This window comes from Impatiens glandulifera, chromosome 1, assembly GCF_907164915.1.
Source record: "Impatiens glandulifera chromosome 1, dImpGla2.1, whole genome shotgun sequence".
Lineage (NCBI taxonomy): Eukaryota > Viridiplantae > Streptophyta > Magnoliopsida > Ericales > Balsaminaceae > Impatiens > Impatiens glandulifera.
This window is the reverse complement of record NC_061862.1, coordinates 120,444,462-120,516,550: the sequence shown is the minus strand read 5'-3', so window position 1 is coordinate 120,516,550 and position 72,089 is coordinate 120,444,462. Positions and strand designations below refer to the sequence as shown.

At 34.2% G+C, this 72,089-nt stretch overlaps 1 protein-coding gene and 1 pseudogene across 1 annotated transcript; both read left to right on the top strand.

Moving 5' to 3' along the window:
• Window positions 1-14,962: 14,962 nt before the first annotated feature.
• On the top strand, window positions 14,963-19,200 carry LOC124941636 (annotated as a pseudogene).
• A 1,412-nt stretch (window positions 19,201-20,612) lies between these two features.
• On the top strand, window positions 20,613-22,228 carry LOC124919645. The gene is made up of 3 exons (XM_047459943.1): window positions 20,613-20,912; window positions 21,053-21,615; window positions 21,833-22,228. The coding sequence occupies exons 1-3, from the start codon at window positions 20,628-20,630 to the stop codon at window positions 21,915-21,917; spliced, it is 933 nt and encodes a 310-aa protein (XP_047315899.1). The 5' UTR covers window positions 20,613-20,627; the 3' UTR covers window positions 21,918-22,228.
• The last annotated feature ends 49,861 nt before the right edge of the window (window positions 22,229-72,089 follow it).

Below are 72,089 nucleotides of genomic sequence, written 5' to 3'. Positions count from 1 at the left end.
TGGGGTGGCCGCCGAGGAGCAGGTGTCCATGCCGAATTTCTTTAGCAGCTCCTTGGTATATTTAGGTTGACTGATGAATGTTCCTTCCTTGAGTTGTTTAACCTGAAGACCTAGGAAGAAACTTAATTCTCCCATCAAACTCATTTCAAATTTGTCAGTCATCATTTTTGAAAACTTGTCACAAAGCTTTGGATCAGTGGAACCGAAAATAATATCATCTACATAAATTTGAACAAGTAGGATATGTTCCTTTTTTTCAAACTTAAATAATGTCTTATCCACCGAACCGATGGTGAAATCATGTTATAGTAAGAATGCGGTTAGCGTATCATACCAGGCTCTAGGTGCTTGCTTTAGACCGTATAAAGCTTTGTTCAGCCGGTATACATGGTTTGGAAATGCAGCATTTTTGAAACCGGGTAGCTGTTCAACGTACACTTCTTCACGTATATCACCGTTCAGAAATGCACTTTTAACATCCATTTGAAAGACTTTGAAATTTTTGAAAGCAGCAAATGCAAGAAAAATCCTAATGGCTTCAATCCTGGCTACAGGAGCAAATGACTCTTCAAAATCAATGCCTTCTTCCTGTTTGTAGCCTTGAGCCACTAATCTGGCTTTGTTCCTCGTGACCAAACCGTCCTCATTAAGTTTGTTTCTGAATACCCATCTTGTTCCTATGACCGATTTATCTTTCGGTCTAGGAACTAAGTACCAGACTTTACTACTCTCGAACTGGTTTAGCTCTTCTTGCATTCCCAAGATCCAATCCGGATCTGACAATGCTTTATCTATTCTTTTCGGTTCAATCTGGGATATAAAAGCAGAGTTAAAATATCCTTCCAGAAGTTGACTCCTAGTTCAAACAGGTTCTGAAGGGTCACCTATAATTTGCTCAGGAGGATGTTTACTATTTCTTCTGAGATTCAGTTCAGGGGTGTCTACCAAATTACCGGTAACTTGACCAAGGCTAGACATGTCGGTAGGCTGAACGAGATTGTCAGACCGACCGACTCCCTCGGATTGGACCGAGGTGTCAGCTTCCTGTTGTGGAACAGCTTGATCCGGCTGGGTATCAATATTACCCATTAGGTCATGGACAAATCGCCTGAAGACCGGGGTCTCATCTTCTCTGTCAGAATGAATATCATTATTTTCAAATCTGTTGTGTAGATCAAAGCATGAAGCAGTGTTGCTTTCAACCGATTCATCGAAAACAACGTGAATTGTTTCCTCCATGGTTGCAGTTCTATCATTATATACTCTATATGCTTTACTTACTGACGAGTATCCTAGCATAATGCCGGTATCGGTCTTTGCATCAAAAGTAGTGAGTTGAGTTTTACCGTTTATATGAATATAACATTTACAACCGAAAATCCTGAGGTATTTGAGTTTAGGAACTCTGTTAAAATAAACCTCATATGGTGTTTTGTTGTGAAATCTGTTTATTAAAGACCGGTTTTGTGTATGGCATGCAGTGTTGATAGCTTCAGCCCAAAATTTCTGAGCAATGCCGGAGTCGGCTATCATGGACCGTGCAGCTTCCTTGAGAGTCCGGTTTCTTCTCTCGGCCAGGCCATTTTGTTGAGGAGTCCTAGCACTAGACAACTCGTGTCTAATGCCGGATTCATCCAGATATGCAGTTAATGTACTATTAGTAAATTCGGTACCTCGATCACTTCGAATGCTGTTGATGCGAGTTGATTTTTCATTTTGCAACCGCTTGAGAAGTGTGATCAGGTTTGATACAGTTTCACGTTTAGATGGTAGAAATATCACCCATGTATATCTAGAATAATCATCAATAACTACCATGGTGTAAAGCATACCGCCTAGGCTAATGACCTGAATCGGTCCAAATAAATCCATGTGAAGAAGATCTAGGCATCGGCTAGATTGAATATTTCCATTACTCTTGAAAGATGACCTAGTTTGTTTACCCATCTGGCATGCTGAACAGACCTTATCCTGGTTGAATACTATATCAGGAATACCTTCAACTAATTTCTTACCTCGAATGTAGTTTAAGGTTTTCATGTTTAGATGGTTTAGTCTCTTATGCCATAGCCAGGTTTGATCAGTTTTAGCTATCATGCATATAGGATGTTCTACTCTAGTTTTCCAGTCTACCTTATAGATGTTGCCTATCCTATTTCCGGTTAGTAATACAATACCTTGAGAATCCTTAACTAAGCATGCATGTTTAAGAAATTCTACCGTGTATCCGGCATCACACATCTGACTAATGCTAAGTAGATTAAAACGTAAGTTTTCAACTAAGAGTACATTATCAATAGTTAGATTACCATGGACAATCTTACCCTTGCCCACAGTTTTACCCTTTGAGTTGTCACCGAAGGTAATTAGAGCACTGGTTACTGATCTGATGTCGATTAGCAAATTGCTGTTTCCGGTCATGTGCCTGGAGCAACCGCTGTCCAAGAACCATTCGGAATTTCCTAGCCGTTTCTTTGGATCCTGCAAAATGTACATATTTACAACTGTTTGGTACCCACATTTACTTGGGTCCACATGCGATTAGTCCCTTAGGTATCCAAACCTTGATGAACCGAGCAGTTTTCTTTGCTAGGGTTTTAACTGTCCTTTTGGCACTCGGTCTCGTGTATTTCGGTTTTCCTTCAGATAACCTAAATGGAGATGGTCTTTGATTCGGTGATCTATAGTTTGACCTACGTGGCTCAGGAAAATCTTTCTTATATTTGAGGATTTCTGCTTTCCTTTTCTCAAGGTCAAGCCATGAATCGGTTGGACCAACATAATCGTATTTTAGCTTCTCTTCCCTATAATATGCGGTTTCCTCTTCTTCGGCTGTCCAGGTGCTCTTAAGGAATTTTATAAGGGGAAGGTTTCCTTTTGTAAGTCTGGCTTTCTCTAAGGTTTTTCGGTCTTTGGAGCTATTCCCTGTGTATCCTAGACCACGCTTACAACGAGGATGCCTATAGTGTTTATTCATATCCTTTACTATATCGCTAGATCTTTTATATGCGGCCATCGTATATTGAAATCGGGCATTCTCTTCCTCGGTTAGTTCTCTAGTCGATTCACTAGGTTGTTCGATTTTAAGATCTAACTCGGTTTCTAGGGTGTGAGTGTCATCAGGTTGTATGACTTCCGGTTCGGTGATGATGGGTTCCTCTGGTTCTATGGGAATAGGTACTATGGGGTCGGGCTTGATGTTGAGGTGTTTAGGTAACATGGTCAATAGGTTCTTGTATTCTTCTACCATGTCATTTAATGCTTCATATAACTCATCTTTAGTAAATTCATCATAGGGAGAGTCGAATACCTGTTCCTCATTGGCCATGAGGCACGTGAGTTCATCGTCGCTGTCACTGCGAGCCCACAAACTTCCTCCATCGTCGGCTATCAGTGCTTTCGGTACCTCACTTCCCTCACCGGCTTGTTGATAATTGTTTCTGTCATTTTGATATTCCGGTTTCTGGGTATCCCTCCTTGGTTTCCTGCATTCCCACTTAAAATGTCCCATACAGTTACAGTTGTAGCATCTTACATTGGATTTGTCACCATAGTAGTTGTTTGTCGGTTGGCTCCTTTTCATGAACCTCCCAAACTTCTGTGCGAGCATGGCCATGGCGTCCTCAGTAAACCGTTCGGCTGTTCTGATAGGTGCAGGTGCAGGAGCCGGTATCGGTGCAGGAGTGGGTACAGGAGCAGGTACAGTCGGTTCTGTAGATGTGATTAGTGCTCTGGTTGATGTTGAGGCCGAGACTTCCTCTTCGGTTCTAGATTTCATTTCGAACTCATATGCCTTGAGATCTTCGAATACATCGTATAGTTTCATCTTACGTAGGCTCTTTGATTCCCTCATTACCATTGTCTTTATATCCCAGGCGCTTGGAAGAGATCTCAAAGCCTTCATAACTACCTCTTTGTTCTCATACTTTTTGCCCAGAGTTGCTAGTTCATCTAACACACCAGTGAACCGGTCACTGTATTCCTTCATAGTTTCTCCTGGTTTCATTTTGATGCTTTCGAACTTCTGTGTAGCCATCATTATTTTGTTCTCCCTTGTTCTTTCATTTCCTTCAAAGATCTGGATGACCGTGTTCCATGTCTCCTTCGCAGTTTTGCAATCTCTGATCTTGCAGTATGTGTTTCTGTCTACGCTGTTGGAGATCCGGTTTCTTGCATGGTTATCCAGATTGTTTCTTCTCCTATCATCAGCTGTCCATTCTTTTCTGTCTTTATCAATGACTATCGGTCCTTCGGTTAGAACGGATTCCATTTCATCATCCAAGGTGACTAGATGCAGGTGCATGCGTGCCTTCCAGTTGGCAAAGTCATCACCTTCTAGCATTGGAGGCCTATCCTGATACATGTTTGCTTGAGTATTGAAACAACCTGCTCTGATACCAATTGTTAGGATCTAGGTCGCCGCTGGTGAACCGGGGTTGGACCGGTTAGCGGTTCTTACTCGTAGGGTGGTGATTAATCCGGTTAAAGATTAATACCGGGGTTTCAATACTACACAACCTGTCACAAACCCTTGAACTAGGTTCAAGCGCGGAAGAGGTTTGCTTTCAAGTTGAAGCGGTACACGTGTATGATAGGCGGAGTCGGTTTCGGATGATGGAAATTTGGAGATGGTGGGTCGGTTTTGGAAATCTGGATGTTCGGTGTGATTAGTAGAGATTCGGTTTGGAGCGGTATGGTTAAGTTAGTCGGTTATGTAATAAAGCCAACATAAAGTAAATAACACAAAAGATTTTATGGATGTTCGGAGATAAAACTCCTACGTCACCCCTTCCTCTCGAAACCGCGAGAAGGATATTCACTAAGGAATACAAGTACAATCCGATCGAGACTTATTCTCTGCTCGATAACACTCTTACAATTTACACCGAAATTGTAGCACACACACTTAGAATTTAGCACATAGGCTTTCTTAGAATACCACACTGTTATCACTTGTAGTAAATGCTCTTAGCTCTTGTTATCCCAATGTTTGTCCCGCATTTACTCTTCTGCAACTGCCTCCTTTTATAGGTGAAATATGCCAACGGTCATATTTCAAAGCCTTGAATCTGATTGGATGATCAGAGATGCAGTGATTCAGTGTCTCAGACCTGTCGGTCGTCTCCTCAGACCTGACGGTCAATCTCAGACCTGGTATCCTGTTTCAGACCTGCCGGTCTGTAAAGCAAACCTGCTGGGTTATGTCTTTTACTCAATGTAGGCACTGTCTGTTTGGACAGTTGTCTGTACTTTGAAGATTTCCTTTCTGGCTTATCCCGAAGTAGAAGGATCCGGTAGTACTGTTTTCTGCAGCCTACAGTCTTTCCTCAGACTTGCATGGATATGGAAGTATTCAGTCTGTTCCTTTGGTATCATTCTCAACAGATACCTAAAGTGTCTTCTTGTACTAGTCGGCCACTTGACTTGGCCGAATATCTTTTGGTAGTGAAGTAACCGGATTTCTTCCGGTTATACTTGTCTTGTGGATTGATCGGCTGTTTGATGGTTCCGGTTTTGAGCTTTGGCCGATCCTTCCTTTATTTGGTCATGCTCCGAATACTCTTGATCGGTATGGTAACTTAACCGGTTCGGTTTCTTCAGTTGGTTCTCTTATTCATCCGGTCCGGTTCCTTGTTCCTGCATGGGAAGTTTGTTTAAGTTAGGTTTATTTGAACCGGTATGAATTTATCTAACAAATACTTAATTACAATCAGGGTTTAAACAGTATCGTGTACGAACGATCTCACGTACATATACACAGAAATGGATTATGATACCTAACTAAAATTACGGCTTTTAGTGGAATCGTGTATAAACAATCTAACGCACCTATAAACAAATAGGGATTAGATACGTAACTACAATCGGGGTTTTCAAACGGGATCGTATATGAACGATCTATCATACCTATCAACATATAGGGTTTGGATACCTAATAACAACTAAGGTTTAAACGGGATCGTGTACGAACGATCTCACATACTTATGAACATATAGAGTTTGGGATACCTAATTACAATTAGGGTTTAAACATGATTGTGTATGAACGATCTCATATACCTATCAATAAATAGACTTGGGATACCTAACTACAATTAGTTTTAAACGGGATCATGTACGAAGACCTCACGTACCTATCAACATATAGGGTTTAGGATACTTAACTACAATTAGGGATTTAAGAGGAATCGTGTATAAATGATTTATCACATCTATTAACAGATAGGGTTTAGATACCTAACTACAATTCGGATTTTCAAACGGGATCATGTGCAAATGATCTCACGTACCTATCGACATATAGGGTTTGGGATACCTAATAAAAATTAAGGTTTAAATGGGATCGTGTACAAACGACCTCATGTACACCTATCACCAAATAGAGTTTGGGATACCTAATTACAATTAGGGTTTAAACGAGATTGTGTTTTAAAGACCTCACATTCCTATCAACAAAAAGAGTTTGGGATACCTAATTACAATTAGGGTTTAAATGGGATCATATACGAACTATCTCACATACCTATCAATGGATAGGGTTTGGGATACCTAACTATAATTAGGGTTTGGGAGACTCAATTTTGATTATTTTACTTTTGTAGTATCGATTTAGGCTCTTTGCCTTTTAAAGTAATATTTCAACAAAATATTTGTTTCCCTTTCTTTTTCAAAGTGTCCTTCGCAACTAGTTGAAATCCGTCAGTCGGTGTTTCAAACTTTATTTATGGATAGATGACTCATGTTTTTGGATAAAGGAACATTTTTTGTTCCCCTAGTTCCTATACATATTTTTCTTTTTTTTCGAGATTAGAATGAACCTTGATCCTTCTAAATTAATCATAACGTTTTTCTATTCGAAACGTATTCGGGGATAGACTTTGAATATTTTTTCTATCGTTTGTGATGATTTTTTTCATCAAGGAATAATTTTATTTTCCCCCAACTTTCGAGATATCAGTTATAATCTCGTGTACAAACAATTATAGATAATCATAATCAATTATCGATTTGACGTTTTGATAAAGGAGTGCAACTTATTTTTGGTTGCTCGGCCCTGAATCACATTTATTGAAAGTCTACTTATCGCAAAAACACATTTTTTAGAGAGGCTTGTCAACTTTCTACTTTTGTTTTTATTTTCCATTTATCTCTTTTTTGTATTTTGTTGACTCGTAGGTATATCTGGTAGAATCGGAACATCTTTTCCATTGCCATAGCAATTAAGACTAAATTCTGAGTTAGCAACGGATGGTGATTTCAATACCTCAATCAATTGAGTTCTATTCTTTTTTTATTTCCGGGGTATATCTGGTAGAATTAGTACATTCCGCTTTTACCGTAGCAGTCATGACTAGAGTCTGAGTGAACACGAAAGGTGATTTCAATACCTCAACCAACACAAACATTTTTCAATTCTTTTAGAGATTTTCGGGGTTTATTTTGGTTCTCTTTTTGGCATTTTCATTTTTTTGGTTTTTTCTTCCAAAAGCTTTGAGTTTCAAACCTCCGTTCTTTTATAAAAGTAACGATGATGTGTTCTTTCTCAATTTGGGCTATAGGCCTCGCTTTTATGGGGTTTATTCCAGTTTTTTCTTCAAAAACCTTTGATGGAGGGTTACTCTTAAGATAATTGCATACAAATGAAAAAGGGATTATGACCAATATCTCTTGAATTGGGATTATTGTGAAATTCTCGTTCGATTTATGAGAATATAAATCGAATGGAAATGATGTTCTTATCTTTGACCCAATTTATTTCCTAAAATCCACCACATCGATTATAGGATGAGAGATCAAGGTTTTTTTTACTTTCTCAAAAGATTTTCACTTTCTGTTGAGGAAGGGACATGAGGTTTTATATATTTATATGAGACCGAGACTGCAAACATGCATGTTTCTTACATATCTTCTTTCCTTTTTTATTCACTAAGAAGAATCAGGTATCCTTAGTTCGGACATGGGTCATATGTCCATGTTGCAAGTTATTAAAAACTTGGAATTGGATTATGTTGAGATAAGATTATTTCAAGGTCAAACTTTAAATCGTTCTGTGTGTAGCTTGATATTATACAAAATATGTTTTAAGTGCATCTAGATTGCTTGTGCAATGAACTCTTCACCTTCTAGGTTAGATATGCAGACATCTCCACCAGAGAGGATTTTCTTAACTAGGAAGGGTCTTTCTTATTGAGATCAAAACTTGCCCTAAGGTTTAGGATTTCTTAAGTACGTTTGAGAATTAGATCACCTTCTTTGAGGTTTCTAGGTTTCTAGGTTTTACCTTCCTATTGAAGGTGTCTGACATACATTTTTAATAGGCTTGAGTTTTACACAAAAGTTTAACCTCTTCTTCTCCATTAACGTTAGTTGGTCAAATCAAGATTTGAGTTAGCCTTCTTCAATAACGTGGCTTTCTAAGAGAATTCTTAGTGTTGGAATCTCGATTTTGATAGGTTGTACATCCTCCATGTCGTAAACTAGAGAGTAGGGAATTTCATTTGTCGAGGTTTGAGCGGTTGTACGATAGCCCCATAATGCGTATGACAACTTAATATGTCAGTCCTTATACGTGCTAGTTATCTTCTTTATAATTCTAATCACGTTTTTGTTTGCCGCTTCGACCACTCCATTGGTTTGGTGTTTATAGGCCGATGATTTGTGTAAGCACTAAAAATTTACACACTTGTTTATAAAATTAAAATACATATTTTGATTTATTTTTGAGTAAATAAAATCAAAATAATTAACCCTATGGAAAAAAAACCATTTAAAAACAATTAATTAGGCTAATTATTATAATAATTAAAGCCTAATTAATTAAGGAAGATGGTCAAAATAATAAAAATAAAATTATTTGGGATAAAATTTGTACTCATTTATCTTAAGATAATTTTAGAAAAAAAAAATCAAGAATTAAAATAAATAATTTTGAATGAAATGAGGTACCAATTTCATCCCCAAAGTTATTTATTTAACCCTAAAGATATACAAAAAAAATAAAAAAAATATTTGGTAAAATATTGGCCATATTATTTTAATGTTTTGTGTATTTAAAAAAATTAAAAATAAAGTCAAAAAATCAATTTCAAACAAACCCTTAAGATTTAAAATAAAAATAAATCAGTAATCGGGTGTATCCGAAATTCTACTAAATAGCTACAACCGAAACCATAGCCATTAGATGATCGCTGGATTGTTATCCAATGACTTAGGCGCGCCCGTGTAGCACATTGCAGCGAAAGGAGCGCGCGCCCAAGCTGTAGGGGATCACCTAACGGGGACGTTAGCTCCTTCCATCTATAATAGCTGTCAGAATGCCTCCCTAATGTTGGATGCCCACAAAACGACATTGTTTTGATTTTCTCTGATCTTCTTATTCATCGCGGCGCCGAGTAGATAATGATGAAGATTCGTTTTTATTTTACTAACTTGGAACTCATCCGTTAGTCAACCATTTTGACTGATTTAAAGCTTAAAATGATCACACTACATAGTGATCATTTCTCCCTATCAAAATAGGGATGATTCATCCCTATTCCAACGACTTAAGCCAAGAACAACCAACAACCATTTATGACTTTTTGATTCAAACCACTTGAAGCCTCCACCAACTCATAACAACTATAAATATAGACCCCTATGTCATTCCTAGACGAAGGAATCAACTCTCCCTCTTCAAATCAAAGAAAATCAATTTTTTTCCATTAAAGCTTGAAGCTTTTGGATTTTTCAAATTTTCTATTTGAGGCCTTAAAACTTGGATCTTAGCATCCCAAAAGCTTCCATAAGGATCAAGGAGTGTTCTCCAATCCTTGATAAGGTTCCGATCACCCTCTAATTCATATTCACAGTTTGAAATTGAAATTTTTGTATTTTAAATTGCATAAGCTTCTATACTTGCTGTTTATGGTGTTTTATGGATGAAAACTGATTCTAGGATCATTAAGAAACTATCTGGATAAAATATAACTAATCAATCGATCTAAATAACAAAAAGAACGATTTTGTTGTTATTCGGTTAATTTTGTTGAATCACAACACATAAAGCTTCCTAATATCATTGTAATGATGTTGGAAAACTGTTTGGATCATGTTTGATCCATCCTGGTCATGTTTGATCAATATCCTAATTATAAAAAATAATTGAAAATTTTGAGTTCATGAATTAGTCAAAACGACCCACTAGTGTTATTGTTTTGGTATCAATCAAGTATATGTAGTATAAGAAAAATATTGGATATCTCATTACATTTCAAAACATCTTTAAAATCAGAAATCCGATTTTTTATCACAAACTGTTTTGAACAAATTGATCATCATTCAGGTTGATTAATACCTTGATATAATGATCAACATGTTTCTAGAAGCATGGTGAAACCACCATAACCCTTGGATCAAAGAATCCAAGCTAAAAAAATGAATTAAAAAAATGAACTTTTGATATTATTGAGGTCCGAGGCTTGTTAGCCTAGGATAGAGAGATCCGACCGAGGATCCTCGGTTCGGTCCGAAACTTATGATTGAGAAATTCGAACCTAGGTTCAAGACTTAGGATCGAGAATTTTAACAAGACCTAAAGGTCTAACCGATGTTCTTGAGCTAGGACCGAACGGTCTGATCGATGTTCTTGTGCTAGGACTGAGAAATCTGGTCGATGATTTTAACCTAGGACCAAGGATTTCAAACTCGGGACTATGACTCCCGAACCTTTGGACCAAGAGGTCTAACTTTGGAATTGAGAATCCCCAACTGGAGATTAAGAGCTCCCAAACCCGGAACCGAGGGACTTAGCCTAGAGCTAGCCTAGGACTGAGAGGTTTATACACCTCGATCGAGGGACTTAGCCCAAAGTTAGCCCAGGAAAAATAGGTTTATACACCTAGACTAGTAAGATCAGCCAATGATCGAGATCCCTTAGGACTTAGACCGAGGGACTTCGACAATCAGACCGAAGATCCCAAACCTCGACCGAGAGGCTCCTCGACCTAGACCAAGGATCTATTGACCTCAACCGATAAAAATGAACCATAGGGTTAGGAATCCGGTCCTAAGGTCTATTTGGTTTCATTTTTCAAAACTCAAAATTATTTTTGTAATTTTGGACCCCTAAACCATTTTCTAAAAATCCTAAAAAATTTGAAAATGATTTTAAAATATCTGTGGGATATTTCCATAAAATAATATTTTGACTAAGGCTTGTTTGGTGTTTATTTTTAAACCCTAACATCCTTAAAATGACTAATTTTCTTCAGGTATAATTCTCCCTAGTTATCATCAACAACAAGTATCAGCATTTTAAATATTGTTGTTTCACTATTTTAAATAACGCTAAAACCTAAGGTTAGTTAGTTTTTTATAATATTAAGAAACTAGAACATTAAGATTAGCCACTCCCAAACCCTATGCGATACATCTTCCCTGCGAACAAGACAGTCATGGCTCTTCCAACAAAATTTAAATAATACGCCACATGGTCGCGGGCATAGTTTCTAAACTTGGTTCGTGGCAAGACTAGAGGCAAACCAACCTTGAGGCTTAAAAAATGCATTGTACTGGTCATTATCTTACTAGAGGACAAGATCCCACATCGGTTATTCGAGTAAACATTTTTCGCTTTATAGGTTTCATCCTACCACTAATTGACAATTACATGTACAAATCTAGTTTGGCTTATACATGGCTTAGGATTAAATTTTACTATTTTATAAATAATTTAAATTAATTAATTTTGTATGTGTAATTTTTTTAATTTATAACTATTAATTATTATTTTTTAATTAATTTTATATTTAAATATATAAAATTTTAAAATTAACTAGGTATAAAATACTTAATTATATTTTTAAAATTAGCTAAGTATAAAATATTTAATTATATATATAAATAATAATTAACTATTATTTTTTCAAATTAAACTCTAAATTTTATGAATTTATAATGAACCACGATTTTACGTAAATTCTCGATTTTCACAGCCTTGTATAAGATTATGTTAGATAGTTTTTTTTATTATTCTAAAGAACTATAACATTAAAATTAGTTATGCCTAAGCCTATGCCTTCAGATTAGTCACGCACATGCCCTATGCTATATGTTTGTCCACTCCCTAGGTATTATGATATATTTTTGAAAATTCACAAGAACTACAATATTATATAATGTTTAACCACTTCCCTCACCCATGCAATTTCTTCACCCTCTTTACACGGAAAACTGTTTTCAATGATAATCTAAGTTCGCAAGTACCATACTAACGAACGTCTATAACAACTACCATTTTCAAAACACAAACCACTAAAAAACAAAATCAAATTAATACAATAAATTAAAATAAGAACTACCATACATTGAAACATTTTGTAACTAGTCAAACTCGACCTATTTAGGGTTTGAAACAGTAGAATAACAAAAAAAGAACAACTAATTTTACATTTTCTTCATAAAATAAAAAATAGCGTAAACATCGGAAAAACAATGCTTTAACTTTTGCAAAACACGGCTTGTATCTAGTCCACCAACTTTCCTGCAATACAATTGCTTCGATTTGCACCGAAAATTTTAGATATCACTTTTGTGTTAAACAAAAATAACACCAAAAATAGATTATTAATGTATTATTGGATTAATCACTACGTACTATAAGTCATTTAACTAAACTTATTTTACGACATGAATTAAACAGTCGCACAATCATTAAACAAATATAATCTCAAGGTCACCAATCCTATAACGTTCAAAATGATGAACAAATAAAGTAAAAATTAGTAGTGTTGCGATTGAATAAGTAATGTTGTGGTCGATGTGGTCCTATAAGATTTACTATTAAAATAAATTATTCAAAAAATAGAGATAAATATTACAAATTAAACTTAATAATATTTTTAATAACATTTTATATTCCTTACGATCTAACCAATTTTAAATTGAAAATTTATTCGCAAAATTTTTAACAATCATATTTCCCAATATTGATCTTATTCATATCAAGTAAAACTTTGGATCACTATAAAAGAAATGATAATAATGGCATTATCCTAGGAAAAAATATTATTATATTTGTTAATATATATATATTTAAAAAATATCCAAATAAATTTATTAAAAAGTAAAATTTCAAAAGAAAGAGACTCTCTTGCAAAAGAAGAAACCTATCAACACAATTTTGTGATGCTTTAAAAAGTTCTTAAGAATAATTTTATTCATTTTTTTTAATAAAGCTGAAAGTCTTGATAGTTATATATGTTTCATTATTCTATTTTATTCATTTGAATCTGATTGAAGAGACTATGTCAAAATTGGAAGAATCGAGTTAATTTGGTTTACGGTTATTTGAAAAAAGTATATATATAATAAAACTTTATTTAACATAACATAGATTATTTGCTCATATTATGTTTAATTATTAATATATATATATATATATATATATATATTTAAATAAAAATAAAATAATTTAATATTTTTATTAAAGATTTAAATAAATTTATTTATATAAATTTTATTTTAGAAACACAAATAACCCCACGTACAACAAGCTCATGTACATTTAACACTTTTTTTTAAGTACATATTATAAGATCGGATCTTGTCCACGTGATAACAATATATTATTATAACTTATTCTGACCAGAGTGTTTTGTATGATAAATAAAAATAGACTATAATGAGAAAACATATTATAAGTATAATGATATTTTTTTACTGCAAAAAATTGAAGATATTCACCCTAAACTATTGCAAAGTTTCTTGAGAACGGAATGTAGAGGAGGTTTCCTTCTATTATTTTCCATAATCAAATTACTTTTTTTATTTATTAATATTATTCTTATTAAAATGTTTAGTCTATTAACTTTTGAAATATTTATAGGGTTGAGAGAATTTGGGAAGATAATGAGATAGGAATAAAGTGATATTACCTCATTAGTTGAAAAAGAGAAAAAAAATGAAAGAAGGATATAAGAAAAAAAAAAATTTTTTTTTTAGCCAATCAGATTACGTCACGTTATTCTTTTAGTAGGTTTTATTAAATCTATGATATTATCCCTACAACCGATTAAAAATAATATTTTTTTTATCAGTTTAACCAATAAACATAATAAAAAATTAATTAATTGTATTAATTTATATTATAAAAAAAAATGTGAGACAATATTATATCTTACTCAAGTTTGTTTTCCATTGCACACATATAATCCTAAATTAAATTGAAAATCATGATTAAAAATCTTCATAAATTAATATATATATATATATATATTAATATATACAAAATTATATATTTATTTATATATATTTAAAGAAAAATGTCAAAATATATTACTATTACTATTAAGAATATAATGAATCAATATTATTATTATAATTATTATTCTTACTAAAATCACTTGAGATATTTTATGAAAAGGTTATTATAATATTTCGAAGTCAAATAGGTAATTTCAAAATTAGAATAATTTCAAATGATAACTATTTGAAAGAGAAATAAGCTTAAATTCATTTTTTATAATGTAATGATTCAAACATCCTTATCACAATTTAAAATATCTATCTAATAAGCTTTGTATAATTTGTGAGATGTGAAGGTTTAATATTTAAAAGGCAAAAAAAAAATATTATTTCATACATGAAAATGAAACATGATTTCAAGAGATTAAGTGTTCAATAAATGAAACAAGCAATTAATATTTAATACGCCGACAAATAGCATTGATTCTTTCAATATTATTGAAATATTGCCTAAATGTATCAGTTTGAAATGCATTCGATTGGACTTGTTGAACTCTTCTCTCCAAAATGCGGATCTGTTCCGCTTCAACATACACGAACCATGAGATCTTTTATAGAACTCACATCTTGAAATAAAATTATATTTTCTTTCCTTAGTTCTTGCATTTCTAGATAAGATTGCATTTAGTCATTAATCTTTTTCAACTTATTAAGAAGTTTATTGTTTTGGTCTTGCATGGTGTTGATGGTCGATGATGTATCATCGATTATCTTTATTTTCAGTTTGGCTTTCTTCACTCCAATAGGTCTCTATAATGGAGAATCACCAACAACCTTATCCGAGTCGTCCAAGTTTAAAGAAAATGAAGAAATATATGTGGTTTCTTGTGTCATTGACTCGGGAGTTGGGTTTTCTGACTCCGATGAGGGATAGTGACTAAATTATTGTTTTTTTTGGCCTTCCTATTACCATCTTTAAATTTCTCAAAATTTTAATAATATTCCAAACATGATCGTATTTCCATCGGGACTTGAGTTTAGGATCTTGTGTAAACAATATTTTTTCTCTATGCATTTACAAGTTATTAAAAGATTAATCATATTAAATATAAATAATAAAGTGAGAAGAAACACTATATATATTATATAAATTTGTGGATACTTACTATATCTTCATTTGAAGCAACTCTTTGATGCATATATTTTACTACTTTTATGCATACATGTAGTCTTTTAGTTGCTTTCTCGATTGTTTGAATTCGTACTTGCATAGATCTTCTGGTGTGAACTTCCCAATGCTCAAGTTTTTCTTCATTGAATGATTGTTCTATACGTGACCAAAATCGATAATATGATTGATACACCCCAAGAATTGGGCCTTGAGAAATTTCCATATAAACCCGACATAAAAGAATATCTTCATTGTGGTTATGAAGCTGATCGGATCGGCATTCTTACAATAAGTTAGATATGATAGAGATATATTATAGATAATAAAGGATATTGTAAATATTATTACAACATCATATCTTATTTTATAGTGAAAAATCTTTCACTTTCACACCTCTCAATTTTCTAAATTGAAATGACCATTCACTACAAAGATTCTCACAACTCTCAATTTTCTGAATTGAAATAATCACTCACTATAAATATTATTGATCTCTCAATTTTTTGAATTGAAATGACCATTCACTACAAAGATTCTCACACCTCTCAATTTTTTGAATTTAAATGACCATTCACTACAAAGATTCTCACACCTCTCAATTTTCTGAATTGAAATGACCATTCACTACAAAGATTCTCATACCTCTCAATTTTTTGAATTAAAATAATCACTCACTACAAATATTCTCTAACCTCTTAATTTTATGAATTGAAATGACCATTCACTATAAAGATTTTCACATATCTCAATTTTTTGAATTGAAATAACTATTCAATACAAAGATTCTCATACCTCTCAATTTTCTAAATTGAAATGATCATTCACTTCAAAGATTCTTGCACCTCTTAATTTTTGAAATTAAATGACCATTCACTATAAATATTCTCACACCTCTCAATTTTCTGAATTTAAATGACCATTCACTATAAATACTAGGAAAATTTTTGTGCGATGCACACGATAAGGATAAAAATAAAATAAATTATAATAATATTTATTCAATGTTTAAAATTATTAAAATAAAAAATATAACGCTCTTATTTCACATTTTATTCACTTCGATAAAACAACTTATTTTCTCACATGTTTCATCACATATTTTTTCGAATGAATCTCTCATTTCGTGACTTTACACTTTCACTTTGTCAATCAAATATTTGATTCATATTTTTTTAATAATTAGCATCGTGACCTCACACTTTGGTCAATTTAATATTTGATTCATATTTATTTAACCACTTTCAAATGATACCGGTCTATTATCCCTCGACAAACCACATCTCAATCACATTTGGTTAAAGGTTGTACTTTGTCAATCAAATATTTGATTCATATTTTGTAATAATTAGCATCGTGACCTCACACTTTGGTCAATTTAATATTTGATTCATATTTCTTTAACCATTTTCAAATGATACCGGTCTATTATCCCTCGATAAACCACATTTCAATCACATTTGGTTAAAGGTTGTACTTGTTTTGTTAGGTTGCAAGTTCGAAACCTACAAATAACATTTTTAAATTTATTTTTAACCGTTTTAAGTTTATGGGCGGGTCAAACCACAATCCGACCCAAGTATCCATTTACTCTCACATAAATATCCAAATTAACCACAACTCTCGACCCGGCAATCCGGACACTTTAAAAATTAAGCATCATTATATATATATATAGATTAGTTAGTTCAAAATTTGAACTTTTATTGTTAAAATTTGGTGTTGATTCTTAAATATAAAGTGTTGTTAGCCTAGTTGGTTAAAGAGTTGTACTTTTTTTGTTAGGTTGCAAGTTCGAAACCTATAAATAACATTTTTAAATTTATTTTTAACCGTTTTAAGTTTATGGGCGGGTTAACCCACAATCCGACCCAAGTATCCATTTACTCTCACATAAATATCCAAATTAACCACAGCTTTCGATCCGGCAATCCGGACACTTTAAAAATTAAGCATCATTATATATATATATATATGTATATATTAGTTAGTTAAAAATTTGAACTTTTATTTTTAAAATATCTCGCGTTCATCAAATTTAGTGTTGAATCCTATATATAAAGTGTTGTTAGCCTAGTTGGTTAAAGGGTTGTATTTGTTATGTTATGTTAGGTTGCAAGTTTGAAACCTACAAATAACATTTTTAAATTTATTTTTAACCGGTTTAAGTTTATGGGCGGGTCAACCCACAATCCGACCCAAGTATCTATTTACTCTTACATAAATATTCAAATTAACCACAACTCTCGACCCGACAATCCGGACACTTTAAAAATTAAGCATCATTATATATATAGATTCTCACACCTCTCAATTTTCTAAATTGCAATGATCATTCACTACAAAGATTCTCAAACCTCTCAATTTTATGAATTGAAATAATCATACGCTATAAAATTTCTCACATCTCTTAATTCTCTGAATTGTAATGACCATTCACTGCAAAGATTCTCACACCTTTCAAATGCACTACTATAAATACATATCTTATGTTCATGATATCACACTCAAACTATTTATACATTTTAATCTCTCTAAAATAAATTTTGAATTTGGCAATTCATCTTCCTTTTCTGATGATGATGATTATAATATGTTAATTACAAATACTCTTAAAAGAACAATAAGTGATATGTCATGTTATTGCTAATAACAACATTATCATCAACAACTTCACCAACATAAAAACCACCAAGCCTCGCATCTGGTTCTGTTCATGGTCATATATTTATCAACAGTGATCGGGAGGCTGCTTATATTAGATTGTACGCTGAATATTTCTCAGATAATCCATTATACAATGAGGACATGTTTTGTAGAAGATACTGAATGTCTCGATCGTTGTTCCTTCGGATTGTTGATACAATTAAAGATCAGGATCACTACTTTCAACAACAAGCGAATCTGCTGGCATACTTGGATTATCTTCAATATAAAAATTGATTGTTTTATTTCGTAAGTTGGCATATGGTGTCCCAGTAGATGCTACTGACGAGTATATTAAAATTGGGGAGTCTACGACTATTGAAGGCATGAAAATGTTTTGTCGAGCTATAGTTGAGGTATTTAGTGAACGATATTTGAGGAGACCCACTACTAATGATATTTCTAGAATTCTTTATATTGGTTAGAAACATAGTTTTCCTAGAATGTTAAGGTGTTTAGATTGTATGCATCGGAGATGGAAAAATTGTCCTACAGCGTGGTCGGGGCAATATACAAGCCGTAGTGGGAAAGCCTACCATTATTCTTGAAGTCTTAGTATATTATGATCTTTGGATATGTCATGCTTATTTCAGCTTGCCCGTCTCCAACAATGATATCAATGAATTAGAGTCATCACATCCTTTCTCGGATCCAACTCAAGGTATCGCACCTCCAACACATTATGTAATTCAAGGAAAAGAATAAAACATGTGTTATTATTTAGCTGATAACATATATCCAAAATGGTCTACCATTGTGTAAATAATTCATGAGCCACGTGGTCAGAAAAAAAATTTCGCAATGAACCAAGAAGCTTGTAGAAAAGATGTTGAACGTGTATTCAGAGTTCTTCAAGCACGTTTTGACATTATAGTATGACCAATGTGTTATTGGAAAAAGAGGTGCTTCATGATATAATAACTACATGCATAATTTTGCATAACATGATTGTGGAGGATGAACGTGATTTAAGTGTACCAATTGAGATTGAGTTGGAAACACTACCATCGGAGGTTAAAAATACTCGATTTGAAGAATTCATATCTCGATATAAAAAATTAGAAATAAAGATGATCATAATGTACTTCGAAATGCATTGATTGATCATTTGTGAGAGGAACACACCAATTCCCACATTTGAAAATTTATCTCTTTTTTTTATACGAATAATTTTTTATTTCAATCTCAGATGTATATTTTTTAGTTTGTTAATGTAAGTTTTGAATTTTTAATAAATTTTTTTAATTAATTTACAATTAAATTTAAATTAATAGGGTGATATTAAAATATTGTGTTGTAATTTAAAACATTGTAAAAATATTGGGTGATATTAAAAATTTATAAAAGTTGATGTAAATAAGATTATTATAAAAAAAAAAATATTGGTTTGAGAATGAATTTTTTCGGTTGGAAAAAATTACTATTTGACATGACATTTATACCTAAATAAATTTAAAAATAAATTTTTGATTGGAAATGGTTTTACATTAAATAATCCTCAAATAATATTTTTCAAAACAAACCAAGTACCCTAAGAGATTGGTAACCAAGGTTTTAAAATACGCGGTCGGACCGCCGGTCCAACCGGTCCGATCGCGAAACGGTTGTGAGAACGGTCCGGTTTTTGACTTTAATGCGGTCACCTTTCGAACCGGGCAAAATCCGGTCCAACCGGACGGTTCAACCGAAAAAACAAACCGGAAATATCTGGTCCGAAAGGTCAATAGTAAAACTCTGGACATTTCTTCTTTATCTGATCTACCTCTTCTTCTCTCTTCTATATCTACTTTATCAACCTAAACCCAGTGATAATCGACCCTTCAAAAAGCTCTTAGCTGGATCTATCTCTTCTTCTCTCTCTACTAGATCTACTTTATCAACTCAAACCAAACCCAGTGATTATCGGCCCTTCAAGAAGCTCTCAGTTGGATCTATCTCTTCTTCTCTCTCTACTAGATCTAGTTTATCAACCCAAACCCAGTGATCACCGGCCTTTCATGAAGGAGACATCAGTGTGGGAGATGTAACACCACCAATAAAGTAGCAAGTCATCGAAGACATATGCTACATTCGATGAAATCTTGAAGGAGCTGCTTCACCTTTCGAATTCTGGTGGACCCACCGACAAGAAAAACTTAAATTTAATGAATTTAAAATTCGGTCCAACCAGTGGTTGAACCGGTTGGACTAGTTAAACCGGAGTTCGCCCAGAAAACTGGGTCGGTAATCGGAACGGTTTTCAAAACCTTGTTGGTAACTAAGTGATTTTTTTTAATATACTTATTAATAATATTATTTTATTGAAGTATTAATTTAATAAAATAATATTTAAAAAAATCTTTTAATCATATATATTATAAAAAATTTAATAACATTTTTTGGTTAACTCGCCCTCTAGTGTATACCCTCAACCAATTCAATATTTTGATAAATAATAAATTGTTTATATAAGTTTCAATCAAATCCCTTTACAAAACATATTCAAATCAAATTAATAAAGAGGGAGGATGGTTGACGAATAGGATCAATGTGGTCACGTCTCTACATGATTGGTCTGACCCTTTACTTTAATCATTCATTTTTGTCCCGTATTTATGGACCAGCAGAGACGAGAGACTTCATAAACAGAAGAAGAAAAAGAGAAGAGGGGAGATTCATGGAAGATCTCGATTACTTGCTGGTTCCTTTAGGGCTAGCGCTGTTTATTGTATATAATGCTTGGCTTCTCGTCACCATAATACGAAATCCTAAGCGAACTGTTATTGGCCTTAATGCTGAAAGCCGTCGCGAATGGGCATTCTCCATGATGGCTGTTAGTTTGTATTTCTTTTTGTCTCTGTTACATACTTTGAAAATTACCCATTAACTTTTTCTGTATCTTTCCCTATTTAGTACACAAGGTGTTTGATATAATGCATCTTTGAGATATAAAATGGAATTTGTTAATTTCAGGATCCTCTGAAGAATGGGGTTTTGATAGTTCAAACTATTCGCAACAATATAATGGCATCTTCTCTTATGGCAACAGCAGCAATCACACTTTGTTCACTGATCAGTGTTCAAGTTAGTAGTAAATCAGGTTTATCAAGTTTGTCAACAGAAATGGAGAAAGGGTACAAAAATTTTGCAGCTTCTTCTTCAGTCAAGTACCTAGCTATCTTGCTTTGTTTTTTATTGGCTTTTCTTTGTAATGTGCAATCAGTTAGATATTATGCCCATGTTAGCTTCTTGGCTACTTTGCCCACATCAAAAGGTACAAGGGAATCAATTGAATATGTTGCATCTAACTTGAATCGTGGTGCCTACTTTTGGTCACTTGGTTTAAGAGCATTCTACTTGTCGTTTCCTCTATTCCTTTGGGTATTTGGTGCTATACCCATGTTTGTAGGGTGTTGTGTTATGTCGTTTGTTCTTTATTTCTTGGATACAACTTTCAGATGCAATATGGATCTTCATAACAAATCCATGTATGATGAAAGTAAAGCTAATGATGTGGAGGGTGCTCACCATTCAGTGTAAGTTCTTCATTAGCCTTAGATAAGCCATTTTCTGATGTGTTTTTATTTGATCATTTGTTAATTTTGAGTGAAGAAGTAGTTTTTCCTTTTAAACGGATCAATTCAGAGTAGTTGAAGTAGTAAGATTGTTAAATATTTTAGGGAAACCTCTCCTCTCCTCCCAAAAAAATACGCTATGAGGAATGATTGTGTGACTGAATATTTGTAATTTCAGGCAAACAGAACAATTTGAAGATTTAAATATCAGGTTCCCCTTACTAAACGGTCAGACCCAAGTTCAACCTTCTGTTTTTTCTTGATGAATTTCCATTGTGAGCAGCGTGTACCAACCAGACATGGTGAATAAACCAGATACATGGTAGTGTATCCTTGGTGGTTAGACATATTCCGAATTTCTATGGATGCATTTCAGTGCTCATCGTCCAAGTTATTTAGAAAAGTAGTAAGAAGAAGACTTACTTTGGTCAATCTTTGCATCTTTCCATTGTTCTAATGTATAGTAGTTGTTTTCATCACTGTCATTGTAACTTTCTTTTTTTCTTGGCTAATAACACATAATTTTGTATCCAATTCATCTCATTTATTTGAGTAAATTGGTTGTGGATGTGGATCGTCCATCTTTGCACATTTTATTTTGTTCATTCCTTGAGCTTGTTAACTCTATCATCAAGGTGTATATTAATTATTATTAATAATTTGGGAATCATAAAGAGTTGGTTATTTTTTGTACGCTGAAATATTAGGACATGATGACATTGAGAAAAGATTGCATTGAAAGATGAAGACATTATGACCTTGGGAAATGATAATGTGTTGTTAGTTCTTTTAGAGTCTGTTTCTATAATTGAAATTGGAATTAAAAAGTTTAATTTTAAGTTCAATGTTTGTTATACCATTTAATATTAAGAATTATAGTTGTAATTCCATTTGAATCTAAATCAATGTAACTCTTAGTTCTATTTTTTTTAGATCGGTATACAATTTCAATTTTATTATTTATAGTTTTTAAATAAAATATTTTATTACTTTATCATTTTAATGTATCGAACACATATTTATATATATATATATATATATATATATTTATTTATTGGGAACTAAAACTTAGACAAAAAAAAAAAAAATATCATTTGAACTAAACTGATAAGTTATATTGAACTCATATATTAATAACATGAATAAAATTTATTTAGTTAATTATTATTATTATTATTATTATTATTATTTTCATCATTGTAATTGAATTACACTTTTATAGTTCTGGACATAATAATTGAATTATAATTAATGTCAATTATTTTGAAATTAAAATTATATTAATAATTCCAATTATAATTCCTTTCATCCAAAGATGTTTTTTTATAACAACTCTAGTATACACTTGTGTTCAAGATCTCTCATTTACATCTTTATAGGACCATTTTATGTTATCAATATATCAACAAAAAGAGTAACTATTATATCTAGTGTTTCAATCTAACAAAGTAGGATCAATATACAAGAAATATCGAGTGGAGAAAAAATGTATTATTCCTTAGTTCAATTTCTTTATTATACGAACTTACTAATTAATCACGGTTAGTTTAATGTTATCTATACATGTAGTGCATTTATTCAATAAATCATCGCCACCTGTAAAAAAAAATTAACAAATATGAAAGATAATATTTAATTTTTGTGTATAGGTATCATTTTATAAGTGAAATACAGACCAACACTGTTTGTATGGATAACATCGAAATAACCATTAACCACCAAGATACCCTTAACTAAATGGGCTTAAGTGAAGCCCGGACCTCTCTCTATATAAGCATTGACTATGGATGAATTGTACTTTTGGAGACATTAGAGAGAACATGTGAGAGGTGGATAGATAATTGTTATATTTTTAGGTTTGTTTATAGGACTTGAGTGTTTTTATAATTTATGATATTTTTATCATTTATGTTGTGTTTATTTTTTTTTATTCAATTAGTATTTTATAATAATAAATAATTTTCCAATTTAATAATAACAAATAGGTTGAAACATCATGTTGGTATGGAAATAAAAATAATGTTGAGATAATTAGAATTTGATATAATTTGTAATCTTAATTTGTAATCTTAGTTTGTAATTTCTGTTTTTCGTATATTTGATTACTACTGAAATTTAAAACGCACTTAGAGAGAGAAATTTTCTCTAGAGATTTTTTTCTTACATCGGGCACGACCGGCACATCAAATTTCTCCAGCAGGTGCGTCTCTTTCCCCCTACAATCTGACCGAAGGAATTTCAATTTGAACGGAGGAATCGGGAGAAATCACGATTATAGTTTCTAGATCGGATATTTAGGTCGTTTTCGGCACGATCGGCACAATCGGTACAATCGGCACGATCGGCACATTCGGCACGATCGGCACGAACAACACAAACGACACAGATTCTCGCTACGACCGCGCTTCTACATCGGAAGTCGGCCGCCATCCTCCAGCACCTTCGATCGGTTGTCGTGCGCCCTCTGGAACGTGTTCTGTTGTGCAAGGAACGGTCGCGGTCATCTTCTCTTACCGTTGACCGGAGCATTTCGTCAAACCCCCTTCTGTAGAGACTTAACGTCGAATCGGCGTCGGTCGCCCTCCTCTTCTCACTTTTCGTTTACAAGTTAGTTCGGACCTCGGTCAGGACATCAAACCACACCGCGAGGCGCGGGTAGGTCTCCATTGAACTTCTTTATCGCTGTTTGAATCAAGTGTTCGGTCTGGAGGAAGCTTTCGTAGCTACAGACCGTTCCAAAATTGCTTAAACCCTTTCTTGTTTGAGCAATTATTTTCAAGCCCCTGTTCCGGTGCGATTGGTTTCCAATCGTGTTGTTTGCGCCCACCCTTTGCTGTAGAATTCCAACCTCTGTGGCTCCTTTGAAGATTAGGCAGTTTGCGCTTGATCTTTCCAATGACTGGTACGTGCCCGTCCAGTGTAGTTACTCGGGCAAGGGGCGTCCTTCAAGTCCGCCCTGATGATCCTAAGAATGTGCTGAAGGGGCCGTCGACAAGCAGCAAGGCTAGGTCTGATAGACGAACTCGCAGGTCTCTTAACAATCCCAGGAAGCAGAAGCCAGAAATCATGGATGAAGTCCTAAACAACGGAGAAGATGCGCCTATTGATTCTATGCAAAATACAGCATCGTGTATGAGTTCTTTTCCACATGCTGATGAATTACATGAGAATAGTTTTATTGGGGATTCATACTATAACAATATGCATGTTCATAATAGAAATGATAGGATTGAATTGATAGGAAAAGACAGTACTGCATATAGAAATGATAGGACTTTAATTCCAGAAAATTCTATTATTACTGGACTTGCTGCACAGAATGGACCGTTAGAGTCGCTGGTTGGTACCCTAGACCTGACCGGTCATTCTGTTGGGAAATTGGATTTGAAATCTTGTCTTGTTGAAATTGATGACAATCGGGTCGCTTGTGCTGAAAATTCAGTCCCAATGTTGGAGATAATCTGTCAAAAAGGCTCTAAGGTAATGCAGGAAAATGACATAAATTGTACAGGTTTATTGGGTCCTATTGAAAGCTCAAAATTGGGGTCTGTTTCTGAATCGGGTGAAAACATTATGCTGAGATTTATGTCTGTTTTGAATGATCCTACTGAAGTTGGTACTGGTGTTCCTATTGAGGTAAGTATGACAGAGCTGAATAAGACTGTTGATCGAGAATTAATAGGTTCAAAGAATATTACAAGGTCGGGGTCAGTTTCAGAAGCAGGAAAACATGACAGTTTGGGTAATTCAGGTGCAGAGAAAGATCAGAAAACAAATTTTACCGGTCCTGCTAGAGAGGATGCTAAACTGGGCAAAATAGATCATTTTGAAATTGCCTCTACAGGGTTAGAGATATCAGCTGCTCAGAGTCCATTAGGTCCAAAGAAGGATATAATTTTAGTGTCTTGTTCTACAATGAGAAATCTTGCAAATCTAAAAGTCTCAGGTTCCATTAATGATCAGAATGCTAAGTCTACCTGTCCTGCTAAGGATCAAATGGAAAGTCAGATATCCAGACTATGTACTAGGCTTGAAAAAGGTTGGACAGAAGACACTAAATGCGCCCAGGATTCTAAAACTGAGGCTAAAATTGCAGGATCTTCTAAACAGCATGCACATCTAGCTGAAACTGTTAAAGAACATAGTCTAACAGAATCTGGAAACACTGAAGAAATTGGATCTGAGTTAGAGCTATTCATGGAAATAAATTCAGCTCAATTAGAAAAGCCTAATAATACAGATCTAAAGGATGATGAACTGAACTTGATTGGTATAGCCAATGGTGAAAGCTTAGCTGGAAATTATATTGATTCGTTGATTGATGACATCATGAATGACAATCTGGGTCTGTGTATGGATCTCATGGAAGCTACAAATAAGTTGGGTCAGAATATAAGTCAAGGTATAAGAGGTGAAGAATGTATGAAACTGGAAGAATTAGCCAACAGTTTTCGCTTGGCCGGGTCTAATGAGGGGTTAGCCAACGGTTTTCGCTTGGCCGGGTCTAATATGGGGTTAGCCAACGGTTTTCGCTTGGCTGGGTCGGAAAAAGATAAATTGGTTGCAAAAAAGTTGGGTCTAACAAGGGTGGATAACATGAATATTCAAGTCATTGATCCTGAACACGCCGGTCCTGGACACACTAAAACTACTCATGGCATTGGTCATATCTCTTCAAATGCCGGTCCTAGCTCTTCAAATGCCGGTCCTAGCTCTTCAAACGCCGGTCATAGCTCTTCAAATGTTGGTCCTAAATCTTCTAATGCCAGTCCTAGCTCTTCTAATGTCAGTCCTAGCTCTTCTAATGCCGGTCCTATCTTTTTAAATGCCGGTCCTGACATCACATATCCACCTTCTACCGGTCCTAATCGCCAAGATAATAAATCTACTAACAAAGCTATGAGCCACTGGTCGAATCAAAAGAACCAAAGCATAGATGTTGATTTGGAATCAGACGATAGCACTGACTATGATGAAACAATAATATGCGACCTCGAATATCATAAGTCCATGAAGAAGATATCGGCAACAAAGATCAAACCAAAAGAAAAAAGGCATAATTCTTCCAAAACAAGTGCTGAAATTGAAAAGATCGATCAAGAAACCGGATCGAATAATTCTAAAACAGCTAAGAAGGGTAAAAATGGATCGAAAATCAAAGAAAGGAAAAACATGAAGGCAAATAACTCAAGTCCTAAGAAGAATGCTGAAGTAAATCCCAAGGAAACTGTGATACCGGAGGCTAACCCTGAGATATTGAACCTGAGTGCGTTTTCTCCACTCGTTAATCTGGATCCTGAAATGCCAATTGATAGCATTCAAAAGAGGAAAACTGATACACAAGAGAAGAACACTAAAGGGGATATTCTAAAGAAGATCGGAATAATTGAAGGCAACGGTTTTGTGGGAAATATAAGGGTTAGATGGGCCGAAAAGAACAAACAAGTCAGGAAAGATAGCATCCCTGAAACAGTCATCTCCTCAGCTCCTCCTACTGCTGCAATTCTTGGCAAAGAAAATACTCAGGCTGAAAACAAGGATCCTATTACTGGTCCAACGTGGTCAATGAGGAAAAACGAAATAACAAATTTGGTAGGACTGAGAAACTAGATGAAGAAGCTATTTTTCCAAATTAATAAACAAGAGATTACGATTCTCCAAGAAAGAAATGATCAGTTGAATGCTCAGTTCAACCGTCACTATCTAAAGAATTGGAATCTCTTCAACAAAGACCAATATGATGAAGTGATCAAGTGGACGGTTGACGCCATGAAGGAAATTTCGAAATGTAATAAAACAAAGGTGTACACAATCATGGGCAATCCAAACAAAACCTGGCAAGAAGGAAAGGTGTGGAATGGAAATGCCATGAGCGATCCAGAAAAGGGAAAATTCCAGATAGACACTTTATTCCCAAAGGTAATTACACTTGATCATCCGCACCGGTTTGAGCTCCCACCAGAAATTGAAGAAAAATGTTTCAAAGCATGGGAGTTTGTCATAGTTGATCATTTTATGGGAAACATGAAGGCACCATTTGCCGAAGTTAAAAGAACGTTGATGGGTTAGTGGGAATCCTCTGGTCTAGAGAGGATCACAATCAATGATCACGGATTCTACTTTCTATCATTCAGGAATGGAAGTGAAATAAAGTCGATCATAGAGAGCGAATATACTTTTATCAGGGGAAAAAGATTCAATTTGTACAAGTGGAGCGAAGAACTTAATACTAATCATAGACCGCCTGAACTTGAAAAAATCTGGGTGAATCTCAAGAATGTTCCACCACACATGTGCAACCCGATGGGTCTTGCCTATATTTCAAGCATTATAGGCAAACCACTTATGTTTGACCCAGCAATGGAAGGCTACGAGCGTGCATCTGTGGCCAGAGTTAGTGTCGAAATCCATCCAAATAGCTCTCTTCCAATCAAGCTTGAACTTAAAGATAGACTGGGAAATTTATTTGACATTGGAGTACAATACGAATGGAAACCAAATCGATGCATATGGTGTAGCACTTTCACACACGCTACGAATAAATGTCCAGTCAATAATAATCTAAAATCGAAGACCAATAACAACACTCAAGTAAGCGATATCAATGACTCTAACCAGGCTCAGGTTGAGAGAAATGTGAACAGGTCTGAACTTAACAGCAATGAACACATTGAGGATGATAAGATGGGCAGTCAAAAGCAAGAACAGATAAGGGTAAGGAAGAAGATAGGAAAAAAAATGAAGTGGGTAAGGGTACAAGCTGACCCTACTAACGTTGATCATATTGGTCATGTTCAGGGCACCGGTCCTAGGGATTCTGTTTTCTCAAGAATAAGTCCTGTTCAAAATGTCAGTCCTTGTCAGGGTATCGGTCCTGATAAAGCTGGACATAGACACACCGATCCTAAAGCTTCTCATAAAGCTACTGTTCCTAGCCATATTGACCATATTAAGCCTGGTCTTGGACTTGTTGATCATGAAACTACTCAAGTTACCGGTCCTAATGAAAAATGTGCAACCATTACTGATCCCGACTATATTGGTCCTGATATTGGCACAAGTCCTATTATTGTGGATGATACTATTGTTGGTCCTAACTCCACCGATCCCAATACTGATCAAAGAACTGGTCTTGATGTAACTACATGTCCTAGTTCTAAAGTTTTTGAAATTCAAAGATCTATGGGACGGGGAATACTTGGCCCATATGAAACAAGAAAAATTGGATCTGAAGGCACTCCAATAGGTCGTGAGTCTACTCTTCACAGTTCTAGGAATGCAAGCAGGAACCGAAAAAACAAAATTCGAAATGACCTGATCCTTGAGCTCAGAGCCACTTTTCGAGATGATGAACATGAGAATCTTGGAATAAGTAATAAAGAAGCTCTTGAGAATGGACTAAGAAATCTAGAGTTTTGTGAAATCAAAAGATCAAGTGTAGAAGAAGACAATTTGGTCTTGAATATTGCAGTGAGCCTTAGTTCTGAAGTAGGGAAAATTAAAACCGATAACAAACATGAATCCAGTAGTGAAGAGGTTCAAAGTCAGAAAAGACCTACTAAAGCAGAACAAGATGAAAATCGAAGACAAAGCAGAAAGATCCTGGATTCAGAAGCTACTAAATCTATCACGGGAGAAGATGAGATATACATGAGGCAACTCTCACTCAATGACAATAGTATTCCATGTAATCAAACTGTAGCCATTGAGGATAGTGAGGCAAGTGATGCTTATGATTTCTCTGATGAAGAGGTCCAGGACAGTCTGGAAAGTCAGGAACCCAACAGTTATATTCATTCATGAATATAGTGACATGGAACATAAGGGGACTCAATGACCCTCTAAAATGTAAAGCAATCAGAAGGATCATTGAAAATTAGAAGATCACTATTATGGGTATTCTTGAGACAAAAGTCAAAAGTCGGAACATTGAGAAGGTTAGCAAACTGTGTATTGATAGTAGCTGGGAAATCATTCACAACTCAAATGACAAAACGGGCAGAATCTGGGTTATTTGGGATAACAAAGTTGTTGAGGTGATGACTCTCTTTTCGAATGATCAAGCAATCCCGGTGGAGGTCAAAAAACAGAATCACAAGAATCGTGTGTAATCTTGCTATTGTCTATGGTAGCAACTCAAGCACTGACATAAGACTCCTCTAGAATTGTCTTAGAAACTGGATCGGTATTGATAAATCATGGGCTGTCCTCGGTGATTACAACGTAACCAGAAACGAATCTGATCGTAGCCCAGAATCTGAAATTACTCGGGATATGATTGACTTTAATGACTGCATCAGAGATATGAGTTGTATCGAGCCTACCAAATCTGGGAACTTCTTCACTTGGTCTTCTACGAGAGGGAATGAGAAAATTAGAAAAAGTAGAATTGACAGATGTCTGGTAAATGAGAGCTGGATTAACCAATTTCCGAGAAGTCAACTTCATGTTTTGAATCCGGGTATATCTGATCACTGCCCGATTAAATTGTTCTGGGAAAAGGAAGAAAGGTTGAAAAGGCCCTTTAAATTTTTCAATTTCTGGATGGATAATGATAAATTCAAGGGTATTCTCGAAAGCGTATGGTCAACAGATGTCAAAGGTTCCAACATATACAGGGTTTCTGAGAAGCTTAAGCTCCTAAAGAATCATCTCCAAATCTTTGGCAAGAAGAAGTTCAGCAATATCTCCAATAGAGTTCTGGCTGCTAGAGAAGAACTGGAAGAGGTTCAGAAAAAGTTATTAAGGGATGATAGTGATGAACAACTCAATGAAACAGAAAGATATGCGCTTGCAAACTTCAGGAAACTGAGTCTGCTTGAAGAGAATTTTGTTAGACAGAAATCAAGACAGAGCTGGCTTTCGTTGGGTGACAAAAACACAGCTTTCTTCTACAGAAAATGCAAGGCTAGAAACATGAGAAACAATGTGTACAGGCTGAAGAATGATGATGGTGAATATGTTCAGGGTCAAAAGGGTGTCCAAGATCTGGCTATTGATTTCTATAAACAACTTATAGGTACAAGAAAGCAGCATCAAAGTCACCTGAATACCTTGTATCAAATTATTGATAGGAAAATCTCTGCAGAAGATAATCGCGAGTTGAGGTTAAAGAAGCTCTGTTTAGTATTGATGGGAATAAAAACCCGGGTCCTGATGGGTTTAATGCACAGTTCTTCAAAGATAATTGGTCGGTTGTGGGTAAAGATGTTAGTGATGGGGTTCTGGAGTTTTTCAAAAATAGGAAGATGTTAAAGCAATGGAATACAGCGGTCCTAACCTTGATTCCCAAAACTGCGGTACCTGAGAAAGTACAAGATTTCAGACCAATTTCCTGTTGCAATGTGATTTATAAAATAATTTCAAAAATAATTTCTAAACGTTTTAAAAATGTAATAGGAAAAATAATAAATCTTAATCAATCTGCATTCATCCCCGGTAGGACAATCTCTCATAATATGCTTCTCATGCAGAGCCTATTAAAAGGCTACGGGAAAAAGAAAATATCTCCGAGAGTGGCTTTCAAAATAGATATCAAGAAAGCTTTCGACTCTGTTAGATGGGAAGCCATTCGAGACTTTCTGGTTCTTTCTGCTTTTCCTATGATTTTTATCGATTGGATTATGCAATGCGTTTCATCATCCTGCTTTGTTGTTAGCGTCAATGGAGTCCACAGAGGCTATTTCAAGGGTGAAAACGGGGTAAGGCAAGGGGACCCCCTCTCTTCTTACCTTTTCGTAGCTATCATAGCGATCTTTGAGAGCATCTTCGCGATGTTCCGAAAGAATCGTCCATACATCTTTCACCCATTCTGTGAGGTAGAGGAGGTAACACATTTATGCTTTGCTGACGATTTGTTCATTCTAGCGCACGCAGACGTTGATTCCATTAAAACTATTAGGGCTGCACTAACGTTTTTTTTCTGAGGTAACAAGTTTAACTATTAATGAAAGCAAAAGTGTGGCATTTTATGGAGGCGTGAAGGACGAAACAAAGCAGGACATCTTCAACATCATGGGCATCAAGGAAGAAATCTTTCCAATAAGGTACTTAGGAATTCCGTTAACTGCGAAACAGATCGAGATCTCACACTGCAAGCCGCTGATTGAAAAGGTAAAAAACACGATATCTGGCTGGGCAGCAAAAAAACTTTGTTATGCAGGGAGGATCGAACTTATCAAAACCGTGGTTATGGGCATAGTTGGATATTGGACGCAGAAAATGGTCATTCCGAAGAAGGTAATGAAGGAACTCGACACGCTGATGAGAAACTTTATTTGGGGTAGTATTGGAAGAGGAGGAAAGAAAGTCAAATGGACCGCTCTCTGCAAACCGAAGGACGAGGGAGGCATCGACTTGAAGAACTGTATCGAGTGGAACAAGGCTCTAACCTTCAAGCATCTGTGGGCTTTGGAGCGCAATCAGGAGTCACTATGGATCAAATGGGTGCATACGAGGTTTATGAAACACGAAACCAGCATCTGGACCTGCAAAATTCACGAAGGTATGAGCTGGTCTCTAAAAAAGATTCTTAAACTAAGAAGCGATATTGCAGATCTTTATGAAATCCGACTAGGGTACAGGAAAGGCACTCTATTCTGGCATGACCCTTGGTTTGAAAAACAGGCTATCATCGACAAGGAGGAGTTTCAAAATACTCGTATCAGAAGGGACTGCGCAAAAGCGAAAATCAGAGACATTAAAGACGGGAATTGGAACTTGCTCTTGAAAAGAATTCCAGAAGGAAAGAGGATACTTGATCATATAAGTAACATACAACTACAGGACAGACCGAATATTCATGAATGGAAAGCTGAGGACAATGGGAAGCTGGTATTGAAGAAAATATGGGAGGTAATCCGGGAAAAAACGCAGAAAGTAGAATGGGCTCCACTTGTATGGTCAACGAAGATTATCCCTCGACACCAGTTCATTCTATGGCTCGCCTTCTAGGAAAGACTCAGCACTCGTGATCGTATCAGTAAGTATATGAGCATCCCGGACGCGAGCTGTCTTCTATGCATAGGAAATGAAGAAACCATAGATCACCTATTCGGGAGCTGTTGTATTGCTTCGGAGCTTTGGGACAGATACTATAAAAGCCTGGAGCTGACCAGTTTCCCGAGCGAATGGAATGAAATCAAAGAAGCAGCACTACTCAAAGCCAAGGGAAATAGATTTGCAACAAGCGTGTTCAAGTGTGGCTTTGGAGCAGTGGTGTATAACATTTGGCAAGAACGGAATGCAAGGGTATATGACAGAACCCGCAAGAGCATTGACGAGTTATGGAAAGATATTGTATTGGATTGCAGCGCCCTCGCGGGAACGTGGACAAGAATTCCAAGCACGGAGCAGAACTGGAATATCTGCAGGAACTGGAATTTACCGTTTTTTAAACTCACTAGAATTGAAAGCATTGTAAACAAATAATTCATTTACGTTTTTAGCTTTTTATCTTTTATTCAGAATGTTACGACTTCAAAATCATTCTAGGCCTGTCTAGAATGATCTCTTAAACTCGTGGTTTTTTTTCCCGTTTTTGGGAATTTTTAATGAAATGACGCTAAGTCGTTTTTCCCAAAAAAAAAAATGTTTGATTGCTACTAATCAGTTTCTTTAAGGTCGTTTGATTGTCATCTTTTAATCATAACTAGGGTTTTTCTATCTTTGATTCTTGACCCTCCCACTTTTAGAATTTTAATGAAATGGTTTTAATCGTTTCTCAAAAACAATAATCACTAATTTTCTAAAATAATTAACATAAATAATAACATTAAACTGATTACATATTTCACCCTCTTAAAAATAATAACCTACCATAATTCTAATTTCTAGATTCGTCCATACTTGTGGTGGTTATTGTTAATTTTCGTGTGTAAATTAATAGAAAATATATATAAACTGATGTTGCAAATAAATTAAATAAATTAGAATATATAAAGAACAAAATCATCAATTTGAGAGTATATTCAAAACATATGCTTAACACATTTCCCTTAATAATATAATTTCATCTTTTCCCCTTGTGATAGAGTATATGACAAATGGCTGTATATCAAGGTTTAACGAATCTATTAGTGTTTCAGTACTGAAATTACTGCGCATCGAATTTGACAAAGTACCTGAATTGATCTCCGAATTTCAACGGATATACGATGAGGAAGAATTCGAAAAACACTAAAAAAAATAAGGAGAGAACTTTTGAAATTCTAGAAGAAAGAACTCTTAGAATTTTATTGTGAGAAAATATAAGAAGATATGATATTGTACCTAAGATGATGGTGTGTGATAAAATGTTATTTATTTTGTTTTTAAAAATAAATTGTTAACTAAAATAATCAATTGATTCAACGGTAGACATTATTTGACTCTTTATTTACCTTAATATTTCTTCTTAATGAATTAAGACATTTATTTTGTAATAAACATTATACGATTTTTTAATTATTAATAATAATATTAAATTATTAAAATAATTATACTAATAAACTTAGATAAGTTACACTAAAAATTAACAATGTTTTTTTAATTAATTATAAAGACATTTTAAATTAATTAATTTAAATTAATTAATTCAAATTATACATTTGTATCAAATTTCACCTTTTAATTCATATTTGAATTTAATGTGAATTTGATTTAATTTTATTAATTATATTTTAATTTTCTTTTATTAATTGAATTAATAGAATTATTTTAAAAATTCTAATGATGGTTAACTTGAAACAAAAGAATGTCCATTGGATATGCTCTCACCTATTCATTGTATTCATCCATGGAAATTGATAAATTAATTGAGGAAAATATAATAATAAATATTTAAATGTGTGGTCGGATAATGTTAAGATGTCGGGAAAAAAATAATTATTGAGAATTATTTTAATTATAAATTTTGGTTCTTATTTTTCACACCAAACTCTTTAAAAATCTAAGATACATTCAAAATTTTGTAACAATTTTTACACTTATAATCATCCCAATCTCTCTGCATAAACTGATATATATTCTTTTTTGGATATCGCTCCACACTTATCCATCCCACGACTACTTCTCACAAATCAAGATATACACAATTTTATTAACGTTTTTTCATTTAACCATCTCCATTATTGATTGCAAATCAATGTATAAACAATTTTTTAAAAATATTTTTCACACTTAACCATCTCGATCACTTCTCACAAATCAGAATATAAAATAAAAAAGGTTAATGGTATTCACACTTAACCATTTGATTGCGTTTTTCACCGATCAAGATATAAACATGTTTTAATTCACGCTCATCGCATTTAACCATTTGGATTGTTTTTTCAAAAATTAAGATATATAAATGTTTATGTAAAACACTTCTCATATTTAACCGTCACGATCCCTCTTTATAAACTGAGATATAAACAAATTTTGGTTAACGCTCTTCACACCTAACCATCTCGATCCTTCATCACAAATAGAGAGATCATTTTTTTTGTTAATGCTCTTCATAGTTAACCATTTCAATTGCTAATAACAGATCAAGATATAAATAAGATGGTTTTTTCTTTTATTAAATTCGCTAAATAAATTCTATACATTCTTTTTCTTTCAATCTTAATTAATTTATTTTCTCATTTATTTCATTACAAAAACCAAGAAGATATATTATTTGAACTTTTGTGTGAAACAAATTGGAGAGGGAAAGTAGCATTTTCATGCATAGTGTTACGACTCATTAGTGTCACGCCCATTCAAGGGGATGTCGAAGCTCATTAAAGTTTTGGCCTCACAGTTCTATAATCTTCCTAGCCCAAGGGGAGACCCAATTGCCTAGGTAGGCCAACCCAAAGAATATTATAGTTAAGAAAGGATATTCTAGTTAAGTAAGAGATATTCTAGTTTAAGTAGAGATATTCTAATTTAAGAAGGGATATTCTAGTTAAGGAAAGAATATTATAGGTTAAGAATGCATATCCTAAATTAGTGTAATTGGAAGACAATTATTAAATTAGTACGTCATAAGTCATATAAATACCTCAAATGTATTACATTATAATTATCAAGTATTCTATCAATACAATTCTTATTCTCAAGCTCTCTTTCTCTCTCTAAGTTCATATTGCATTGTCTAAAAATGCTTATTAGCTAGAATATGTGTCGATCTAGCCTAGTGCCACACGGGTCGAATTTTATCCCGTGACAAGTGATATCAGCGCAAAGTTGTGCCTTTTTTATTCAAGTTGTAAGAGATGGATTCAGGTACTACCGTCATTAAGGTTCCGACCGGCCAACATAAGGAGAAGGGTTCCAAGAGGGATAAGTCCATCGAGAGAGGTGCTTCCATAGAAGCGGGTGACCCGACTTGAAGAAGGCATGAGCGAGCACCAAGAAGCTCTTGAAGTGTTTAGCGCGGTGGCGAATAGAGTTACGGTATTGGATGAGAAAATTGAAAAGTTGGAGAATGAGGTCATGGGGATCATTAATAATTCGAATCGTAGCATTCGTGACGAAGTGCTGGGATCATTTCGAGGGAAGATTAATGATATACGACATGAATTACTTGAGACAATCCGAGGAGAAGCTCATGCGATGATCGACGCCCTCCAAAGGGAAATGTTACGGAGGCTCAATGCGATGGAAGATCAGATAGGGTGGAATGGAGGGGAACTTAGTGGTGTGACATCTCATCGAATGGATGTTCCCAAGCCAACTCCGTTCAAAGGCTCGAGTAGTGCAAGGGAAGTTGATGACTTCCTTTAGAACATGGAATGGTATTTTCAGGCATCAATCATACTTGATGATCGCACCAAGTTGTAGATGACCCCTTTCTTCCTGATTGAGATGGCACTATCATGGTGGAGAACACGTGAAATAGACATGGAAAGAGGTATGTTGAGGAGGAAACATGGGAAGATTTCAAAACCGAGTTTAAGCGTTAATTATTCCTAGAGAACACCGATTTTGAAGCACAAAAGCGGCTAAGTCAACTTGCCCACAATAAGACCATCAATGAGTATGTGAAGGAGTTCCAAGAATTGATGCTCGAATTGATGTTCACGTTTTTAATGGCCTAAAAACCTGGGCACAATTAGAGCTGCAGAGAGCCAAGGTGTAAAACGTCTTAAAGACGATTGCGATTGTGGAGAGGCTTATCAAGCTCAAGGTGTCCATGGAGTATTAGTCCAAAGTCGAGCCGAGTACGTCCACGATTTAGGTGGGGGAGAATGATACAGCACATTAGTTTCACGACCAATTCAAGGGGATGTCGAGACTCATTAAAATATTGGCGTCACTATGCATTAATCTTCCTAGCCTAAGGGGAGGCCCAATTCCTAAGTAGGTCCAACCCAAAGAATATTCTAGTTAAGGAAGAGTTATTCTAATTTATGAAGGGATATTCTAGTTAAGAAAGAAATATTCTAGTTTAAGAAGGGATATTCTAATTTAAGAAGGGATATTCTAGTTAAGCAAGGTATATTCTAAGTTAAGAAGGGATATCCTAAATTAGTGTAATTAATTTGTAATTGGAAGGCAATTCTTAAATTAGTACGTCGAAAATCCTATAAATACCTCAAATGTAATACATTGTAATTACCAAGTATTCTATCAATACAATTCTTATTCTCAAGCTTTTTTCTCTCTAAGTTCATCTTGCATTGTCGAAAAAGGCTTATAAGCTAGAATCTGTGTCGATCTAGCCTAGTATAACACAAGTCGAGTTTCATACCGTGATAGTAGGGTGCAAACTAATATGATGTAGTTAACAGTCTTAATTGGTTAAAGTTTTTATTTTCTTATACTAGTACTTATTATAAACTATGCATGAAACGAGTATATTTGCACGGATAAAAATATATACAAAATATTATTAATATATAAATATTTTAGATAAAATTAATATTATTCAAATCTAATTAATTTAAAATTGGTTTTAGTTTGTAAAAACTAAGTTTAATCTTAAACTTAATGTTAACATATATTTATTCCCCCAGCACCCTATTTAACACCTCAATTAACCATCATATTGTGACTCACACTTTTTCGTATACATTTTTTATCCCCTCAGCAAACTACCCACAAATCTTAGTCGACCTCAATTGATGACACATATCTCTCGTCAGACTCAACCATTAACCCCCAATTGACCCTCATCTTGTGACTCACACTTTTTCATATGTCTCTTTATCCCCTCGACAAACCACTCACTAATCTCAATCTTGTGACTCACATTTTTTTCATATGCCTCTTTATCCCCTCGACAAACCACCACTAATTCAGACCTCGCACTCGACAAACCACCCACCACCCAACCTCCATCTCGTGACCTCACTCTTTTAAATACTTGCCAAATTAACCAATAATTCTGAGCTCACACTCGACAAACAACCCAACACATCTACTAATTACGACCTCACACTTTCAAGTTGCGCCACCATATATTATAGTGAAGAATACATTCTTATGAATCTAAATTTGAATGTTTTGGGATTCAAACCCTAATATTAAGTATGAAATGTGAACACTTTAACCACTAGACCACATGAAATTGTTGAAAATTTTTATTGTTTTGTGTATATATATATATTGTATTTATATTGATTATCAATTAGTTATATTTTATAGTAATTAAAAAATTATTTATACTAATAAAAAAAATTATATATATATATATGAAAAAATGTATAATAAAAGTTAAGATGTATTTATATATAATTAATGATGAAAAATAATAATATATATATAAGATAACTACATTTAATATATATATCTATATATATATATTATAAATTATTGATAAAAAAATATATTTTATATGATTAGTGAGAATATATATATATATATATATAATTAATGAGAAAAAAAATTAGGAAATAAAAAAATATAAGATAAAATATATTTATAGTCAAGAATATATTTTTAAAATTTAAATTTGAATGCTTTGGTATTAAATATGAAATGTGAACACTTTAACCGTTAAATCACTTAAAATTGTTGAAATAATTTTATTATTTTGTATATATATATATAAATATATATATATTTGGAGAAAGAAAATAATTATTAAGAAAAAGCATCAATTATGTAAATTATTGTGATTGTTTGCTGATTATAAACATCATATTATATATATATATATATATATATATATATATATATATATATATATATATATATATATATATATATATATATATATATATATATATATATATATATATATATATATATATATATTCCACTAATGAATGAAAATTATAATATGACTAAAAAAAATCAAATTCACAAGAAATTGAAACATGAATTATTGAGTGAAATTTGATCAAAATGTATAATATTAATATGTTTAATGGTTTGAATATCAATTAACAAATTGAATGAAATTAATGATTTTAATTGTCATTCTAACCTTTATGAATTGATTGCTATTAATTTATGTAACGTTTTTTTCCTAATAAAGAAAAAATAAAAGGGCAATGAAGAAGTAGTCAAAACCAATCGTTGGATCAATAATAAATAAATGATTTAATTTTTTATTATAGTTTATCTTTTCAACGGTATACATCCCTACTCTCTTATATAATACACATAATCTTACATCATATCATTTTACTCCCCTCTACCTAGAATTCGAAGAGATAATTCTCTCTACATTTTTCTTTTGAACCTGATGATAATGATTCATGTACTTTTCAAGTTCATTGTGTAGTGATTCTAGTACTAAATCATTATTAAATTTGTTGTACCTATGGGTGTTTATTGGTTTGTTTTTGGGGTTATTCGAGTTTTCAATTCGGGTTCTTCGAATTTTATTTTTTCTAAGCAAATTTAAAAATTGAACCGATTTGAATAAATTCGAATTCGGTTTATTCGAATTTAGTAAATTCGAATTCGGTTTATTCGAATTTAGTAAATTCGAATTCGGTCGGATATTCGGTTTAGACCTTATATTGAACATCACCCATAAGATAAAAAAAAATCTTAAAAGATTTGACAAAATAAATAAGTTATTAAAGAAATCTAATCTACTTAAATTATAAAAAAAATGTATAAAATATGCAAACTAAGATTTCTGACCCATCGTCAATATTCGGCAATTGAACGACAGAAGTAAAATAGTGTTGACGAAGAAAATATATGGCGGTGGAGAGGTCTTGATGACAATCATTAGTAAAAAAAAGGTTTTACCCAAAGATTTTTCGATAGATATATAAATCTTTTGGTATAAATACTGAAAGGATGAAATCTATCGTTAATAAAAATACTAGTGGTGATATTACTAGTGAAATAGCTAGATATGTGAAGAATTTATATATTCTGAAATTAGAGATGATGTGAGCAAATGGAAGGACCACAAAAGTCAGAAAGGTGGATAACTACAAAAGAGAAAATAATGAGAGATTATGAATTTATTGAATTATTGAGTTGTATACCAGGGATCTAGTAAGAAACCCATAATAATTAATATATAATATGTAATAAATTATATAATGTATAATATAAATAAATAATAAAAATTGAATTCAGTTTTCGGTTTGGTTTTCGAGTTGAAACCTAAACTCGAAAACCAAATCAAAAACCGTATTTTAATTCGAATTGGTTTAAAATTCGATTCGAAAACCGAAAATGTAAATCGAATTCGGTGAATATGAATTCGATCGGATATTCGATTTAGACCAAATATTAAACACCCCTAGTTATACCATGAGAGATATACATCTGCGATAACCTCCAATACAAGAGAAGACGATTGAATTATTTTAAGGGAAATGTGTCTAACAAATGTCTCGAATCAATCATCAAATTCGACAATTTTGTTCTTCATCTACATTTTATTTATTTGTAACATTATATTTTTTTTATATATTTATGTAATTTAAAGTCAATATATATAACATTCATTTATTTGTTTATATTATATAAATTCAAATCTCTAACAAATCTAACAAATTAAAACATATTTTTGTCATTTTGAACCAAATAAAAAGAAGATTAGGATGACTCTAGACAAAAATGAAAAGTAAATTATAACAATATTTTGAATTGGTCCCGAGCACAACAAATTAAAAATATTTAAAAACGTTGAAATTATTATGGAACCAATTATTAATATATCGGACAAATTAAACATATTTGTCAATATTAACACCACAAAGATGTTATAAAAAAATTATAATGATTGAAGTTTTCTCCACATGCTACACTCTGTAGAAGTTAGCTAATCACAAACAATATTTGTGTACTATAACATAATTATGTTTTATATAAAATTAATAACATACTTAACAAATTCTGCAATGAATATTTAGTTAATAGTGACCCAAATGAGTTTGATCGGGTTAATAACATAATATAAAATAAAATTCTAACGGTATGATATTGAGCCCACTAGACCTAGTTATGTAACCTATAAATATATGGTCTTAATTAGAGTTTTATTTCCACACAAAATATTTGTCATTATTCTTCTCTCCCCATGTTGTACTCTTCTACTTTAACTATAATGAATTTTTCCTCCTCTTCCCGTGGTTTTCCTGTATTGGGTTTCCACGTAAATCTTGTGTTATTTATCATATTTTCTTTGTTGATACTTCATATCTTCTTTATCTTGATTAGTCTCAAATTCATATCATATTTTTCAACAATTGGTATTAAAGCCTTGAGCTTTTTTTTTTATTCTGAGACTATATCTATTTTTGGAGATGTCAAGTATGAAGTATGACATTCTGATAGAAAAATTAAGTAAGTTAATTTTTGAAACCGGCCAGACGAACTAAACAGTTGTTAACTTTCATGTGCAGATACAGATCAAAAACGTATGAACCGGTTGGGGCATCAAAACCGGTTGCTGCTATACTTCAAAGAAACTAGTCACAAGTGATCAAGTTAAAGATCAGAGGAACCGGTTTTTACTTTCTCAAGCGACCGGTCAGCAAAGACAAAAGCTTTCATACCAGCCGGATCATACTGCACAAGACACAAAACCGGAAGATTCAAACTTCAAGAGTGACGCACCATGACGAAAGAAACGTGTCTTGAAAGAATAAAAGAAGATCAGATCCGATCGAAAGCATGCGAGGAAAGCAATGATGCTTTATTGATTCGAAGTTGACAACCTGAGGTGCATGTCCAACACGTGTCCAAATCTGAAAACCGGCTATGTCATCTTCAAATCAGAGCTGCCTGCATGACTGCAAGGTGTTGAGGAAGGTGAAGCGTGCAAGCAATCTTTCTGCACCGGCGTGATAACGATCAACCAATCCAAAGGAGAGAGAAGAAAGTGACCGTTGGCTCCTCTCAGCTATAAAAGGAAGATGAAGCGTCTTCATTTAATGCGAATCGAAAAAGCAAGAAAATCATTCAATACAAGTCAAGCAATAAGTTCTAGAGAGATAAACTCTTATATTCCAAAACCGGTGTGTCTAAAACCGGAGGTTTTCTATAGTGTGCTGTGTTGAGTTGTTGTATTACATCAAAGAGTGAGTTTGGTGTAACCGACGAGTAGCGAAGTTGGGCTCGACCGGAGGTGTTGTTGTAACTACAAAAGTTAGTGGAGATCCTTCTCATAACCTGAGAAGAAGGGGTGACGTAGGAGGGTTTGCTCCGAACATCCATAAAAATCCTTGTCTCGTGTTCTTTCTTTCGCTTTCATTACTTACTTACTTAGTGCAACCTCAAACCGAATTAATCGTACTCCTAAAACCAGTCTATTCATATCCATAAAACCGACTCCTTCTAAAACATCATCTAAAGTCGCATAAGTTGCTTCAACCTGAAACAGACATTTCCGCCATTGAATCCGGTTCAAGAGTCTGTGACAGTTTGTGTAGTGCTAAGAACGGTTATAGTCTCTAACCGGACTATCACCAAAGTGTTGTGTGTGTTGTAAGCGGCCACCCTTCCAGAAATCGGAACAAAATATCCTACTAAAACCGGTCATGGAAAACCGCTTAGTACAAATGCATTCTGGTGTGATAGAATGAACTTCTCCGGTTAACTTGGGATGACTAGCTGAGTTTTCATGCATATTTTGAAAAATGAAGCCTGTAATAAATAAAAATAGTCTACCACAATCGAGATGACGACATGTGTCCATCATCAAGAGAGGGAGACTCACATCTTGTCAATAGATATTTGTCATCATTATTATCTTGGTAATAATTAGATTTTATGTTGGAAATAAACATTAGTTACTTCAACAAGTTAAAGTCTATTAAATGACTGATGACATCATCAAGCATGCTTAAAACTCATTAATCTAGCCGAACCCCTGGCTATATAAACCACCCTTAAACCTTCACAAAACTTCACAAGATCACTATTCACAAGTATCATTCTTGAGTTAAACCCTCTCTCTCAAGAACATAAACACCAACTCTCTAGCAAAGAATATTCTATTGGTAGATTTTAATTCAATCTACCAATATGAAGATCACGAAGTCAAAGAAATGTTCTTAGCCGTAGAAAGAAGCGGGCTAAGAAGCTTCCTCGAGAACAGATTCATTCTTGACTACCTAGTAGTCGAAGAATTCTTCCAAACCGGAAAAAAAGTGCATCGAGATATAATCATTGCACAAGTCTATGGTCAAAAGTTCTTATTCAGCGAGATGAATTTCGCTGTATACTGCGGTTTGCCCAATGAAGGGGTAACCGACTTAACATACTCCCCGGTGACTATGGAAGAGATGTGTCGCCGGTTCTCAGGATCTGACATCCCGGTTAAACCCTGGGGTGCTAAAAGCCAACTTTCTCATAAGTACCAGCTTCTCTGTGAGATTCTGGGAAAGTCCGTCTTGGGCAGAGAGAAAAGTTACTACTACACTCAAAGGCTCTTCGAGATGATGATCGCTGTAACGGTTGGGACACCGGTTAACTGGTCCTGGATCATTTTCAGCAACCTTAAGAAGCTGCTTCTCTCCAACAAAACCGGCTACGCTCCTCAGCTGAGCGGTTTTTGTGCAAGTCTGGACATCCACTCCGGACCATTCGTAACTCTCCATCCAAGGCATGTGCTCACCAAGGAAAGAGTACAAGAAATGATCGACCGATGGGAAGCTGTGAAGGCTAGAAGAAATCAAGCGGCTGAGTCATCTAACGTCTAGCCTGTCCTTTTCTCTGTCCTATTTTATCTTTTTTCCAAAACCGGTAATTTTGTTGTACTACTGGTTTTACACCTCAATCAATGAATCAGATTTCCTTCCTCTCTTAAGTTAAAACTTTAAAATCATAAATGATCAAACATTTAATGTGCCGTATCAAAACAAAATCAGATCACTCTTGGAAGCACAAATCGTCATTCTCAATAAGCATGCCTGACGTGATTAGACAAGACATGCCATTATTCTATTGGAAAATCACAAAATCATTAATGACTAGACATAAACGGCTAGATTTTCAAATATTCTCATAAAATGCTCTCAACCATTCCAAGCTATAAAAGGGGATTCATTCCTCCATTTTCAAAACACGCTTCCAGCCTTTCTTCTCTCTAGAACTTGAAAGCTTAGAAAAATCATTCCAAAACCTTTCTCAATCCTTTCTCACAATGTCGGCCGAACTCAGAAATACCCTTATCGTCGATTTCGAAGACATCAAAGACAGTGCATACTATGAATGCATTTTTCAGCATATCATAGACTCAGGACTCCAAGGCTTTCTTAAAGGTTCAGACACTATCCTCGTGGAGGAGGTGTGTGAATTCTTCAACAACGGTCATATTCTAGATGATGGCAGCATCCGCACCATCGTCGACGGTCAGTTCCTTCAGTTTACCGAAGAGGAATTCGCCAACTTCTTTCACCTTCCGACCGAAGGTTTTTCGGACTTCCCAACGCCGTTCCTACCGGCTAAGGAAGACTTCTTCCAGATTTTCTCTTCTTCCAACGCTCCAATCAAGGACTTTGGAAAGAAAGAAACTCTCGCTCCTCACTACCAAGTCCTGCATGACTTGGTTCACAGGTCTATCATGGGCCAAATGCCTAACCAGAACTACAACCGGGAGGCTTTCGACATCATGATAGCCATCATTCGAAACTCGTCGATTAACTGGGCAACCTACCTCTTCAACAAACTGAAGCGGCTCATGACCGCTGCAAGGGGAAGGACCAGTTTCGCTCCTCAAATCACCCGGTTCCTGATGTCTAAACGTCGCAACCTTAGAACCGGTGTTCCGGTTGGACCATCCAACACTATCACCATACTCATGATGTACAGGTGGATAACGAGAATTGAGGAACAGTCACCCGAAAACACCGTGGAAAAGTGGTACGAAAGGAGGATGGAAGGGGGATGGTTCACAGAAGAATAAATATTTTCTTTTTGTCTTTCCTCTCCGGTTTTTGGTCATTTTGTTGTACGACCAAAACCGCTCAATGTTCACCATTTCCTTTATTTATGAAATATTTAATCCTCAAAGTCTCCGGTTTTCTTCATATCTTTCCTTTCGGTTTCCTAAACTTATACACAAAAACTTAAGGTTAACTTAAACAATTTATGTTAACAAGTCTTCAAGTAAAACCGGAACTTCGAGCAAAAATGGAAAGTTTGAAAAACTTAACCGCCCACGGTTTTACCTCCCAAAAATTACCGCCCATGGGTTTTCCGCATTTACCGCCGAAAGTTACTGCAGTAACTTTTGGAGGGAAAGTTGGCGCCAAAAACATCAAACGACGGTTCGTCTTCCAACTGTTCGGAACCGTCATCTATATAAAGTCTAAACATCTCATTCGACACTTGTGCTTTCTCTCTCTACAAATCTCCAGATCTTCAAAAGCTCTCTTCTCTCGAATCTTCATCGTTCTTTATCCTCTCCTCTCAAAATTATCATGGATCTAAGCAAAGCCCCTTTCCAATGGATGTTGCAAGTTGATTTCGCAGATATTGATGAACACGCTGATGACAAAAACAAGGTTGTTCTTCAACTTCTAAGAGATTCTGGGTTAGAAAAGTTCCTATCTGGTCCGTTCATCATTTATCCGGCGGCGGTGACGGAGTTTCTGGCGACGGCGACGCTCACAAAGAGGAAGATCTCCGCCACAGTCAACGGGAAGGCCATTCTAATCACCGAAGAGTTATTTGCTGAAGCTCTCGGTCTGCCCAACACCGGTCTGGACCTAAAGATTGACCTAACCGATGCAGAATCAAATGCTGTCCGGTTGGTGGTTTCTTTCTCAGATCAGGATCTGGTGATCCACTCTAGCCGGAGGAACAAGCTAAAACCAGAATTCAGATGGTTGCTGACTGTCATCGCCCGATCAATTCAGGGAAGAGGAGGTAATTTCGATAACCTGACGAAACTTAAACTTAGAATGCTGTTGGCCAATGTCCGCGGTGACAAGGTGGACTGGGGATACGTTATTTTTGAAGAATTCTGCCTGATGGTGATTAAGAAGGATGGCCGGGTTCAGGCCTTTGCAATGCAAATCGTCAAAATTCTTCAGTTCCTTAATATGGAACTAGGTGAAGGTAAACCGCTCCCAATCACCAGTATCCTTGACTCAGAGTCAATGATTGAGAAACCGGAGAAGACGATCAAACCCAAGTCATCCAGAACAAAGTCATCCAAAGGGACCAGCTCTTCCGCTCCGGCTGAAGAAGAAACCAAGCAAAAGAAACCAAAAAGAAAAGCAGTTGAAACCGAAGCCCCACAAGAACCGAAGGGGAGGAAGAAGGCGTCTGCAAGGAAGAGTTCAACATACCGGCGGACTCCGAGAAAACTCTTTCCTCGGATAAACCACCAGAAAGAACCGCAGACGTCTTTCAACCCATTCCCATCAACACCGTTGTTCCTACCCCTGTTCCATCTAATTCTCCAAGGAAAACCGAATCCTCGGGGAGCCAAGAAAACAAGTCAGTCTCAAAGGAGGAAGCAGAGGTTAGTATACACTCTGAAACCTCCAAGTCACCAAGCAAACGAGTTGAAGAGGTAATAGCCGACGTGGGCTTAAATACCTCTGAAGCAATTGAGAACGTAGTTCAAGATATTGCAAAGGAAACCGAAGAGGACGATGTGTCAAGTCGTCGCAAGCCAGTTGATCAGGTTGAGATACCTGATCAGAGTGAAGTACAACCGGTCGAAGAAACGACCAAAACAGCAGACATTACACCTCTGGCTCAGGAGGGTAATCTTGAAGAACAGGAACCATCCGGTTCCGTAGGAGGCAAGACAGCTCCAGAAAACCAATCGGCTCAAGATGGTCCATCTGACTCAGTCACAATACCTGAAGGTTCTGTTCAGGTCAACAAAGGAAAATGGGTTCTTATCGAAGATTCAACCGTAACAGGAAAATGTACGCTACAAACCGGTCCTCAACCTGAAGCCATAACCGGGGACGAGGTTACCTTTACCACAGAACAAGAAGATGAAGTATTCGAGGAACTTCTCAGGGACATAAACAAAAGTACAAGTGATGCATTAGCTCCATACCTCATGTGGGTGAAGCTCAGGTGTGAAACAAAGTTATCCGACATGGCTCCAGGATTGAGCGACAACAAACATTGGGACAGGCTCATCAGGCTGGAAGAGAGGGCCCTCCAGTTAGCTCACACCGATCTTATCCAACCGGCTTTCAGTAAAACCGCAGTACTTCTTGAAAATGCTCGGTTACAAGCAATGGAGAATGCTTTTCAAGAAACTAAAGGAGCGACTCTAAATCCGATTGAAATGAGAATGGACGAACGGTTCATCGCGGTGCGAGAAAAGATCGTACAAAATCTCGATCTTTTTGATATGCAGTGGAGGAAAGGTTGCCGAAGCCAACTCAATAATGCCGACTTATATCAGAGTAAGCCATTCTATGTGATCGGTGAGGCATCCGAAACGACGGAAAACCTGGAACAAGACACTTCTCAAACTGCTAAGGCTCTAGAAATCGATCAAATAAAGCAAGCGGTGGTTGATACAGTTGATTCATGCCTTGGAAGTTATAAAACCGCCACTGATGAGAGAATTGCAACGACTGAAGCTAATCTGTCAAACTCTATCAGGTCCATGATAGATACGGCTATGCAGACCTCAGTCAAAACCCTGATCGCCGAGTCCATTCAAACCGCAACCGCTCCATTATTAGACATGCTGCAGGCAATGGCCATTCAAATTGGGGAGATGTCCAAAGTTCAAGTCAGCACAACTCAAATGCAAATCAAATCGGATGCTGAAACCGCTAAGAGGCTGCAAGAGGAAGAAATGGAAAGGGTACGGTTGCAGAAGGAAATTGAGGACAAGGACTATGAGTTTGCCCAGAAATGCAACGAGGAGGAACAGGCCAATATCCAGGAATCTCCACCGGTTCAACCGTCCCATTCAATGAACACAAGGAATAAGAAGAAACGGAGCGCAATTGTGAAAGTAATGAAGCGGACAGAACAAAGAGCAGTTGTACCAGTCGTAGTAAATGTGCAACCGCTTGATGAAGAAGAAGAAGAAGATGCTGAGGAACTTAACCAGCAGAAAAGAAGGGCAGTTGAAAGCTCAACCGCAACTCCAAGCTCCAGACCAATTATTGCTCCACCGCCTCCTCCACCAAAACCGGTCTGTGCCAATTTTGGGTTCAGCAAAAAGACTCTCGGTCATTCAAGTGTATGGGCCGGAATGATGATTGATGCTGCAAGACGCGACAGGGAGTGGAAGGAAAGAGAAGAAGAAGAAAGAAGACAGCTTGAGAAAGAACTGGAAAAAGAGGCTCACAAGGGGGACCATCCAAGCCTTAATCTTTCTATTTTTATCTTTCAAAACAGTTTTTGTCTAACTATGTTTCTGGAACTCGGATACTTTATCATATTTCTCTCCGCTAGCTCTCACACACCCTCTTCGAAAATCAAACACACGTTTTTGAAATATTTTCTTCATACTCAAGTCTCTAAATAAAGTTTTTCAAACCGGCCACTCATTACAAGTTTTGAATATTTATTCTAAATAATCAAAAAGAGAGAAATTGATAGAAAAATTAAGTAAGTTAATTTTCAAACCGGCCACTCATTACAAGTTTTGAATATTTATTCTAAATAATCAAAAAGGGAGAAATTGATAGAAAAATTAAGTAAGTTAATTTTCAAACCGGCCACTCATTACAAGTTTTGAATATTTATTCTAAATAATCAAAAAGGGAGAAATTGATAGAAAAATTAAGTAAGTTAATTTTTGAAACCGGCCAGACGAACTAAACAGTTGTTAACTTTCATGTGCAGATACAGATCAAAAACGTATGAACCGGTTGGGGCATCAAAACCGGTTGCTGCTATACTTCAAAGAAACTAGTCACAAGTGATCAAGTTAAAGATCAGAGGAACCGGTTTTTACTTTCCCAAGCGACCGGTCAGCAAAGACAAAAGCTTTCATACCAGCCGGATCATACTGCACAAGACACAAAAACCGGAAGATTCAAACTTCAAGAGTGACGCACCATGACGAAAGAAACGTGTCTTGAAAGAATAAAAGAAGATCAGATCCGATCGAAAGCATGCGAGGAAAGCAATGATGCTTTATTGATCCGAAGTTTACAACCTGAGGTGCATGTCCAACACGTGTCCAGATTTGAAAACCGGCTATGTCATCTTCAAATCAGAGCTGCCTTCATGACTGCCAGGTGTTGAGGAAGGTGAAGCGTGCAAGCAATCTTTCTGCACCGGCGTGATAACGATCAACCAATCCAAAGGAGAGAGAAGAAAGTGACCGTTGGCTCCTCTAAGCTATAAAAGGAAGATGAAGTGTCTTCATTTAATACGAATCGAAAAAGCAAGAAAATCATTCAATACAAGTCAAGCAATAAGTTCTAGAGAGATAAACTCTTATATTCCAAAACCGGTGTGTCTAAAACCGGAGGTTTTCTATAGTGTGCTGTGTTGAGTTGTTGTATTACATCAAAGAGTGAGTTTGGTGTAACCGGCGAGTAGCGAAGTTGGGCTCGACCGGAGGTGTTGTTGTAACTACAAAAGTTAGTGGAGATCCTTCTCATAACCTGAGAAGAAGGGGTGACGTAGGAGGGTTTGCTCCGAACATCCATAAAAATCCTTGTCGCGTGTTCTTTCTTTCGCTTTCATTACTTACTTACTTAGTGCAACCTCAAACCGAATTAATCGTACTCCTAAAACTGGTCTATTCATATCCATAAAACCGACTCCTTCTAAAACATCATCTAAAGACGCATAAGTTGCTTCAACCTGAAACTAACATTTCCGCCCTTGAACCCGGTTCAAGAGTCTGTGACAGTTTGTGTAGTGCTGAGAACGGTTATAGTCTTTAACCGGACTATCACCAAAGTGTTGTGTGTGTTGTAAGCGGCCACCTTTCCAGAAACCGGAAACACCCCGGTCCTCCAAGGGCGTCCCCGATCCTAACACATTCCATTATTGGATCTCAAAACCAGATTTTTTTTATGGTAGATAAAGATGCGAGGTTTATTCACTCAAATGGATTTGGAAGAAACTCTACTAGGGTTTGATAAGATGCCCAGTTCGTGAACAATGGAAGAGAAAAAGAGAAAGAATCGTAAGATATTGTCTCATATTCATCTACATTTATTGAACAGTATTCTACAAGAATTTATGAAAAAGACGAGTGTTTCTTTATTATGGATGAACTTAGAACAATTATGTATGACAAAAAGACTTACTAGTAAGTTGGATTTGAAGTAACGATTATATTTTCATCGTATGTTAGAAGGTACGCCTCTACAAGAGTATATATTGGCATTTAAAGAAACTGTTACTGATTTGAAAGCCTTGGAAGTCATACTTGACGATGAAGATTAACCTTGATTCTTCTATGTTCGTTGCCCCATCATATATCACTTTTTAGGATACTATTCTATTTAGTCGTGATGTAATCACTACTACTATTTATTCGATTTATTTTATTATTTAATATTTAATTATAAAAAAAATATTATTAATTTTTAATGTTATAATTCGTTTTGTTTATTTATAATTTCATTCTGAAAAAAAAAATCTGGATGAGTAAGTGATGCAGAAACAAGTAAAAATATATTATAATTAGGTGAAATATAATTTACAGAAAAACAAATTGAAAAAAATATTTTTATTTATATAATTAGGATAATTTGGATAATCTTAATCTGATCCGAACTCAATCCGATTCAATCTCAATTCAATAAGAAATATCCAATCCGAATTAGTATTTCAGATTCACGTCAGATTGTATTTTGGATTAATCCATCTAATACTCACCCTTAATGGTATATATGAGTGAAAAATTTAGAGATTAATGAAGGATGATTTCAATTGAGAGTAAATGAGTGTTAATAATGATATCTTTGATAATAATGTACACTAGTAAAAAAAGGCTCAATAACGACGGTAGGGGTCGTCGGTATTGGGATATAAGTCGTCGATATAAATAATTTGGGACGGTTAAAAAGAAGTCGTTAATCGTCGGCATTGCCCTTGTCGTTATAGCTTAGTTACACATATAGCGACCAATTTAGTACCGTCGCCATAAAGCCCTCTATGTCAACGACTTTCACTGTCGCCATAGAATAGTCTATAACGACCACTCTTACCATCGCCATTAAATAGTATATAACGACCACTCTTACCGTTGCCATAGAATAGTCTATAACGACCACTCTTACCGTCTCCATAGAGGACTCAATCACGACCACTCTTACCGTCGCCATAGAGGACTCAATCACGACCACTCTTACCGTCGCCATAGAAAACTCTATGACGACCACTCTTGTCGTCGCCATAGAGGATTTTATCACGACCACTCTTACCGTCGTCATTAAAGACTCTATGACGACCACTCTTACCCCTCACCATTGAGTAACCTATTTGTAGTGATAATATTTAAAATATTAAAACAAACTAAATAAAATTCTTAAAACATAAACCTAACATAGAATATTATAAACTATTTAGTTTTAAGGTTTTAATAAACAATTTCCTAACTTACCATTGAACAGTAATTAGTTCACAACTATTTAATTACTACAAAAAGAAAATCGAAATTGTTTTATAGTTTTAACAAAATGAACAGTTTTAAGCAAGACAATTGAGAACGTTTCAGAAGAAAATTCATTTGTTCCACTTTACACTTCAAAATGAATCCTCCTTAAAGCACAAAATTGGATCTACTTCATCCACCTGAACCAAAAACAAAAGAGAATTATGCACAAATCTTACACAACTATTAGATCATTCTATTTGATCGATTCTAAACCATAAATATCAACTATATAATATTCCTTTTAAATATATTGATATATAAATAATATCAAATCCTAATATCAGTATATCCTTCATGATCATTGTATTTGTTCAATTTTGAATCATAAAAATTAACTATATAATATTCATTTGACAAATATTGATACATAAATTATCTTAAATCTTAATATCAATATAGCATTAATGATCATTCTACTTGATCGATTTTGAATCATAAAGATCATCTATATTAAATATATGTCAAAGGAGAGAAAAGAGATGTGAGAAAACCTGAGTAAAGAGAGCAATACACCGTTGACACCTAGCAAAGCAATCACGTCCCTTCCATTTAGAGTCAATTGAGATTTCTATTATAATTGTGCTCTTATATAAAATGTTATAAAAAAATTACAAACTACAACTTACAAAAACAAAAGTTAAAATAACAAAAATTACAAAAACAAATACCTATTTATCCATTGAACAATGAAAATTATTCATTGTCTTCTTGAATATCATCTGATATGAACCCATCCATGAAATACTTAACAAGTTAAAATAACCAAAATAGTATTTCATAGTAATATAAACAATAAAATATGTAATGACATAATAGTCTGACCTATATCATGAAGCGATACACTTGGTGACATTGATGAAGTGGGAGTCATTGATGCATTGGGTGACATAAATGACATTATAATTGCCAATTTTTTCTCAAATTCAGCTTTATCAGCCAATCTTTCATCGTGAACTGCTTTTAGTTTGGCTTCAGTTCCAGCTTCATATGCCTTTTGATGATCAGCTAACTTTTGTAATTCATTCTTAAGGGCAATGTTTTCTTGGTGGAAGCTTTGTTGTAGATTCTTTATTTCTCAATTCTGAAGGAAGGACTCCTCCTCCCATTCCAATCACAGATCCATGCTTTTGATGCCCAAATACCATGTCAGCTAAATTAATATTTGAAATTGACGGATTTTCTAATCTCACCGCACACATTTCATCCTTCAACAATATATATCGATTTAAAAACATAAATCAAACAATAAATATAAATAAAACATTAAATACTTACAACTTTGAGTTTTACAGTAGGATTAACAATTTTGTCCTTCTGTTTCCTAGTCTCAAGAAAGACGTCTTCAAAAGTTGGAGGATGTCCGTACCTTAATTCCTAAATACCATAAAAATAAGTAAATTATCTTCTTTATAAAAGTTATGAAATAAATTTCAATTATATGTCTTACCATTTCACATTGTACTTGTGAAAAAGGTTTGCTCCCAGAATGATGCACAAACAATACACTTTTTCTATTATTAGAATTAGTTGTGCTCATTTTCTGAAATTAATAAAATTTTATAAACTATACAAATTATTTATAATAGAAAATTATTAGTATAGAAATAACCTTGAAACGATCGGTCGAGAAGCGGTGTGTAATTAACCAATCCCAATCCTCCTGTAAAATTTCATGTGGTTTGTCTGCCTTAATTCTTACTAAATTACCCATGTGGGGCTTGATATGCTTAAGATTTATTTCGCATCTCCAATTATCCCACAAATCGTTCATGTGTTTCAATGTGGCATCGCGATAGCTAGACATATTTTCACTATCAAATTTATCTTGAAAATACGAGTTAATTTTAGTAGTTCAATTATAAAAAATAATCTAACAAAAAAGCGTAAAATAATTTGACATAAAAGATAGTTTTTAATGTTGTAAATTTAACTCACAGTTGTCGTCTGCCACAAATGATCTATAACCGCCGGAGTTAAAAATTCTCATTTCAATGTGCGATTTGGAATGACTTGATTATGACGCACTAAATCCCCTAAGTGACGAGACCACCTTTTCCTATTTTCACAACATGGTCTGTTGTTCATCGGATTGAAAATTAGCGGTAACTTCTCTCCACTCTCCAGTTTCGTCAATGCTAAATTTTTGTTAGTTCCTCGTTTTTTTTGAAGCAGGTGGAGGTGGTGCTACATTACAAATAATTGTTTCTGAATTACAAAACACATAAATACTTATTGATTAAAGAAACTTTAATTTAATATTTATACCTGATTCGGTCATTGATTCAGCATCATCAATAAGAGGTACCACATTGATCTTTGTTGTATGTTCCTCATTAGTCGATGGGAGTACTACATTAATCGATGGTGGTACTACAGTATTCGATGGTATATGTTCCTCATTAATAGGTTGATCAGATACTACATTTTGCATGTGTTGTGTAGTACTTCTTCTTTGTAATTGTGCAACAATGGCAGCCAAGCCAAGTAGTGGTAATGTTTTCTTCTTCTTTGCTTGAGGTCTCATCATCCCTACAATAACAATATAATAATTAATGCAATAAACATATTGTTTAAATAATGAATAATAACATATAATGTTTGATCAATAAACAATAATAATGATAATATATTAACCTTTAAAGAATATCAAATGTTTGAGTATCGAGGATTTGTATTCGTTGCAATCTTCCAACCTAATTTATTTGTATTGTCTTTCACATAAAACACTTGTTTTGCTTGAGTGGCCAATATAAAAGGTTCATTTTGACTTCTCAAGGTTCGGTTGCAATTTATGCTCACAAAACCACTTCTATCAACTTTGATTCCTCTATCTCCAGAATGCACATCAAACCACTTGCACTTAAAAACTAGAATCCGTTTTTCACAAAGATATTGCATTTCAATAATTTATTCTAATACTCCATAATAGTTCATTGTTTCAGTGCCATTATTTCCAACCACAAGAATGCCACTGTTTTGTGTCTTTAAACCTCGATCATGCATTTCTATGGTGAATTTATATCCGTTTACTTTACAATATACAAATTTCTTTGCATACGTCGTAGGACCGCGTTCTAAAGTTATAAGATCTTTTGTTCTTTGATTTTTGTTTGTTAAACATTCCACCTATCAAGTTCAAACAACGTGTTAAGTCTTTTTTGAGAAACACATATGATCTTATTCAAAATTTTCAACTTACTTTATCCTTGAAAAAGTATGAATATTGTCTATCAACTTCATCATTTGACAAAACTTGTGTATTTAGAACACGTTCTTGCATGTACTCACTACACATAAATTTGGATATAATTTAATCATGATAAAAGCAATCCTTAAAAAAAATAATATTAATTGAAAAATAAGTTAATATGCATACTTGTAAAATGGTTCAGCTTCTTCACAATTTTTTAATAGGTACACATGAGCTCGCTCTCGATCACCATCTTCATAAATATATGGCGTGCCAGTTGATAATTCTTCAATGGTAGAAAATATTGATAAACAAGTTTCTGGTTGAACAGAAATTCGTACTGATAAATCTTCAAAATATCTTGAGCACAAACTGATACTTTCATTTACAAGATAACCCTCAGAAATCGAAGCTTCTGGATGTTTCTTATTTCGAACATATGTCTTCAAAATAATTATATACTGTTCTATCGGATACATCCACCTATATTGAACAGGTCCTCCAAGTAAAACTTCCAATGCCAGATGAATTGATAGGTGTACCATTATGTCAAAAAATAATGGTGGAAATATTTTTTCCAACTTGCAAAGTGTCAAAGTAATATCAATTTTAAGTTGTTCCAAGTCCTCTTTCTTTATTGATTTCGAACATAACATAGAAAAGAACTTCGATAGATCAACAAGGGCTTCATACACTTCATTTGGAAGTAATCCACGTGTTGCAAGAGGAATCATGTATTCTAGCAATATGTGACAATCATGACTTTTAAGACCTGAAATCTTTGATTCACTAACACTTATACAACCTCCAATGTTTGAACAAAAACCTTCCGGCATTTTTAATCCTTTAAGAAATTGGCAAAGTTGTATTTTTCCTTTGGAGGACAATGTGTAAGGAGCGATGGGATACTCAAGATTATTACCATTGACAACAGGATGTAAAGAATGTCTTATATTCATGAGCTACAAATTGAGACGTGAATTAAGATTGTCTTTAGTTTTACCGGGAAGATCCATAATTGTTCCAATAACACTATCACAAATATTCTTTTCAATATGCATCACGTCCAAATTATGTCTCAATAATAATGATTCCCAATAAGGTAACTCAAAAAAAATACTCATCTTATTCCAATTATCACCCTGACTTTCATGAGTTATTTTTGTCTTTTTAATAGGGTCCCTACTCAAGATTATACCTTTCAAATCTTGTACTTGATGTAAAATATCTTTTCCTGATAATAATTCAGGTGACTTTCTAATTTCAATCGTACCATCGAACAAATCATTTTCCTTTCGAAATTTGTGGTTTTCTGAGAGAAAATGTCGATGACACATGTAACACTCTTTACGACCATTTATCAATCTCATTGAGATGATATTTTTATTACAATAAGGGAATGATAACTTTCATTTTGTACTCCAACCAGATAAATTTGCATATGCAAGAAAATCATTAATCGTCCATAATAATGCAGCTCGCAAAGTAAAATACCGTGAAGTTGATGCATCAAATGTTTTTATTCCAATTTTCCACAACTCACTCAACTCATCTATCAACGGTTGTAAATAAATATCAATTGCATCTCCAGGACTATCTGGACCAGGAATTAGCATTGATAAAATGAAATTAGATGATTGCATGTATATAGTTGGTGGTAAATTATAAGGAATAAAGATCACATGTCAAATACTATACGATGTTTTCCCATTTGAAAATGGTTGAAACCCATCCCTTGCGAGACCAAGTCTCAAGTTACGAGGCTCTAAGGAAAAATCTTTATAATTTTCATCAAATGATTTCCATGTCATAGAATCAGCCGGATGTCTCAGAATATCATCATCGACTCTTGTATTCTTGTGCCATCTCATTAAATGAGCGGTTTTTGAGCACATATATAATCTTTGTAACCTTTGTGTTAGTGGAATATAACGTAACACTTTATTTGGGATAGTTTTTCCATTGACTTTCTTTATAGTTGCTCCACTAGAATTATCAAGTTTCCATCTAGACAATCCACAAATTTTACAAGATTGCAAATCCTTGCGCTCTTTCCGAAATAACATACAATTATTTTTGCACGCATCTATATTTAAAAAAAAAAGACCAATATCCCTAATAAACTTCTAACACTCATAATATGAATCTGGAAGATTAGAATTTTCAGGTAATATTTCTTCCTTCAACAATTTTAACAACATGTTAAAAGATGTATTTTCCCATTGTCCAGCATTCTTGAGGTGAAGTAAGTTAACTAATGTTGACGATTTTGAAATTCTCGATCCTTGGTACAAAGGTTCTTTGGAATCATTTAACAATCTAAAAAAAACTTTAGCTTCCTCATGTGGTTCTTCACTATCATTACCACGATTTGAATCTTCTACATCATTATCACTGTCTTCATCATTATCACTCTCTAATTCATCATTATCATCCTCTAACTCATCGTTATCACCATCTAATTCATCATTATCACCCTCTAATTCATCATTATCATCCTCTAACTCATCATTATCACCTTCTAATCCATCATTATCAACCTCTAATTCATCATTATCACCCTCTTCATAACTTCTAGATCGCTTTTCCCCATGACAATACCAAAATGTATAACTTTGTCTTAGTCCATACACAATCAAGTGGCTTTTCACGATGTCTCTATCCAAGTAACTTCTATTCCCACATTTAACACACGGACATGCAATGTTACTTGTTCTACCTGATCTCTCAGAAAAGTCCAAAAAAGAATTAACCCCTTGAATATATATTTGACTATCTCGATGTTGACGTGGAAGATTCATCCATGTTTTATCGAGTGTATGCATTCTACAAATAAATTATAATATCATTTTAACGTAAGACTCTTTACAAAAATTTGAATTGTTTAAGACAATTCAAATTCAAGAGTTAAAGACAATTAACACAAAATTTTGCACGCTTTGTCATGTGGGTCAACACTTGTCTATCATATTTATTCCTAAATATATCAAATGAAAGATAACACAATAAAAGTTGATACCTGATATTTGATGAATTAATGATCAACACGCAAGAACTCTGAAATTTTTTCAACGAAAAGAATGGAGATGAATACCTGAAATACTATTAAGACATTAAGAAATAGAAATAATTAAAAACCACTTATGAATGACAAAACAAAGTGGCGTGAGAAGAACAAATAAGAAATATTTTATCAATAAAATTATCAGCGACAAAAATGATGATAAATACCCTGATTTCTTTTTTAATTTTGAAATAGAGGCGATAGCCAAACAATTCACAGTTCCATATATCTCTTTCTTATTAACTAAATTCAGCTGAAAGAATGAAGTTGATAGACCATATTCATAATAACCATGCCATTGAAGGAGCCTTTAAGAAGCTTTTTATAGATTTGAAATAAAAAAAACATGTCATTATTCATGCACAAAGATAAATTCAACTAACTAAAACTAACTAATAATTGCAAATTATATTATAAGAGTTATGAAAATCAGGATTCAGGATACATATTTCATCATATTTTCAAATGATTATGCTAACATATAGACACTATCTTACATATCTAGAGAATTAATTCAAACCTACACATAAAGCATGTTATATAATTGAGTTTAAAGTTTTATACTTCACTACAAGACAATCATATAACCTACAGTAATATTGAGTTAGTTTTAAAATTTTAGGTGAGTTTTAAAATTTTAGGTGCTACCAACATGTGAAAATAATTGAGAAAGCTAAATGTTGAAATATAACCATATTTTAGTTACAATATTATTAATCTCATAAGAGGAATAGAAAAAAAATACATAATAGCGTTTATATACTAGATTGTATTAGTTTGGTTAATGAGAATCCATTCATTGGACAACAATAATGAAATGGTAAAAACAGAACTCTAAAATTACAAACCACGACTAATTGATTTTCTGATGATCATCATTAAGATAATGTTGATGAATAGAGAAAGTGGAGTTCTAATTCAATTTCAGATTCTTTAAGTGTTTGGACATGTTAAGTGGATGTAAGTGGTTTTGTGTGTCATTTTTATACATCGATTTTCTTAAAGAGTAATTTGTGGGGTGTATTATTCTTGACATACACATAAAGCATGTTCATCTTTAACAATACTAAAATCTAACTGCTAACAACATCAATATAAATTTACTCTCATATCAATTTTGTTCGTAATCCTGGCCATAAGGTACTCTATTAGCAAATATATTTAATATAATTTCTAAAGTAACTGTCTGTAACATAAACTAAGTAAGTGCGCATTATCTAAGCATTTCTAGAAATTTCATTTGATTTCACAGTATATTTCCATCTAGAAACTCACTCATCGGTAAATATATCAAAATGATAGGTCATAGACAAAAATGATACCTGGAGGCTAGACCTTGGACGAAAATTGGGATGTGCTGCCGAAGAACTGAAGTAGAAGAACAAGACTATGTCTATTCGTCTACTGACTACTCGTCTCTCGTCTAATCGACTGTCCGAGTACTAGAGAAGAAGTTAAGATGCATGAATTGGAGAATCTGAAGGTTGAAGAAAGCCAAGGCGAGTTGAGGAATAAGGTTGTTCAAATTTTGCGAGTAATCGGTATATTGTTTGCATCAATTCGTCGTGCATACGGCTAGTTTGTTTTCCAGTGGTGAAATCATTCTGAGATCGATCGCGGAAACAGAGAGCGGGAGAAACCGGGAGAGGGGAGCCAGGGCGAGGAACAATCGGAATCGGGAGGAACGGAGAGCGGGAATGGTGAACAGAATAACTAGAGGTGGGAGCTGAATCTGAATTGAAGACCTAACATTATTTTGTTTTTAATTTTAGTATAAACCATTTAAATAGGCCTATGATCTTTTATCAATGTTTAAATTTTCTCTTAAACTTACTGAAAATTCAATTCATCCAACTACTCATACCTCTGAAAAATGTTACACTAAATAGCTTATGATCTAGACACTGAACAAGTAATCAAAGCTCTCTTAGCAAAAATAAATAAATAAGAAACAAGTTAGATTAATATTAATGACAACACAATCATGATTCATATTTTATTTATCTAATTGTTGTTTAATATGTTGACTAATATAGTGTGATTTTATTTTCCAACTTCAGTTCTCTTATTTCTCAAAAGAATTTATGTCATTCTTTGGGTATTGAATTTTCAAACGTTTTATTTATATTTTATAAAGATATAAATAATGAATGTGTTCAATATAACAAGTATTATGAAAATTGAGATATAAATAATGGATAAACTAATATAAATTCATTATTCTAAGTGTTATATCTAACTCCTAATACCTCTAATTAATTGTTGTAATTTAGATATATATTAATTAATTTAAATTATAAGTACTTTTATTTAAAAAAAATTAAATAATAATTATAATAATATAAATAAATTATACTATACATAACATAAATTGTGAAATAAAATGGTGACTAATGAAATTAAAAATATGTATTAAAGAGATCAATAAAAAATTTAAAATATTATCATAATTCAACAAATTGATATAGATTATTTTAATTTAATATATTTAATTAAATTACATTTTATTTAAAACTAAGAAGGTATACCGGTATAGTGGTTACAATAACGAGGGTTTTTAAGTGGTCGTTATAAAAGCCCAAATACCGAGGGCTGTTGAAGTGGTCGTTATAAAGGCCCAAATACCGATGGCTTTTTAAGTGGTCGTTATTAAACCCCAAATACCTACAACTATTGTCATGGCCGGCATTGATATACTATATACCAATGGGTTTTGTTCCCGTCGGCATTTTTTTGTCGCTATTGAAGCTTTTTTTTACTAGTGGTATGGTGATATATGTGGGTATGAATTTGAAATGTGAGTGAATACTGATTTGAATTGTGAGTGAATGTGTGTTAAGAATGCATCCTTGCAAATAATATATTGTGATATATCTGGGTGTGTTTTTAAGAAATGAGTGAATTGGGATTTAAATCGATAGTAAATGAGTTTTAAGAATGCATTCTTGAAGATAATGTATGGTGATATATGTGGATATGAATTTGAGAGTGAGTGAATGATGATTTGATTTAAATTATAATGGATAGGTGCTAAAATGTATATTTAAAAGATAATGTATATCACCATAAGTGAGTACAAATTAAGAGATGAGTGAAGTGTGATTCAAATTGAGAGTGAATGAATGTTAAGAATGCATTATTGAAGTATAATGTATGGTGATAATTTGAGTGTGAATTTGAGAGATTAGTGAATGATGATTTGAATTGAGAGTAATTGAGTGTTCAAAATATCATCCTTGAAAATAATGTTTGGTGATATATGTGTGTGTAAATTTGAGTGTCGAAGTGAATATTAATAATACATTCTTGAAGGATAATATATGGTCATATATGTGAGTGTGAATTTGAGAATGAGTGAATGGTGATTTGATTTGAATTAAAATAGGCAGGTGTTAAAAATGAATCATAAAAGATAATGTATGATGGTATATGTTAAACTAAGAGATGAGTGAAGTATGGTTAAAGTTGAGAGTGAATGAGTTTTTAGAATGCATTCTTAAAAGATAATGTATGGTTATATATGTGGGTACGAATTTGAGAGATTATTTAATGATGATTTGAATTGAGTGTTAATAATATCATTCTTATAAACAATTTTTATGGTGATACATGTGAGTGTGAATTTAAGAGGTGAGTCAATGATGACTTGAATTAATGTTGGTATGTGTTAAAATGCATCACTAAGTATAGTACATGGTCGTATATGTGAGTGAGAATTTGAGATATGAGTGAATTGTGATTTGAATTGAGAGTGAATGAGTGTTAAGAATGCATCCTTAAAGGATAATGTATGTTAATATATGTGGGTGTGTATTTGAGAGTGAGAATGGTGATTTGATTTGAATGGAAATAGGTAGGAGTTAAAATACATTATTAAAAGATAATATGGTGGTATATATGAATGTAAATTGAGATATGAATGAAGTGTGATTTGAATTTTGAGTGAATAAGTGTAAATAACTCATTTGTTAAAGTATAATATATGGTGGTATATGTGGGTACGAATTTGAGAGATTAATGAATGCTAATTTGAATTGAGAGTGAATGAGTGTTAAGAATGTCATCCTTGAACATAATTTATAGTGATATGTGGTTGTGTGTAACTGAGAGGTGAGTGAATGATGATTTGAATTGAAAGTGGGTAGGTATTAAAATTCATCATTAAGGATAATGCATGGTTGTATATTTGACTGCAAATTGAGAGATGAGTGAATGTTGACTTGAATTAAAGTAATTGAGTGTTAAGAATGCATCCTTGAAAGATAATGTATTGTTATATATGTGGGTGTGAATTTGAGAGTTAGTGAATATTGATTTGAATTGAAATCGATATGTGTTAAAAATGCATCATTAAAAGATAATGTATGGTGGTATACACGATGTGAATTAAGAAATGAGTCAAGTGTGATTTGAATTGAGAGCGAATTAGTGATAAAAATGTATGCTTGAATGATAATATATGGTGGTATATGTGGGTGTGAATTTTATTGATTAATTAATGATAATTTGAATTAAGAGTGAATAAGTGTTAGGAATGTCATCCTTTAAAATGATGTATGGTGATATTTGTGGGTGTGAATTAGAGAGGTGAATGAATAATTAGTTGAATTTAAAGTGGGTAAGTGTTAAAATGCATCTCTAAGGATAATTATTATTTGTATATGTGAGTACAAATTTAAGAGATGAGTGAATTGTGATTGGAATTGAGAGTGAATGATTGTTAATAAAGAATCCTTAAAGGATAATGTATGGTGATATATCTGATTGTGAATTTAAGAGTTAGTGAATGGTGATTTGATTTGAAATGAAAGGAGTAGGTGTTACAAATGCATCATCAAAAGATAATGTATGGTGATATATGTGAGTATGAATTGAGAGACAAGTGAAGAGTGATTTGAATTGAGAGTGAATGAGTGTTAAGAATGTATTCTTGAAGGATAATGTATGGTGGTATATGTGTGTGAAATTTTGAGAGTAATGTATGATTATTTGAATTAAGAGTGAATGAGTGTAAAGAATATATTCTTTAAAAATAATGTATGGTGATATATGTGGATGTCAATTTAATATAGGTGAGTGAATTATGATTTGAATTGATAGTGGGTAGGTGTTATAATGCATGATTAAGGGTAATTCATGGTGGGATATGTGAGTGCGAATTTGATAGAGAAGTGAATTGTGATTTGAATTAAAAGTGAATGAATATTAAGAATGCATCATTAAATAATAATGTATGGTGTATATATAGGTTCAAATTGGAGAGATGAGTGAATTATGATTTAAATTTAGAGTTGTGTTAAAAACCCATCTTACAAGATAATGTATGTTTGTATATGTGTGCGAATGTGATAGATGTTTAGACAATCATATTAATAATGCATTTATTTTTTTCTTTTAGTTTTAATATTTTAAAATTATATATATATATATATATATATATATAATTTATAAAATATAATAAATAGGTATAATATATATTTTTAACTAATAAAATTAAACCAAAATATTTAATATTATATTTTAACATATTTTAAATAATTAATAAATAATTTTTACTTTGATTTATAATTTTTATTATAGTTAAAATATTGTTAAATGTTTTAATGATTAAGGAGGTCTGGATATTTTAGATCTTACTTCTTTTAATAAGGGCCTAATGTCAAAATTGTGTAGTAGATTTGGAACGAAGTCGAATAGTTTTTGAACATCGATAATCATCATTAGTGTGGTTGATGTTTTACCATCCGATCAATGAAACATTATTTGATATATTGTTTTCTTACGGTTCTTTTGAAATGTATATTTTAAATTCAACACCAAATTAATTAAACACAGAATATTTTAACAATATAAGTTCAACTTTTTAACTAACAAATATATATATATATAATGATGCTTAATTTTTAAAGTGTTCGAATTGCCCGGTCGAGATCTGTGGTTAAAGTGGGTTGACCCTTCATAAAATTAAAAATGCTATATGTATGTTTCGAAATTGAAACATAACAAAACAAGTATAACCCTTTAACCAACTAGGGTAATACCACTTTATATTTTAAATTCAACACCAAATTAGATGGACGCGGGACATTTTAACAATATAAGTTCAACTTTTTAACTAACTAATATATATATGTATAATTATGCTTAACCAAGTGTGTTTGGAATGTGGTTTGTCGAGGGATAATAGGCCGGTATCAATAGAAAGTGGTTTAAAAAATATGAATTAAATAATTGATTAACCAAAGTGTGAGGTCATGATGTTAAATATTAAAAATATGAATGAAATGTTTGATTGACCAAAGGGAAAGTGTATGGTCACGAGATTAGAGGTTTATTCGAAAAGAATATGTGATAAGATATGTGAGTAGATAAGTTGTTTTACCGAAGTGAATAAAATATGGAATGAGAGAATTCTATTTTTTATTTTAATATATTATTCTTGATTTATTAAGAAATTTAAACATTCAATACATATTATTATTATTTTTTATTAAATTTATTTTATCTATATTTTTATCCGTGTGCATCGCACGTGAATCTTCGTAGTAATAAGTAATATTAGACCCCAATAGATAATTTATATAATTATTCAAAATCTAACTTATAAAATATATATACATACACAAAATTATAAAATTATTTCAACAATTATAAGTGGTCTAGCGGTTAAGTGTTAACATTTCATACTAGTGACTATGTTTCGAATCCTTACAAAAGAAGTAATTATTATATGTGAGTGCGCGGACCTTGGTAGTTGAAACAAAAGTGAGAATGTTGGATTGAGTAACGCAAATATTGGTGAAAAATTTATAAGGGTTCGTTTATGAAGGAAATGTTGGCTTGAGTATTACAAACATTGGTGATAAAAACTTAAGAGTTCGTCCATGGAGGGAATGTCGACTTATAGTAAAGAAAACACTGGAGAGAAAGTCTAAGGGTTCATCCAAGGAGGGTGATTTAGGGCTTAGGATCATGCCCAAATGCTTTTAAGAATGCACTCTCGAATTTGGTTATTAAATAATCAAAATCATTATTGATATAAAAACTTAAATGAATTGGTTAGTTGATTTTTTTGGTATTTTTATTTTTTCAAATAAGTATATAATAATAAATAATATTAGACACAAATAGATAATTTATATAATTATTCAAAATATAAAATACAATATATATATATACACAAAAATTATGAAATTATTTCAACAATCATAAACGGTCTAGCGATTAAAGTGTTAACATTTCATACTAAAGATCAGAGTTCGAATCTCTCTAAAAGAAGTAATTATTATATGTGAGTGCGTTAATATTGGTAAATGAAGCGGAAGCGAGAATGTTGGCTTAAGTAAGAAAAACATTGGTGATAAAAACCTAAGGGTTTATGCCTAAATGTGTAATAGAATGTTTTAGAATGCACCCTCTAATTTGGTTATTAAATAATAAAAATCATTATAGATATAAAAACTTAAATGAATTGGTTAGATGATTTTTTTTAATATTCTTATTTTTTCAAATAATTCTATAATAATAAGTAATATTAGACCTATAAATCATTATATTCTATTGATAATTTGATTCAAAATTCAATATTTGAAGATTTGTGTTATCGAAACTACTTTTATTTCTACATAAGGAATGCTTTCAATTTATATGATTTTGGATATGTTTAAAAAAAATAACAAAATAATTTTAAATAAAACGAGTGGATAAAGATAAGTTTTGTCATATTTTTTAAAAATTAGATAAAAAAATTAAATTAAATTATGTTGGGTCAAATTATTTTGACTAAGTGTTGAAATAATTTAACCATTGAGATTTTGATGATGCAATGACTTATGAGTTTTGATGCAGGTGTATTGAATTCATATTTCATAAGACTTGGCTCTAATGAAGGTCATTAGACCGATTTTGACATTAGATGCATAGAATTAGACGTGCAGTCTAACTCAACGGAGTTAGACGTGCAGTCTAGTGAATGCATAGAATTAGACGTGCAGTCTAATGAATACATAGAATTAGACGTGCAGTTTAACTCAACGGAGTTAGACGTGTAGTCTAATGAATTCTCGAATTAGACGCAAGTTTAATATATACGGAATTAGACGTGACGTGCAGTCTAATGGATTGTGAAAGTTAGACGTGAGTCTAACTCCTTCAGACAAGTCTGAGGTAGAACCGGAATTAGACGTGCAGTCTAACTTAGTGGAGTTAGACGTGCAGTCTAATGGTTATTGGATAATTAAACGTATAGTCTAATTAAGTGAAAGTTAGACGTGAGTCTAACTCCTTCAGACAAGTCTGAGGTAGAACCGGACTTAGACGTGCAGTCTAACTCAGTGGAGTTAGACGTGTAGTCTAATGGTTATTGGATAATTAGACGTGTAGTCTAATTCTATATATGATGAATGCATATTTTGGTATATGTATGCAGGTTTCCAATTTCTTCATCAAAAAGGGGGAAATTGTTGGGTCAAATTATTTTGACTAAGTGCTAAAATAATTTAACCATTGAGATTTTGTTGATGAAATGACTTATGAGTTTTGATGCAGGTGTATTGAATTCATATTTCATAAGACTTGGCTCTAATGAGGGTCATTAGATCGATTTTGGCATTAGATGCATAGAATTAGACGTGCAGTCTAACTCAACGGAGTTAGACGTGCAGTCTAATGAATGCATAGAATTAGACGTGCAGTCCAACTCAACGGAGTTAGACATGTAGTCTAATGAATTCTCGAATTAGACGCAAGTCTAATGTATAAGGAATTAGACGTGCAGTCTAACTCGACGAAGTTAGACGTGCAGTCTAATATATTTGCAATTAGACGGACAGTCTAATATGTGCGGAATTAGACGTGCAGTCTAACTCAGCGGAGTTAGACGTGCAGTCTAATATATGTGCGGAATTAGACGTGCAATCTAACTCAGTGGAGTTAGACGTGCAGTCTAATGGATTGTGAAAGTTAGACGTGAGTCTAACTCTTTCAGACAAGTATGAGGTAGAACCGGAATTAGATGTGCAGTCTAACTCAGTGGAGTTAGACGTACAGTTTAATGGTTATTAGATAATTAGACGTGTAGTCTAATTAAGAGAAAGTTAGACGTGAGTCTAACTCCTTCAGACAAGTCTGAGGTAGAACCGGAATTAGACGTGCAATCTAACTCAGTGGAGTTAGACGTGCATTCTAATGGTTATTGGATAATTAGACGTGTAGTCTAATTAAGTGAAAGTTAGACGTGAGTCTAACTCCTTCAGACAAGTCTGAGGTAGAACCGGAATTAGACGTGTAGTCTAACACAGTGGAGTTAGACGTGCAGTCTAATGGTTATTGGATAATTAGACGTGTACTCTAATTCTATTAGACCAGGCGGTCTAATAAACTCTTTTATTAGAAGGGGATGTTTGATTTTATTAGACTGATTTTCACAATCCGTCTAACTGAAATACGTCTAATGCTCAGCTTAAGCAGTATGCTTGAAGCTAGCATCCGCCTACCCACGTGCTATAGTTGTACCTTACTCCTGCTCCACTTTCTAGTGAAGATCAGTACAATTGCTATATCCAACCAACCAACGAATGCCACGTAAAAGAATTTTCCTCATATTAATTGTTTTGCAGGTACATCTCTGTTGGAATATTCGGCGTACTACCAGTGGTGTACGGCCACAATCCTTGTGCTCAGAACCTGTTGTGTACTATGGAGGCTTTCCAATAGAAGATTGCCACGTATCATTCTAAAAGATTCGACTGTTAGCTCATGCTCAGTATTTAACAAATCTCAAGGACAACGGACAATCTTCCTCACGAACTGCAAATCTCTCGATCATCTTGCTTACTAAAATTACAGAGAATTCAAGCCTTTGAATATTCATACTGTGAAGCTGCTTTGTTAGATAAAATTAGATCGGTTAAATAGAACTTAACAAAAACAAACTTCTTGTGCAAGAACGGTTAAAGAATTCAATCGGTCAAGTTACTCAATCGGTCAAGCAACCCAACCGACCAAAAACCTGACCGAACAAGAAGATAAGACCGGTCAAATCAGAAGGCCAAAATCGTTGGACATTCGGTCAATCTGAAGTTATTGAAAAACCGGAAGTCATCCGGTTAACCTAAACAACCGACCGGTGCAGATAGATACTTTGAGTATCTGTTGAGGATGATACCAAAGGGACAGACCATAGTATTGCCATATTCATACAAGTCTTAGGACAATCTGCAGGCTGCAAAAGATCGTCCGACAAGATCTTTCCACTCCAGGATAAATTAGAGGCGCAATCCTCCAAGTGCAGGCAACTGTCCAACCGACAGTTTCCATACTAAGTAAAAGACAAACCTAACCGGTTTGACCTATACACTGGAAGCCTAGACCGCCAAGTCTGAATCACTGAACCTCTGCTCAACCAATCAGATTCAAGAAGATGAAATGTGACCGTTGGCACATTTCACCTATAAAAGAAGGAGCTAAAGAGGAGTAAATGTAGTTCTAAGAGTTTTCAACAACCCAAGTGACAAAACGGTTATCAGTTCTACCAACTACAAGTTCTAAGATTTATTAATTGCAAGTCTATCTCTCTACAAGACTTAGAGCTTGAGTGTATTTGAAGCGTGATTACAATTTCGGTGAGAATTGTACGAGTGTTATCGAGCAGAAAATAAGTCTCTGTCGGATTGTGTTTGGGTATTCCTTAGTGAATATCCTTCTCGCGGTTTCGAGAGGAAGGGGTGAGTAGGAGTTTATCTCCGAACATCCATAAAATTATGTCATGTTATTTACTTTCTGCCGGCCTTGTACTCTAACCGATTCTACCTAACCTGACTTACTCAATCCCAAACCGACCCACTATACTCCAAATCGACCTTATCTAAATCTGGTTTTGTCCATCTAGTGTGTATGCTGCTTCAACCTGAAACAAACCACTTCCGCACTTGAACTCGGTTCAAGGGTTTATGACAGTTTGTGTAATATTGAAACCCCGGTGTTAATCTCTAACCAGATTAAATACCAACCGTTGAGTGAAGGCGCTAACCGGCCAGACCCCGGTTCACCAGCCGCGACCTAGATCCTAACAATTGGTATCAGAGCAGTTAGTTTCAATACTCAAGCAAGCATGTCATTTGATAGGCCCCCAATGCTAGAAGGTGACGACTTTGCCAACTGGAAGGCACGCATGCACCTGCACTTAATCACCATGGATGATGAGATGCAGTTCATTTTAACTGAAGGACCGGTAAAGATTGATAAAGACAGAAAGGACTGGGCATCTGAGGATAGGAGAAGAAACAATCTGGACAACCATGCCAGAAACCGCATCACTAACGGTTTGGACAGGAATACGTTCTATAAGGTCAGAGATTGTAAAACCGCAAAGGAAATATGGGAAGAGGTGATTCAAATTCATGAGGGAAACGAAAGAATCAAGGAAAACAAGATAATGGTGGCTATCTAGAAATTTGAAAACATCAAGATGAAACCGGGAGAAACAATGAGAGAATACAGTGACCGATTCACAGATGTGATAGACGAGCTATCAACTCTTGGCAAGAAGTATGACAACAAGGAAATCATCATGAAAGCGCTAAGATCTCTTCCAAGTGCATTGGATATAAATACAATGGTGATGAGGGAATCAAACTGTCTAAGCAAGATGAAGCTACACGATGTATTCGAAGATCTTAAGGTATATGAGTTTGAAATGAGATCAAGGACTGAAGATGAAGTCTCAGCCTCAACCAAAGCATTGGTCACATCCATAGAACCGGTTGCTCCCGCACCGATCAGAACCACTGAACAGTTCACTAAGGATGCCATGGCAATGCTTGCACAGAAATTTGGCAGATTCATGAAGAGAAGCCAACCGACAAACAACAACAACTATAACTACGGTGATAAATCTAATATTAGATGTTATAACTGAAATTGTTTGGGACATTTCAGGTGGGAATGCAGAAAACCGAGGCGGGATGACCGGAAACCGGACGATCAGAATCACCAAAATAATTATCCACAAACCGGTGAAGGAAGTGAAGTTCAGAAAGCAATAATAGTCGATGATGGAGGAAGCTTATGGGCACACAGTGACAGTGATGATGAACTCACATGTCTCATGGCAAACGAGGAACAAGTATTTGACTCTCCTTGTGAAGAATTTACTAAAGATGAGTTATTCAATGCACTGAATGATATGGTAGTAGAGTATAAGAACCTATTAACATTAATACCGACCCAACTCAACTTTAGAACCGACCCCATAGCACCTATCTTGACCGAACCAAAAATCATCCAACCTGATAAAATCCTGGAAACCGAGACAACACCGGAACTATCCTCTAAAACCAAACAGTTCAAGGAGTCAATCCAAGAGCCGACCGAAGAGGATGATGCCCGAACCCAGTATCGAATAGCCGTATGGAAAAGATCTAGTGACATGGTGAACCAGATGTCTAAGTACAAAAGACATCCCAAATGCAAAACTCCGAGTGGTACCTGGATAGCGGTTGCTCAAGACACATGATTGGAAACAACAATCTTCTAACCGACATCAGAATAGAAACCGGTGCAATGATCACCTTCGGTGATAACTCAAAAGATAGAACTGTGGGCAAGGGTAAGATTGTCCATGGTAACTTAACAATTGACAATGTACTTTTAGTTGAAAACCTGCATTTTAACCTGCTAAGCATTAGCCAAATGTGTGATGCTGGATACACTGTAGAATACCTTAAACATGCATGCCTAGTTAAAAATTCTCAGGGTATCATACTACTAACCGGAAATAGGTTAGGAAACATATACAAGGTAGATTGGAAAAATAAAGTAGAATACCCCGTTTGCATGGTGGCTAAAACCGATTAAACTTGGCTATGGCATAAAAGGTTAAACCATTTAAACCTGAAAACTTTAAACTATATTCGCGGTAAAAACCTAGTTGAAGGAATTCCTGATATAGTATTCAATAAGGATAAGTCTGTTCAGCATGTCAAATGGGTAAACAAATGAAGTCAACCTTTAAGAGTAAAGGTCACATTCAGTCTAACCGATGCTTAGATTTTCTTCACATGGACCTATTTGGACCAATTAGGGTCGTCAGCCTAGGTGGTATGCTCTATACTATGGTAGTTGTTGATGATTATTTCAAGTATACATGGGTAATATTTTTAGCATCCAAATGTTAAACCGCATCAAATTTAATTACACTGCTTAAACGGTTACAAAATGAAAAATCAACACGCATCAATAGCATTAGGAGTGATAGAGGAACCGAATTTACAAATAGTTCATTAAATGCATTTCTTGATGAATCCGGTATTAGACACGAGTTGTCTAGTGCTAGGACTCCTCAACAGAACGGCCTGGCCGAGAGAGGAAACCGAACTCTCAAGGAAGCCGCAAGGTCCATGATAGCCGATTCGGGTATTGCCCAGAAATTCTGGGCTGAGGCTATCAATACTGCATGTCACACACAAAACCGGTCTCTGATTAACAAGTTTCACAACAAAACACCGTATGAAGTATACTTTGATAGGATTCCTACCCTTAGGTATATTAAGATTTTCGGTTGTAAATGTTACATTCACATAAATGGCAAAAATTATCTATCTGCTTTTGATGCAAAATCCGATATTGGGATCATGTTAGGTTACTCAGCAGTCAATAAAGCTTATAGAGTGGTACAATACTAGAACTCTAACAGTGGAGGAATCTCTTCATGTCGTTTTCGATGAATCGGTTGAAAGCAACACTGCATCATCCTTTGATCTACACAACAGATTGGAAAACAATAATATCCATTATGATAGTGAAGATGAGATTCCTGTTTTCAGACGGTTTGTCCATGACCAAATGGGTAATGATGAAACCCAGCCGGATCAAGCTGTCACACGGCAGGAAGCTGTCACCTCGGTTCAAACTGAGGAAATCAGTCGGTCTGACACCCTTGTTCAGCCTACCGATATGTCTAGCCTTGATCAAGTAAACGGTGATTTGGTAGACACTCCTGAATCGAATCTCAAAAGGAACACAAATCATCTTCCTGAGCTAATTATAGGTGATCCTTCAGAACCCGTTCGAACTAGGCGACAAATCCTGGAGGAATACTTTAATTCCGCTTTTATATCCCAGATTGACCTGAAAATAGTGGATGAAGCATTGTCAGATCCGGATTGGATCTTGGGAATGCAAGAAGAGTTAAACCAGTTTGAGAGTAATAAAGTCTGGTACCTAGTCCCTAGACCGAAAGATCAACC

Bases quoted from the DNA above. Each gene is read 5' to 3' on its own strand.
- LOC124919645 (XM_047459943.1), top strand. From the start codon at position 20,628: ATGTGGTCACGTCTCTACATGATTGGTCTGACCCTTTACTTTAATCAT. The intron at 20,913-21,052 runs GTTAGTTTGTAT...TGTTAATTTCAG, and splicing joins GGGCATTCTCCATGATGGCT to GATCCTCTGAAGAATGGGGT. The intron at 21,616-21,832 runs GTAAGTTCTTCA...TTGTAATTTCAG, and splicing joins GAGGGTGCTCACCATTCAGT to GCAAACAGAACAATTTGAAG.